The sequence below is a fragment of the Dipodomys spectabilis genome, unplaced genomic scaffold (assembly GCF_019054845.1).
Source record: "Dipodomys spectabilis isolate Male_0828 unplaced genomic scaffold, ASM1905484v1 ptg000085l, whole genome shotgun sequence".
Lineage (NCBI taxonomy): Eukaryota > Metazoa > Chordata > Mammalia > Rodentia > Heteromyidae > Dipodomys > Dipodomys spectabilis.
This window is the reverse complement of record NW_024870762.1, coordinates 8,393,861-8,465,949: the sequence shown is the minus strand read 5'-3', so window position 1 is coordinate 8,465,949 and position 72,089 is coordinate 8,393,861. Positions and strand designations below refer to the sequence as shown.

General features: G+C 37.3%; 6 protein-coding genes across 6 annotated transcripts; all 6 read left to right on the top strand.

Annotated features, from left to right (window-relative positions):
• The first annotated feature begins 4,859 nt into the window (after positions 1 to 4,859).
• LOC122111257 (vomeronasal type-1 receptor 3-like) lies at positions 4,860 to 5,777 on the top strand. The gene has a single exon (XM_042683976.1). The coding sequence runs from the start codon at positions 4,860 to 4,862 to the stop codon at positions 5,775 to 5,777; it is 918 nt and encodes a 305-aa protein (XP_042539910.1).
• Positions 5,778 to 14,161: 8,384 nt separating this feature from the next.
• On the top strand, positions 14,162 to 15,140 carry LOC122111256 (putative vomeronasal receptor-like protein 4). Its single transcript, XM_042683975.1, has one exon. The coding sequence runs from the start codon at positions 14,232 to 14,234 to the stop codon at positions 15,138 to 15,140; it is 909 nt and encodes a 302-aa protein (XP_042539909.1). The 5' UTR covers positions 14,162 to 14,231.
• A 13,377-nt stretch (positions 15,141 to 28,517) lies between these two features.
• LOC122111255 (putative vomeronasal receptor-like protein 4) lies at positions 28,518 to 29,417 on the top strand. Its single transcript, XM_042683974.1, has one exon. It carries the CDS (start codon positions 28,518 to 28,520, stop codon positions 29,415 to 29,417), a length of 900 nt encoding a protein of 299 aa, XP_042539908.1.
• Positions 29,418 to 39,380: 9,963 nt separating this feature from the next.
• Positions 39,381 to 40,295, top strand: LOC122111254 (vomeronasal type-1 receptor 4-like). The gene has a single exon (XM_042683973.1). The coding sequence runs from the start codon at positions 39,381 to 39,383 to the stop codon at positions 40,293 to 40,295; it is 915 nt and encodes a 304-aa protein (XP_042539907.1).
• A 7,525-nt stretch (positions 40,296 to 47,820) lies between these two features.
• LOC122111518 (putative vomeronasal receptor-like protein 4) lies at positions 47,821 to 48,711 on the top strand. Its single transcript, XM_042684384.1, has one exon. It carries the CDS (start codon positions 47,821 to 47,823, stop codon positions 48,709 to 48,711), a length of 891 nt encoding a protein of 296 aa, XP_042540318.1.
• Positions 48,712 to 60,275: 11,564 nt separating this feature from the next.
• LOC122111253 (vomeronasal type-1 receptor 4-like) lies at positions 60,276 to 61,208 on the top strand. Its single transcript, XM_042683972.1, has one exon. The coding sequence runs from the start codon at positions 60,276 to 60,278 to the stop codon at positions 61,206 to 61,208; it is 933 nt and encodes a 310-aa protein (XP_042539906.1).
• Positions 61,209 to 72,089: the final 10,881 nt, after the last annotated feature.

Here is a 72,089-nt window from a genome sequence, read left to right as displayed (position 1 = left end):
TGACAGGGCTACCCCAAAGCTTGTCTGCATCACAGCTACTTAGGTGAGTAGACTTGAAAATTTTGTTATCACATAGGCCCTGTAGTATTTCTCAGACACATTAATATTAAGCTGTCTTTAGATAAGCCCTGGAGTAGCTAACAGAGTCTTGAACCTTCACTCATTATTTTACCCTTACAACGGCATGTCCCTAACACAAGAAACAAAAAAAAAAACACCCTAGAAATATTTAGTTAATTCTCTTTTTTTTGTTCAGGATTAAATAACAAGCTTCTACTCCAGGATGAGTTTTGTATAAAGTTGTCTGGATATCCACTTCAAAAAATCAGAAAGATATAAAAAATTTTCAAGGTTCTAATATTTTTAAGCCTCTAGTTTCACTTCTGAGTCAAAATAATGATGAGTTTGTGGAGTGGGAAAAAGATTTTTTCCAGACAGTTTCCTTGTCCCTGACCAGGCAACAGCAATTGAAATACTGGTGATAGTTTATTTTTTTTTTTTTTTTTTTTTTTTTTTTTTAATTTAATTTAATTTTATTTGTGAACATACTGTACAGAGGAGTTACAGTTACATGGGCAGGATAATGTGTACATTTCTTACCAAGCATTGCAGCCTCCTCCTTTGTTTATCCTTCACATCCCTTCCCAGCCTCCCCCCTCCCCCCCTAATCCCAATCCTTCTCCTTCCCCCCCTTCCCCCAGCCCCCCCCCCCCACCAACATTGTAAAGTTCGTTTTGGACATGACAAGAAACGTAGGTCCCATGGTTTCCCTTATTTGTAATATCTAGTATATGTATGAGTCAAGCGGAAAAGGTCAGATAATGTGATGTCAGGAAAATGAACCCTTAGATGTGTATTTTAATGTTTTTTTTCTTTCATGCATGTGTTTCTAACACATTTATAAGATTATCTCTTTGTTGCTTTGTATGTCCCTCCCCCACAGTATAACCCTTGCTTTCACTATATTTGATGTCAGTATAACTTGTGGAGGAGATGGGGAAAAACCAGTTGTTTAAGGATACAGGTGGACCTGGTGATAGTTTAAAGTAGTCAAGAACTCCACAAATCCTAAGATATTAAAATATAATTTGAGGAGGGGACTAACCCAGAGCTTTTCTTTTTTTTCTATTTATTTTTTTTGGATCCAGTCGTGGGACCTGAACTCTGGGCCTGGGCGCTGTCCCTCAGCTCTTCAGCTCAAGGCTAGTGCTCTACCGCTTGAGCCATAGCGCCACTTCCGGCTTTTTTCTTTTTGCTTATGTGGTGCTGAGGAATCGAACCCAGGGCCTCAGGCTTAGCAAGGCAAGCGCTCTACCTCTGAGCCACCTTCCCAGCCCCAACCCAGAGCTTTTCTGCACTGCAGCTACAAGAGATTTGACTTGCTTCTTTGATTCACTCACATATACACATTAATTCTGTCAGAGGCATGGATGTTCATCTTTCTTTAATTGAGTAAGGAGTTGAGGAAGTGGATCTCTGAGCCTTTAGATCTTTACTCTCCTCATATTTAAAGGAATGCACCTGGGTTCAAAGTAATACTGGATATCACTTAGAGGAGATATCATTTGACAAATGCATAAGATTTTTTGTTCCACTACTCAGGACCTTCTCTCATTAGACACCTTAATGATAGGTCTTTGTACAAGGTCTCATGTTGGTTTCTTCTAGCAATTAAAAGAGAACCATTTAAGACTAAGATTTCTAGGGAAAAAAACCCCCTCATTTTTAGCTTCTATTTTTTTTGGGAGGGGGTCAGGTCTTGGAGCCTGAACCCTGAATTCTGGGCCTGGGCGCTGTCCCTCAGCTCTTCAGCCCAAGGCTAGTGCTCTACCACTTGAGCCACAGCGCCACTTCCGGCTTTTTTCTTTTTGCTTATGTGGTGCGGAGGAATTGAACCCAGGGCCTCAGGCATGCAAGGCAAGCGCTCTACCACTGAGCCACCTTCCCAGCCCTTGAGCTTCTATTTTTACTGACATGATAACTGACTATTCATAATTAGCTTTCACAACATTTCTTTGCCTAATGCTTAATGTATTGCTATGTTTCCAATGGTTATCCTTTGTTCTTTCAAAATAATTCTGTCATTAGTATATTGCATTTGATTTTGAAGATATTCTTTCTGCATCCATTCTTAAAATCTCTCGACACTTAGACACAACATTATATCACACAGTATTGTCAACTAAACTTACATGCTTATTTATTGGTGGCCCTAGTCTTAAAATATAATTTCATATTATGGGTATTATTTAGAAAATTCTTACTATGTTTCAGACAGGCTGCTTGTAAGTATAATTTGAGAAAACTCAGCTTAAATTGATCCTAGTTATGATATTAGGGATACTGATCTCATATTTTAATTGAAAAGATTGGGCCTAAGATGGATGCACTTAATGGCCTATGCTATACTTATTAGGTCTACATGAGATATTATGCCCCTAGCTGAAATAATTTCCTGCATTATTTCAAAACCAAATGTGACAATACACTTCTTGCTTCTTTCTTTTGGCATTCTTCACTTCATTCCGTCAGAATGAGAGGGGACTTACTAAGTGTCTGAGAAGGTGATTCCAAATATTATTTAGCGTCTGAGAATTTTGGGAACTTGAGGAAGAGCTAGAAAAACAATGGAAACACCAAAAATGTTACAGTAAAAAGAAAAAACAGAACGAAACAACCAAAAAAAAAAAAGCTTAGATCAGTCCATCAGGCAACTGAGGAATACTGGCTCCAGTCATTTGAAACAAACTCAATATCTGAGTGTGTGTTTATTAATTTTGTGATCCAGTTTTGTTACACAAAATGACTGTACAAAATTTTGAAGATCATAGCCTAATTCACTATATGCTAGACATTTAGGATTGTGTTTCTTAATGCCTAAACCCAGGCATTAATATCCCCATTTTTTGGGGGGGGGGTCCGGTCGTAGGGCCTGAACTCTCGGCCTGGGCACTGTACTTCAGCTCTTCAGCTCAAGGCTAGCACTCTACCCCTTGAGCCACAACACCACTTCTGGCTTTTTTCGTTTACCTTATGTGGTGCTGAGGAATCGAACCCAGGGCCTCGAGCATGCAAGGGAAGCGCTCTACCACTGAGCCACCTTCCCAGCCCCTAAGATACCCATTTGTGAGAAGAGAAAATAATAATTGGATGGCAATAATTGATACTTGTAGAATCATTGAAATGTCTGACACAATTTGATACATAGTTCATCCTGACAGAGACCTTACAGACAGAGCTGTCTAAAGCAATTCTCTAATGTTTAGTAAGAAGGAAGAGGGAAAGGCTTATAATTCTATATAAAATATGCAAATCCTGTTTTCATTTATTCTAGAGAAATTGTATGTGCTTTGTTGAATATTCTTAAGTGAGATGTTAGATCTGACTTTTTAGAAAGGGAAACCAAAACTTTATGCAGGCCTGTGATCTGGCAATCAACTTGGACTGATAAAAAGGACAGATAGTTCAGTAAACTGTTGGTATCTATGGACTTAAAACTTGCAGGAGCTTTGTGTTGGAAAAACTATGAATGCTCAGAATGCCTGGCATTGAGAACTTTAAAATTATTTAAATTTCCCTATAGTACATCTAAGAACCTGTACTTGCAAGTGCATAGAGTAGGCTACACTATTATCACACAAAAAATATTATTATAACACACTGATACTGTTCACTGGCAAACAAACTTAAAATCACAAAAACTCTACTTGTTGGATTTTGAGTTTTATTCAGCCATGTTGATAATGAAGGTAGGTGGGACAGATAAGGAATGGCACTAGTCAGGTGGTTTTACTAGTATGAAACTATGAACAAAACCAAACAGGTGGACTGCTGTGCATTGGTGGATCATGCCTATAATCCTAACTACTCTGGAGGCTGAGATCTGAGGATTTCAGTTCAAAGGCAGCCTGCAGTAATACTCTTACCTTCAGTTAACCAGCAAAATCTCAGAAGTGTGGCTAGGTGCTGGTTGCTGACGCCTGTAACCTGAGCTACACAGGAGACTAAGATTTGAGGATCATGGTAGAAAGCCAGCCCACTTAGGAAGTCTATGAGACTCTTATGTCCAATTAACCACCAAAAAAAAAAAAAAAGGAGGTTGAGCTGTGGCTGGCTCAAAGTGAAAGTAGTAGGCTTATAATCTTGAGCACCCAGCTCAGGGACAGCATTCAGGCCGGGAATTCAAGCCCATAACCACCACCAACAACAAAAAGTAGATGTGCTGCTCATGTGGTAGAGTGTTAGTCTTGAGTGAAAAAGCCAGGCCAGAGTGAAAGACTGAGTATTCAAAAAAATTTTTAATGCCCATTTCTTTTGTTGCTGTTGTCGTTTCAATTTTATTTTATTGCAAGGGTTATGTACTGAGGGGTTACAGTTACAAAGTAAGGTGATGAGTACATTTCTTGCCAAACATTGTTTCCTCCTCCCTCATGTTCTCCCACTTTCCTGCCCCTCCATTCCCCTGCCGCCACCGAGTTGGAAGGTTCATTTCCAGCATAGTGTTTTGTGAGTACTGTTATGTCATTGGTTCACTCTTTGTCTTTTGTCTCATCATTTTGTTATTCCCCTTGCCTTTCCCAAATCAGATAAACATACATACAAGATGCATGGCACCAAAATAAAATACAGTGACAACAGCGTGTTATTATTCCAAATGGCATTTCACAATAATCAAAGAATTCAAAAGGATTGCCACACAAAGGAGGATTTTGAGGTCAAAAACTGCATCATTCTTATAAAATGAATGTCCCTATACTTGAGAAAATTGCTGAAAACAGGAGCTATGTTTGCAGATAATTATCACCATTACTGATGCTTTTTCTTCACAAGGGCATTTGGTGGATCCCAGTTTTTCTGACATGACACAAGAAAGTGTTTCGAATCTTGTCAAGGGCACCATCTTCCTCTTTGTAACCACACTTGGCATTGTAGGGAACATCATTGTTTTTGCGAATTTTGTATGTAGTTTTTGGAGAGGTGCTCAGAAGAAATCTATACACCTTATTCTCATCCACTTGGCTTTTGCAAATACCATAATACTTCTTTCCAAAGGATTTCTAAGAGCAATAACAGCTTTTGGTTTAAGAAACTTCCTGGATGATATAGGCTGTAAGATAGTTGTTTATCTGGAGAGGGTGGCCCGGGACTTTTCTATCTGCACCAGCAGTCTCCTCACTGTGGTCCAGGCCATTACCATCAGTCCCAGAGGCTCTGTGTGCTGGAGATTCAAGCCAAAGACTCCATGGAAAATTCTTCCCCTGTTTCTCTTCTTTTGGATCCTCAATTCCTTGAAAAGTATCAACTTACTTCATTACATAACGAGTAGCAGGAAAAACATGTCAGAAGCTGCTAAAACTAACAATTATTGTTCTTTTCAACCAGAAAGTCAGGAAATAAAATGGATTCTTCTTATTCTAATGGCCATGCACAGTGCCATGTTTCAGGGAGTCATGGGTGGGGCCAGTGGCTACATGCTATTTCTTCTCCACAAGCATCACCAGCGTGTTCTCTACCTTCAGAGCACTCACCTCCACAAAACTCTTCCTGAAATGAGAGCTGCTCACAGTGTTCTCCTACTGATGTTCTGTTTTCTTCTCTTCTATTGGACAGATTACATTTTTTCTTTCTTTTCAAATTCTTTCTTACAGAATAATTCTATGATGTTAAATGTCCAAGAATTTTTGACCATCAGTTATGCATTTCTCAGTCCCTTTGTGCTGATTCACAGAGAGGGAAATCTGGATAGCTGCAAGCCTTGGAGGAGACAAAGGCATTAAGAAAATGTCTATTTCAATGACTTTATAGTAAGTTTTAAAGAGTTCTTAATTCCGTTTTGCTGGTTATCAATATCATTTCAAATAGGTTAATATATAAATTTTTATTGCCAGACACCAACTCTTGTTATCTGTAACCCTGAGTTGACAGAGAGATCATAGAAAAACAGAATGATGGGGTTGGGAAGGTGGCTCAGAGGTAGAGTGCTTGCCTTGCATGCATGAGGCCCTGGGTTCGGTTCCTCAGCACCAAATAAGCAAAAAAAAAAAAAAAAAAAAAAAAGGCGGAAATGGAGCTGTAACTCAAGTGTTACAGTGGTAGTTTTGAGCGGAAGAGCTGAGGAACTGTGCCCAGGTCCAGAGTTCCAGCCCAACGAGGGGACTCTCACCAAAAAAAAAAAAAAAGAAAAAGAGAATGACATAGAAATCTCTTTCTCTACTCTGCCCTATTACCTTTAATTCTAATATTTTTCAATCTGGGTTTTTCATTACCACTAAATATGTAGTAGGTAGCCAGGAAACAATTTGGCAAATTTTCTAAAATACTCCTGTATATCTATCCTTTGTGGCAAGAATCCAGTTTCTAAGTGTTGATCCCACATTTGGCTCATTATTTCATAAACACAATTTAAATACTAGCAAGAAACCAGTTTCTAGGTTTTGATCACACATATGGCTCATTATTTCATAACCACAATTTAAATACTAGCAGAAGAGGAGTTTTTGGTTATGTTAAAATATCCATAAGCATTTATTCATAGAATGAATGCAGTGGAACACAATGATGAGGTTAAAGTCTGTGGACACCCTGAAAACATTACAGGACGGAATAGGAGAAACTCTAGTTCTCCTTAGCACAGTCCCAAATGTTTTTAATAGAGACCCAGAAACACAACAAATCAAAGAAAAGTTGGACAAATGGGATTGCAGAGCTTCTGCATGGCAAAGGACATACCTAGCAAGATCAATAGAAAGCCTATGGATTGGGAGAAGATCTTCACTAGGCATACAATGGACAAGGGTCTCATATCTAAAATATATCTGGAACTCAAAAAATTAAATCCTCCAACAACAAATCCTCAAAGAAACAACTGATCCAATATATAGGTGGGCTAAAGACTTACCGAGAAACTTCTCTGAAGAAGAAAGAAGGATGGCCAATAGACACATGAAGAAATACTGAACCTCCCTAGCCATAAAAGAAATGCAAATCAAAACAACACTGAGATACCACCTCACCCCATTTAGAATGGCTATAATCAAGAATTCTAATAACAACAGATGCTGGAGGGGATGTGGACAGAAGGGAACCATACTGCATTGTTGGTGGGAGTGTAAACTTGTCCAACTACTTTGGAAAGTAGTATGGAGGTTCCTCAAAAGACTCTACATAGAGCTCCCTTATAACCCAGCAATCCCACTTTTGGGCATTTACCCAAATGGTTACAAACAAGACCACACTAAAGCTACCAGCATAACAATGTTTACTGCAGCATTATTTACCATAGCTAAGATGTGGAACTAACCCAGATGCCCCTCAGTAGATGAATGGATCAAGAAAATGTGGTATATATACACAATGGAATTCTATGCCTCCATCAGAAAGAATGACATTGCCCCATTTGTTAGGAAATGGAAAGACTTGGAAAAAAATACGTTAAGTGAAGGAAGCCAGGCCCAAAGAAACAGGTCCCATGGTTTCCCTTATTTGCAATAACTAGTATATGTCTGAGACAAGCAGAAACGGTCAGATAAGTTGATGTTAGGCGAAATGAACCTCAAGATAAGGACTCAAATGTTTTTTTCTTTCTTGCTATTGTTTCTAACATGTTTATAAGATATTTCTTTGTTGCTTTGTATGTCCCTCCCCCACGGTATAACCCCTGTTTTCATTGTATTTGATGTTGGTATAATTTGTGCAGGGGAAGGGAAAAAACAAATTTTTAAAATAGGGATACAGGCTGATCCATTGTAACAATGAGATGTACAAGACAAGACATTGTGTCAAAAAACAAACTTTGCAACTTTGGTGGTGGGGAGTGGGGGTGTTGGGGAAGAGGGGAGAAATGGGAGGGCAGGGAAGATAAGGGGAAACAAAGGAGGAGGAAAGAATGCTTGATAAGAAATGTACTCATTACCTTGCTCATGTAATTGTAACCCCTCTGAATGGAATTTTCACAATAAAAAACAACTTATTACTAATAATTAAAAAAAGAAGCAGGACATCAACTTGGTAAGTTTTTCAACATTGCTACTTTATTTTCTGTATTTTTGCAAGGAACTTCATTTCTTTTTATTTTAATAAATTTTTATTATGAAAGCACTGTACAGAGGGGCTACAATTACATGAGCAAGGTAATGAGTACATTTCTTATCAAGTATTGTTGCCTCCTCATTTGATTTTCCCCTACCATCCTACCCCGCCAAAGTTGTAAAGTTCTTTTTTCGACCTAACGTCATGTACATCTCATTGTTGCAATGGGTTCACCTGTATCCCTATTACAACAATTTATTTTTTCCCTTCCACTCCCCAAATGATAACAACATCAAATAAGATGAAAATAAGGGTTATACCATGGGGGAGGAACATACAAAGCAACAAAAATAATCACCTTATAAATATGTTAGAAACAATAGCAAGAGGTCTGGGAAGGTGGCTCAGTGGTAGAGCGCTTGCCTGGCATGTCTGAGGCCCTGGGTTCGATTCCTCAATACCACATAGGCTGAGATCTGAGGATCATGTTTTCAAAGCCAACCTAGACAGGAAAATCTATGAGATTTTTCTCTCTAATTAACCAGCAATGTGCTAAAGGTGGAGCTATAGCTCAAGTGTAGAATGCTAACCTTGAACAGAAAAAATTTAGGAACAGCATCCAAGATCTGAGTTTAAGTCCCACATGGCAAAAAAAATGTTCTATTATTTATCATTATTGTCCATATAAACATACAGGTTTAAATTTCCCTAATTAACAGTAGTAAATGGCTGTCCCTTTTTGAGTTAGTTAGTTCTATACATACACAACTCTTAAATTACTTAAATTACTATAAGTACAGAACCTTTATTTTTCATATAGCTGAGACTTGCAAACAGTAATTTCTCTTTCTTTTACAGCTTTCAACATAAAGAACAAAACAAAGCAAACACATTCTGAATCAATTATTGGTATTAAATTCAAACACAGTATGGCACAATCTGGAAATGAACTGCTACCATATGAAGTTTGTATCATGAAGAATATATTACTGAATATTAAGAATAGACAGGAAGGCTGGGTGTGGTCATTTACAGCTGTCAACACAGCTGTGGTGTCTGGGGCCAGGGGTTCAAATGTCAAGCTCAGCTTAGCCTCAATAGAGACTCCATCTCAAGAAAAAAAAGGGGGGAGGGGGATGTTACACACAAGTAAAATATAATTCCTGCCCGATGTTATGAATTGCTAAGCCTCGAATTTGAGTTTCCCAACACTGCTATTTTCAGCTCCACTTTTATATTTCAGAACTGAGTTGACAACAGTTAAAATACATCTAAATCATCAGAAGAAAACTACCAAAAAATTAACGTAAAAATTAAACGTTTTATACATCAAAATGGTGGAAGGTAGCAAATAAAACACAGAATCATACAATTTTACAGTTTGCCCACATGGAGAGAAGTCACATCATTTGCATTTCCCTTCTCATACATCCACAAGTACTGTTTTCCAATACACTAGACATGAACTCTGCAATGATTTTTGCCTGTGAAATCTTATGAAAGATTGAGGAAAAAATTGACTGAAAACTTCAAATGACAAAATGAACTTTCAAGTTCAAGAGGTTCAGAAAACCCTAAGAAGGCAAACCTCCAAACATCAACACTGACAATAAAGTAATTTTTAAGAAATATGCTCATTACCTGACTTGTATAACTATAAGCCTTATGAATATCACTTTTATATCAATTAAAACATTTCAATCCATACACATACTCATCACTTAAAAACAAGATTCTACAAGTTGAAACAACTCAAAACGGTGAAAGGGTTCTCAGAGAAATAAGAGATTTACCTCAAGAGAACAAAGATCCTCAGATATGTCTTATAAGAAAACATGAGCCTGAGACAAAACTCTGGTAATTAAATTTCTTTGTTAAAGCCATAATCCTCTAGTTCATAGGAATACTTTGGATCTCCAGAAGATAATTTCTATTCAGAGTTGGTATTCATCCATCTCTAAGAAATCTAAGTACATCTCCTGTAACACAGTACACTAGTGAATGACTACAGTTGTTTTTGTTCAGGCCTGGCTGTAGATTGGCAGCACACCTTTGTTGTGATGTCACTGTAATGGGGCTCTGGCTTCACCTCCTTTGAAGGGGTTGTGATACGGATTCAAATCTGAAAATTGATTATGATACATTTAGTGACTCAAGCCAGATTTCTGTTCAGTTGCTCTGTGTGTTTTTCTCATTGTGTAGATCAATTAAGCTCTTTCCTCCTACAGTGTACATACAGATACCACAGAACAAAATCAACTAATCACCCCCGAGATCTCTGTGATTGAAAGTATTCTGATTGTGATCCATTGCCTAGCCACACCCACCATCTCTATGGTGACCAGAGATATTCTAGGATGCATAGGTAATCTATTCACATGGAATAGGTGTCACAGAAAGGCAGGTAGTTTGGACAACCAACAGATTCTGCTATCAGTTCCTCTGGCAAGTGCAGGAACTCTCCTCTCTTCTCTGCTCTCCCTAAATACAACCGTGGGTTGTGGGTTAAAAAAGAAAGTGTCACCTGGATGTTAGGTCTCTTATTCCCCTCACTTCACTGCACTCCTTTACTTCAGGAAATATTAGGCAATGGGGGGAGCTCAGAAAAGTTTTATTTAAGGTAAATCTGCATATCTGCCTGTGGTGAATATAGAATTACCTGCCTCCCTCTCCTTAGATCTTTTGTGGTGTCCAATGAGAAAGGGACCATTTCTGAAAATGGTATGAGGGATACAGAGCTGAGGTGTGAATCTCATAGGGAAGCCTACACACATCCGGTCAGTTCTCCTGGGCAATGACCACAGAAGTTGAGCATCTAAAAAACAATCATGCTGGGGCTGGTGGCTTACACATGTAATCCTAGCTACTCATGATGCTGAGGGCTGAGGATCACAGTTCAAAGACTGCTCTGGAAGGAAAGTGTGACACTTCTATCTCCAAATAACCACCAGAAAACCTTACTTAGAGCCGTGCCTCAAAGTGGTAGAGTGCTAGCCTTGAACAAAAGAGCCCAGGGACAGCATCCAAGTCCTGAGTTCAAGACCCAAGAACAACCAACAAAAAAAAAGACAATCCTGGTTTGGCAGTGAACATTTCAAGGAAAAATACTTATAACAAGGAGCATAAAATAGAAGTGAATACCTCAGTAAAACACATGAAAGGGCCCAAGAAAACAGCCAGAAGTGAAATCAGGACACACACCATCGCAGCTCTCCATAAGTCCCCAACTGCCATGTCCTGGACAATATGTGCAAGAATAGATCTAGACTGTACCATTTGATGATCTTTTCTTTGCTTTTTTCTGTTGCACACAGTTTGATGATCTTTTCTATCAATGAAGGTGTACTCAGAAAATATTCAGAAAATGACCTCTGTGGATTCTCAGAAGTTTCTTTAACATTACTTCCTGGCTTTGATGATGAATGGAGGATATGGGATGAGAGTAAAACCAAGTTGAAGAAACTTGGACCATTTAGGGAACTCTTCATCATTACCATGACTCCTTATTAATGCACATTCACTATAATTCACTCAGCAAGTTTCTGGCCTCAGCAAATTACAGAGTAGTAAGAAGACAGCAGAATTGTGCCTCAGGGATGGAGAGGTGCAGAAGGAGCACTTTTCCCCTGGGGAAGATAAAACTCATGACAGTGACATCTTGACAGCAATGGAATTGGTTATGAGCACTGAGTCTAAGGAAGGATAAATACAACCTGACCCTTACCACCTAATCACAATTTCCAAGTTGAGTCAGCTGCAACATCTATGTAGGTAAGTGATCGAGTACTGAAGGTTGGGGCTACCTTTGACTTTAAAAAGGAAGCTGTGGAGACACAGGTCAGGGGCAGGTTGTGAGAGAGAAGGGTCTGAGACATTTGACCATTTGTAGAATAGGAAGGTATCAGACAGAACTGTGGTAGAGGAAGACCGATTAATTCCTCTCTACCTCTAACCTCTGTTTTTCTCTCTACAAGAAGGCATTGAGTTAGAAAGAGATAAGAAGCTTATAAAATATTAATATACACATCAATGTCTCTCCTAAAAAGGTTTTAGAGTAGATATAGGTGTATGGCTTTTCCAGCCCACTTGTAACATTCATCAAGACAACAAAGATACTCTTTCTTTATTCTAAGGTTTCTTTATTCTAAGGTTTATTATGAATATTTCAGAGAACCAACATGTATATTTTTCTAAAGTAAAATCTTAGCCAGAGCAATACCGGAGGTATGGCAAGTAAAAATTAACTCTGATTTATGAGTGTCTTTAAGGATAGTCCCCGTCATTTCCTGTATCTGTAGAAACCTGTGTGTTCACCTCATCTCTACATGTGAGAAGTCACTGAAACTGAAATCAAAGTGCATTGACTTCTCCAGGCCACTGAGTTTTAACATCTAAAATGAAACCTATAGGAACCCAAATGCCTTCACAATCTGTTTAGCTGATACGTTGCTGAGCTGAGTTTATTGTCAAGTTTTGAGTCATATGCCTGAATTCATAATTTATTTGTAAGCTGTTTTTCAAGCACTTAATAGCAGGAGATTATGTCAGGAAACATATGTAAATAGACTCAAAAGTGACATCTCCAAGTAGTTTTCATTATGCAGGGGAGGATGATGGCAGCTGGCAGACATCCAGCCAGCCAGGGAACACAGCCCGGTGGGGTCAGGTAATAATACTAAGGGACAAAATTCCAAGCTGATTTCTGACCCATAGCCAGCATTGTGCTAGGAAGGTTACTGGTTGGGAAAAAGTTTACCATAGAGACATTATGCCTATTCTTTTTGGCAAAGTGTCTATATGATATCTTCCAGGGGAGGTGATGGGGAATAATGTTGAAAGTATTGCACAAATAAATTTAATAAACAAGAAATTGTGGAGGACTAAATTCAGGTTGCATGGTAAGCTTTTTATGATTGGTAAGAATAAAAGCAACATAAATTTATGTTCTGATCTTCATTTTGAATATAATACAGAATACGCAGAAAAGAAAAAGACACCACTTTATAAAGTGGTTTTACAAATCACAGCAGGAGATTTTAGAGTAGTTTGGTTTACAGGGTGTGGATTCTTTGCTTACTTGAAGGATGAATGCATACAAGATCATACAGATGATCCCAGGGAAGGAAAAGTACAATCAAAACTACCAATGACAGGTGCTGGTGGCTCATGCCTGTAATTCTAGCTACTGTCGAGGTTGAGATCTGAGGATGGTAGTACAAAGCCAGCCCAGGCAAAAAAAAAAGTCCCCATGAGACACATATCTCCAATTAACCACTCTAAAGCCTGACGTAATGTTGTTACTCAATTGGTAGAGTGCCAAGTTTGAACACAAACAGCCTCAGTGACACACCCAGGACCTGAGTTCAAGCAACACACATGATAAAAAAGACAAGAAAAGAAAAAATCCACCATAGTGATTGTATGTATTGGTTATGAGAAGTGAAAGGTATACAGATTGGAAATTGACTGCATATATTTATTGCTTTTGCCTACCTCTCGTGGAAAAAGAACATGATCATTGAAAATTTGGACATGAGGAATAGAAAGAAGGAAAAAAACAGGTGGATGCATGTAATCTGTGTCTAAATTGTAGTCACCAAGATGCCCAGGTCCCAGGAATCAAGAAAGGAAGAAAGTGCTGGTCACTGGTACCTCATGCCTGTAATTCTAGCTACTCAGGAGATTAAGATCTGAGGATCACAGTTCAGACCAGTGAAGGCAGGAAAGTCCATGGGACACTTATTTCCAATAAACCACCAGAAACAAAAAAGGTGGAAGTGGATCTGTATTTCAAGTGGTAGAGTGGTAGCCTTTAGCTAAAGAGTTCAAAGACAGAGTTCAACCCTCAGGACTAGCAAATAGACAGAGAGACAGACAGAGTGAAAGAGAAAGAGAGGAAGCAAGGGAGGAAGCAAGGGATGAAGGAAGGAAGGAAGAGACAAAGGGAGGGAAGAAAAGGAGGAAAGTTGGGAGGGAAAGAAAAAAGAAAGAAAACAAAGGAAGGAAAAGAGGAAATAAAGGAGGGAGGAAGTGAGGAAAGAAAGGAGCTTAGGCCTCTTCCAGGAAATTACTTTGTACATTTAAATACTTCATAAACCATTACTTTACTTTGTAAACAAGGATAATCAATAGACCTGAACTATGTCATCTTTACTTGATTGTGCTTCTCAAAAGGCTTTTCCCGATCCTGTATATGAAATCAGATGATTTGGAGTAACCTCATTCAAAGGATAATCTTCTATATGCTTACTGGACCTGGAATTTTAGGAAACATCTTTGTACTTGTGAAACATGTATATATTGTCATTATGGGTCCTGAAAAAAAGAAACCCATATGCATTATTCACATTCACCTGGTTTTTTCAAATATAATCATTATTTGTAGCATAGGGGCCAGAGGAATATTAGCCACAGATCTTTGTTCCATAAACTTCCTAGGTGATGTTGGTTACAAAACTGTGATTTATATGGAAAAACTAGCTCGAGGCCTTTCCGTCTGCACCACCTGTCTCCTCACCATGGTCCAGGCCATTACTATCAGTCCAAGAACCACTCAGTGGAGAAAGCTCAAACCACAGGCTGCATGGCAAGTTCTCCCCTATCTTCTCATCTTTTGGGTCTGGAACTCTCTGATAAGCTCCTATTTGTTCCTCTACATGACATCACTCAATAGCATGAACAGCTCCAGAATTGAAATACATGTTAGGTATTGTCATATGCATCAATCTAAGCATGTGGTTAGGTGGCTTTTCCTCTCCCTCATGACTCTTCAGGATGTGATCTTTCAGAGTCTCATGGGCTGGAACAGTGGGTACATGGCTTTCCATCTGTATAACCATCACAAGCGAGTCCTCTACCTTCATAACTCCAGGTTCACACACAATTCCAGCCCAGAAATCAGAGCCACTCTAAGGACTCTCATTCTCTTGACCTATTTTCTTTTTTTTTATTTGGCAGATTTCATTTCCACAATATATATAGGTTCTATCATGACACATGACTGCACAGTACTAAATACCAAGGTATTTCTAGTCCTTGGGTATGCTGGTCTCAGTCCCTTCATCTTGATCATCAGGGACGCACAGGCTGCTAAATACTGGACTGTTCACTGAGAAGTACAAAAATTACATTACATTGATTCCTCAATGAGCCAGATGTGTAAATTTCTTTATGCTACCATTCTATGATATCATGACAATAAGACTATATTTTCATAGATTTATTTTATTTTTAAGAAGTCTAGTTCTTAAAAATCTAAGTTTGATTCAGAGATTCTAGAATCTTGGCCAGACAGATTCTTATTTTCTTCCTATTCCCATCCTGTAGTTTCTTGCCTGGGAAGAAAATACTTCTGGTCCTTCAAATACAGAGTGTATTTTCCCTCAAACCCCAACTTTTGATGAACTAATCACTTGTATTAATGTTAGACCAAATAAACTTTAGTGCTCACAATCTTCAGGAAGTTATTTAGTACCTTGTAAGTATGTACCAGTAGCTTTCTAAGGAACAAAAGAAAAATGAAGAATCAAGACGTCTCACTTAGATCTGTATAGAAAATCAGATGTTTGGTTTCAAAAGCATTAAAGAAATTGATCCTGAGAAACACTGTATGCCAATTAGAAACATATCCAAGACCATAATGGTCAGGAAAAACCTAGGAATACACACAGGGAGAAAGTATTCTTTTACAAAGATGCTATCCTCGCTTTGAAAACAATGCTCCAGATGGTGTTCCAATGTATAGTTGGGGCATCTCTGGCACTTATAGCTCTGCTGTAAATTTCACAGGCCAAGAGACTGCACCTTTGGAGAACACAGCTTCCACTTCAAGTCACTCATGACATGGCCTGCACAGGAACAACTCCAAGTCTTTGCTCCAGTCAAAATCCTGAGTATTCATCCTCTCATGGATGCAAATGTGGGCTGGATTCATGGCACATAAGGACCACCACTCCCGAAGGCAGGAGTGTGTTTTGATTGCTGAAACCAAGGTGGACATTTCTATGATTTTCCAAGAAGACCAGAGAAAGGGGAAGTTCAGGAAACTCCCACTGCCTCAGGCATCCACAGAAGGAATCCATGCTCTGGGCAGACCACAGTCCACTGCAGCTCAGTTTCATCTAGAAGGTGCACAAAATCTTTTCAGCTGTTTTATTAAAGCTTTGTGCTGGCTCTAGATCTTACTTAACAAAGATTTCTTGAAGCAGAAAAAGGGTTTCTGTGAGCAAAGAGGAAGTGGTCTTACTCTGCATTTTCTGAGGTTAGGTGGTGTAGAAAGCACTTGATGGAATGGAAGCCAGAACTCTATTTGTTACAAAGTCATCTCCTGAGCTTCTGACTTTGGAAACTTTCCAGAGGAAGCAACAGCCATAGGACCAGCACTAGTCTCTGGAAATCTAAATGTCTTTGTAAGAAATTGTGTGGGTAGGCAATATGTGTGAAAATAAGAGAGTAAGCAAAATTAGCTGACCTTTCTATCCAGCACTGTTTATGTTCCTTGATTTTTGTTTATCTTGCAATTACAAAAATTAAAAGCAGATCTGGTCAATGGTGTCTCATGCCTATATATCTATCACTTTACATTGGGAAGATTTTAAGATTGCAGATTGAAACTAACCCTAGGGAAAAAAGTCTTTCAGACTATTTCCAACTAACCAGCAAAAATGATGGACTGGAACCTGACTCAAGTGGTAAAGTTCCAGCTCTGAGAAAAAGTCACTGATAAAGAGCTTACAACCCTCAGTTCAAACTTGATACAACAATCAACCAATAAATTAATTAAATTAAGTATAATTAACCTTAACTTTAGGCATATCCAATTAAATGGTACATAAGTGTACTATAAAAGTTTCCTATCATTTTCTGATATAATAGAGATCTCAAAATGTTTTATGCATTTACATGTATATAGACACACATTTATAGAACTTATACCGCATTATATAAAAATAAAGTCTAAAATAAGAAAGCAAACTGTAACATTGGAAAGTTGGGATTGTTCATACATCACTATGGGAAAAGTAAACAAATTTGTAAACAAAGTTGTCAGTTATTTTTAAACATTTCCTATGCTTTTCTGGGGGGTGTGGAGAGAGAAACAGGGAATAAGAGATAGAGAGGGAGAAACAGAAAACTTACATAATGCACTGTATATACAAATGCAGCTGGATGCTGGACGCTCACATTTGTAATCCTCGCTACTCAGAAGGCTGAGATCTGAATATGGTGCTTTGAAGCCAATCAAAAACAGAAAAGTTGCCATGAGAGTCTTCTCTCTAATTAGCCAATCAAAGACTGGAAGTACTGCCAGGCTCAAAGTGATAAAGAGCTAGCATTGAGCATAAAGAGCTCAGGGACAGAGCCCAGGCCCAGCACCCCAACCCAAAGTACATAAACTAAGAATTTCTATTTTTTTTTTTACTTTATCAAGATGTTAAAAATAATCAAGGCTTATTGAAGAGTTACATCTTCATTTTAAAATGTCTGGTGCTAGGCAGTCTATGACTAGTTCAGAGTTTTCAGCAAGTTGAAAATACAGATTATTCCCAGGTTTTTAGCTTCTAATTCTAATGGGACTTTGGCTTCTTGTTTGCATGGAGGGAAAGTGCTGAAGATAACTTTCTTGCCAGAAATCAGTGTTATTTTTTCCAAAAGCTTTTGAATCAAACAGGAACATCCAAGTATTTTCTACCTTGTTTTTTTTTTCAAATAGATTTGAAATGTCTCCTTAATTTAGTTACTAGTACTCATGAAGTTTGTGCCAGGGGATACCCAAGAAACAATTATCAAAGTACAAAATAGTGATATAGAGTATCAGGAAATACCATGTATCTCTACTGGAAAAAATTGAGATGGTCAGTGAGAGACACTAGTTCACTGGAGCACAGGGGATATGGTTCACAATTTGTTGCTGTTATTGTTTCCAAAGATCTAAGGAACTTGTTACATACATACATACATATATATATATATATATATATATATACGTGTGTGTATGCATATGTATACATATATATATATATATAAATAACCACGTTGAGTCAATTCAAAATACACTGAAGACTGAAGTATGGTCAGCAAATGCATAGGAAAGCAGAGGGAAAGATTCTCCTTCCAAGAATACTGTTTTGGATTCAAAAAGGATGCTCCTTGCCCGGCTCAAACTCACACCCTATGACATATACTTTGTGTAAGTACGGTAAACAACTTCTTTTCTGACCTCCATTTCTGGTTAAGTTCATTGCATTGGATCTAAGCTTTTGCTTAGATCCAAGGGGCCTGGGAATTTCCCGGTGCATTCTCCAAATCCATACTACAAGTCTCTTTCATATGTCAAATGTGGCCTGGGTTCAGCTGTGGGCTGCACTGGAACGACTAGTACTGAAGGCAAAGACAATGCTCTGCTTGGTGAAACTGCGATAGACACTCCCTTCCAAAATGACCAGAAAACCTGTGGGCTCCCGTGGAACTCCACTGACTCAGGCACCTTGGAGAAGATTCCCAGTGGTGACCTTGTGGGTGGACAGACATCTCTTGTCTGAGTAGATAAGAAGCATTTTCCTTTCTTCTCTTCCTGGTGATTTAATTTGTTGGTTTGTTTATATTGGGAATGTGATGTGCAGAGAGATTACAATTACATAAGTCAAGTAATGAGTCCATTTCTTTTTGAACAGGGTCACTTGGTCTCTCCCTTTCTCCCATTTTTTTCCTCTCCCAACTCCCTTTGCCCACAAGTTGTATAGTTCATTTTCAACACAGAGTCTAATGAGTATCAAGCCGCATTTCTTCACCCTTTGTTCCACCATTTCTGTGCTCCACCTTACCTTCCCCTAAGTTATTTTGCTTTATTCTTTTCTCCTTTGGCGCTGTTTTTTTTAAATTTCTGTACCTTTTGTGTTAAAGGTAAGTTTTTCCTGGTGATTTTTTTCTGTGCCACAGTAAGATTCTTGTTGTAGAAAGCCTATTGGGTGTCATCGTAGGAGGAACTCCAAGCCCCTTCAGGTGTTTACTAAAGCCACTGCTGCCAGCTTGCTCACATTCTCCCCCCCACCCTAATACATATGCTAGAAAAATAAAGAGGAAGTATTGAATGGAATGGTGCTGCATTTTCTATGACTAAGTTATCTACTAAGTAATGAATATACTGAGGGCTAACAAACTCTTTGTCTTGAATTGAAATTTCTAGGGAACACAACTGCAAAGGGGTATGAAATGGGTATCTGAAACTCTGGAAGTTTCTAGTTTAAAATTGAACTAGACTATAATTTTGGTGGTGGTGGTGTGTGTGCTGTGTCTGCACAGGTATGAATATGTGTGTCTCTGTGTGTGCTTACATGGTCTATAACTTATAAATATTTTCTGCCACGTTGTTTCAATTATAGATTGGCTTCTTTGTTGTATAGAAGCTTTTTGTTTACATATAAACCTGTATGTTTATGGAGTTATTGCTTCAGTGTTTTCAAAATTCTTATTGCCCAGGACAGTTTCAAGGAGTGCTTCCCAGTTTTTCTAGGAGTTTTACGGTTCCAAGTCTTATGCTTCAATATTTATAGTAATTTTAGTTGATTTTCCTATGTGGTTTGCAATAAAGATCGAATTTCACTCTCTGTGAACACTCAATTTTGTCACATCATTTACTGAAGAGACGTACTTGGTTTTATTTCGTTGTGTATTCTTGGTGTCCTGTAAAATCAATTGACTGTATATGCTTGAGGGTATATCTGGGCTTTATAAAATGTTGATTATTGTGGCCTTTTACTAGTATTTGACTGTGCTGGCCCCTTTACATCCCCCAAAGATATTTTGTATTATTCTTTCCTCCATTGTCACTGCTTTAAACAAATTTCTGTACCTTTTGTCTTATAGTCAAGTACTGTGATAACTCAATAGTTTAATTCTCAAAATTGGTTTGGTCTTTTGTGCTTCCATATTGATTTGATAAGTTGTTTACTGTGGAAAGCACCATTGTAATTTAGAGAGGTGCTGTGTTTAATCTGTATATATCTTTGAATAGAATTCCTTGGATGTGTTAGTGCTATAAATTATTTAAATTTATAACTCTCTTTCCCTCTGACAATCATTATTGCTTTTTTGGGGTTGAAAGAACTTTTGATGAAAGCATGTCTATTTCTATGTCCGTATGCTGGTTTACAGTTTACAACTTTAGGCAGGTGAAGTTTACAAACTTGCTTTGTGGTTCACTTACTCAGATCACAAACTCCCATTAAACTAATTAATCCTTAATTAACTATGAGATAATTTCTGGGACAAACAAATACAATAATTGCGGGGAAGGGAGTTGTACTTTAGGGACTGAGATTCTGCAGAGTTTTCTTCTTCCTGGCAGGATGATAACAATGAAACTGAAGTATAAATGATATATTTTGGGCATCAAGACTTCTATAACCAGGGGCTGGGAAGGTGGCTCAGTGGTAGAGTGCTTGCCTTGCATGCCTGAGGCCCTGGGTTTGATTCCTCAGCACCACATAAGCAAAAAGAAAAAAGCCAGAAGTGGCGCTGTGGCTCAAGTGGTAGAGTGCTCGCCTTGAGCTGAAGAGCTGAGGGACAGCGCCCAGGCCCAGAGTTCAGGCCCCACGACCAGACCCCTCTCCCCCAAAAAAGACTTCTATAACCATAACATGAAAAGCCTCATCTTAGCAAAAGGATTAACCCAGAGCTTGTCTACAGCACAGCTCAGGTAGGTAGATGTGATTTTTTTGTTGTTGCTATTCACACATGCCATTTGAGTATGAATGTTAATCTGTCTTTGACTAATGCAGAAAATCGATAAGAGGGCCTATGAATCTTAGATACTACTTTCCTTTTCTAATATCTAAGGTATCAATTGTGAGCAAGAAAGTGGAAGGGACTATTCCAGCAGCTATTCCTCTAGAAATGCTTGGACATCTCTGACCTGAGGTTTAAGATCTGGAAAAAAGCTCTTCAGTGGGTTTTCTATAAGATTCTCACTTTGTGTTTTCCCCAGTGTGAAGATAGGGGAGATATATAAGTTATTAGGAAAACTGTTTTTCTTAGCATTCAATTTTGCCTGCCAATATTATTACTATCAGCATGGTTAGAATCCATAAAATTTATCTAATATTTGATTCATTTCTGTTATTTTGCTAAAGATTTTGAAATTGTAAAACAGTGAAGCGATTGATGGAAAATATTGGGACTCTATAGAAAGATATCATTAAAAAAACTTATGTTAAGTCTATTACGAGTTCCATACTTTTTATGGACACTCATATTTTTGTTTGGTTGATAGAGGGATTCACTGTGCAGCTCAGACTGGCTTCCAACTATCAAACCTCCTGTCTCAGCCTCCTGTGTGCTGGAAATCTAGTCATATAGCACCATGTCCAGCAAATGCAATATTTTTTTTATTGTGAGAATACCATACAGAGGAGTTACAATTACATGGGCAAGATAATGAGTACATTTCTTATCAAGCATTGTTGCCTCCTCATTTTTTCCTCTTCCCATCCCTTCCCATACTCCTCCTCTCTCCCCACCGGATCCTCCCCCCACGCCCCACCAAAGTTGTTAAGTTCGTTTTTCGACATAATGACTTGTACATCCTATTGTTGCAATGTGTCCCTCTGTATCCCTAGAAAAAAATTTGTTTTTTCCCTTCCCCTCTACAAATTATACCAATATCAAAAACAGTGAAAGTATGGGTTATACTGTGGGGGAGGGACATACAAAGCAACATAGAAATCATCTTATAAATATGATAGAAACTATTGCACAAAAGGAAAAAAAAACAAAAAAACATTGGAATAATTATCTTGGGGTTCATTTCCCTAACATCAACTTATCTGACCTTTTCTGCTTGACTCAGACATATACTAGTTAAAGTGCAATAATTTTTAAGAGCTCCTGATATCAGACTAAATACTAACCACTTACTATTCCAACCATACTAAGCAATTCCTTTGTTCTTATAGAAGCTTTGGCATACATCACTACATGGTAGACATTTGGGATTATGTTCTGCTTTCTTTAATGCATCTAAGAATCCTGTTTAAGACTTTTTATTACCTTTAAGTCGCTATACAAAGAGGTTTCAATTCAAAATGCTTGTTTATGAGTACAATGCATCTTGTCAAGAATTCTTTAGTCACTCAAATTTAGGGGACAAGGAACAATCTAATAGACAATAGCTGCTACTCCTAAAGTCAGCTGATACAAACCTAGGTACAAGTCTATGTTCTTACAATCCATATTTCCAAGTGAGAAAAAGGAGAGAAATATTATAAATGCATTTATATGTGATAGAGAAAGAGGAGAGAGAAATACAATAAACCCATTTATATGTGATAGGGAGTCAAAGTGGACTGCTTATCGAATTGCATTCCATGTATAGAGACTAAATGCAAATACTATGAGTGGACTGTATGTACTGAGTTCTTTTATTCTTTTAAATTCTCCATATTTTGGTTTAAGTTTGTACGTGAGATATGAATTTGGAACTCTAAGATTTTATCCAGTCTTCAAGTCTGAAAATCAGCTTGAGCTGATAAAGACCAAAGAAGCCTCATTTTTTTATCAGCTCACTTTTAATCAAAGTAATCAGGATGAAGTTATACCTGTTTGTTTTTTTTTTAAAATCGTTTCTCATAGAGTTATGCAGCACCTATAAAATACCACCATGGCCCACAAGATGAGCAATCTCCCTTCAGAACAATTATACTATTAAAGCTATTATCACAGATTCCTACATCTTATGAAAACATATTAACACACACTCCCTTCTAACAGCCTGGATAAACATAAACATGTCTCAAACCCATTCAGCAGTCTGAAACAGGTCCCAGATATAAGTCAATGCAAAATCAAACTTTTCTCTAAAGACCTCCTAGGTAGCATTCCAATCTGTAGGATATCATTCCTGGCTGCAGCCAATCAATTATCTGATTTTTTTTTCAGATGGATACTTGGTGCTTGTCTTTGGCTGACTCACTTTTAACTATTGAATCCTAAATGAAAAGGCTATGGCATTTGGCCTGCTATTGAGGCTTACAAAGTACTACAGAATATTCGTAAGTAACTAAATCACAGAATCAATTTGGGGTACAAATTTATCTCTGTAATACTGAGATTAGTCAAAAAAAGAATTATAAAATTTGGGAGCAAGCCTGGCGCTAGTGGCTCATGCCTGTAATCCTAGCTAATCAGGAGGCTGAGATCAGAGGTTCACTGTTCAAAGCCAGCCTGGGCAGGAAAGTCCGTGAAACTCTTCTCTCTAATAAACCACTAGAAAACCGGAGGTGGTGCTATAGGTCAACTGGTAGAGCGCTAGCCTTGTGCTGAACAGCTGAGGGAAAGCGCTCAGGCCCAGAGTTCAAGTCCCATGAACGACAAAAAAAATGTGGAAGCGAAAACCAAATGTAGAAATTTTACTCATGAAAAGTAGAGAAAGGAAAATTGAAAAAAAAAAAAAACTAAGACAGAGAATTGAAGTTGAACTGTTCCTAAAATTAAGAAATATTAAAGAAGTTGAAGGGTGTTAGGAAATCAGACAGGTTAAGCATGAACCCCAGACATTTGCAAGTAGATATTGGAAACATGACAGAATAAAATAAAAAAAAAAAACAGGAAAATATCCTGGCCAAAATTGGGGCATTTACCTTCACCAGGCTGAAATTGAAAATAAATATGACATATTAGGATTTAAGCAAATGAGTCCTTGGTTACTATGGACCTCAAAGGAAAATTTGGATAGAGAATTTAGACCATTGAATATTAGTTTTCAGGATGGCATTTGAGACCACAACCAATGACCCACCAAGTGTGAAAAAAAATCAGTTACTGAACAAAAACTTGATAATATATAAACCAGATAATATATATAATGTATAGTTAGAGAGAGAGAGAGAGAGAGAGACAGAGAGACAGAGACAGAGACAGAGGGAAACAGAGAGAGAGTGTGTGTTCCCCTATATGCCAGGAAATAGCTATAGGATGAAGTGGGGGGGGGTTGTTTTTTGTTTTTGTTTTTGTTATTGTTTTTTTACAGATACATACAATCACTACTGATGCTTTTCTTCAAAACAGCATTTCCTGCATCTAAGTTTTTCTACCTATGAAGACAAAAATGGCTTTGAACATTGCTAAGGCAAAAACTTCTTTATTACTGGACTTGGCATTGTGGATAAACCTTTCTGCTTTTGTAATTAATATGCTCAGTTGGGTGGGAAGCACAGAGAGGAAATCTAAGCAATTTCATTTCATCCACTGGGTTTTTACAAAGACACTAATGCTGCTACTAAAAGGAATGCTAAAGACAAGAGTAGCTTTTGGTTTGATAAATGTACTAGGTGCCATAAGCTGTCAGAGTGTTGTTTACATGGACAGAATGGCCCAGGGCCTTTCAGTTGGTATCAGCATTCTCCTAATTTTGGTCCAGACCATCACCAGCAGTCCCAGAGCTTCCCAGTGGGAGAGAATCAATCTGGGGTCTCCATGGCACAATTCCATGCTAGTCTTCTTTTGGATTCTCAATTCATTGATAAGCATGACTTTATCCATTCCAACAAAAAACTAGCATAAAGTCACTTAAAATTAGCAAAAGTGACAACTTTTACTATTTTCCACCAGAAAGTCAGAACATGAAATGGATTTTTCTCACTCTTATGGTTCCATGCGATGCCGTGTTTTAGGTTGTCATGGCTAAGGCCAGGGCATTTCTTCTCCACATGGCACCGTCTTAGAACTCCGTGCTCTCTACCTTCAGAGCTCCATAGTTCTTTGCAAACCTCAACCGGAGATGAATGCTGACCTTTCTGATGCTTTGTTTTCCTTTCCTTTTAACTAGACAGCTTATATCCTCTGTTCATATTTAGCATTCTCCTTAGAGAAAGATGTCTTAGCAATGAGTGTTTAAGAATCTGTGACCCGTTGTTTACCAGGCCATTTATGCCAATTCAAAGAGGTAAACTTTGGCTCAAAGTTGGCATGTTAGTGGGTGAGAAAAATATTAGAACTTTTGTTTCATTCATCTTTTTGTATGTAAGCTTCAAAGTACTCTTTGTTCAGTTATTCTCTGTGTAAAATACAATCTCATCAAATAGCATAAACATAGACATATTCATAGTTGAACAAAAATCCTAGTAGCCTCCAGCTAAGGCTGACACAAAAACTAGAGACAAGTAGAATGATCTAGAAATCTCATTTTCACTCTGCTACTCTCAAAAAATTGGATGTAATTCCAAATTCCTTTCAAACTGGCTTTTATCATTTATGTGGGGGAGGGGAATCATTGTTACTGCTTCACACATGTCTATACTCTAATTTCAAGTCCTGAGCCTAGTCTTTCACTACCCCTATTCTAATAATAGGCATTCACAAAAGCAATTTGGTAAATTCTAATCAACATTATTAGATGAGGACTAATTGTACAAAAAGATTTGTGCTTTTAGATCTGTGTTAGTTAAAATTTATACATTGTAGTATTCCTTCTCTTGTAACACAACTATCATAAATACTAATGAAAGGATCTTTTGTGGCTAATTGATAGCATTTGGTAACCCTAGTATTTCCTTTAGGTATGTCTGCACGGAATGGGATTGAGGAACTTAGAAAATAATAGTAAGTTCAGCATGTATTCATGTGGAATGACATAAACTTGTTATTTTAATAAGTAGGTAATACACGCTATAGTTAAGGCATTCAAAAGGAAGTGAATTTGATGTTAGATCACCATTCAGAAACCTCTGTTATTTGGTCTGTGATGGAGTCCTTGTGCACAAATGTGTTTGCTGCATTGAAGATGTTCTTTTCTTTTCTTTTCTTTTTTTGCTTATGTGGTGCTGAGGAATCGAACCCAGGGCCTCAGGCATGCAAGGCAAGCACTCTACCACTGAGCCACCTTCTCAGCCCCTGAAGACGTTCTTTTCAAATAAGTCAGAGGTGTATAGGAGCATGGGTGTGAGGACGCATTTCTCCCATGAAATCTCTGCATAACATTTGTGCTTTATTTCCCATCAACAGGTGGCATTTTCACTTAATCATATTTCTTATTGATAGAGTTCTTCAGTCTCTTAAGGATATTACATTCTATCTTTATTAAAATATTTAGTATGTATTTTCCCTTTCCTGGATCCCATATACAATATAATTTCTAGCTACAGGGAATTAGACAGGAGGATCCATAATAACACTACCAATTGACGTTAAGAAAATTATCATTTAATACTTTCTGCTCACTTTCACAAGCACTACACACTTCAGTTCATTGAGACGGCACAGTATATCTGGGTAGTACAAAGCACCATAGCTAGTGTGTAGATGAGAACATTGGGTCTGAGAAGCCATCTCTTTTTTTTTTAAAGTCATTCATTTATGAGATGGGAAGGAAATCCAGAGTGTGGAATCTAGAGTGGCTAACGGGAAACCTTCTAGTGAAGCGCAAACATCATACTTCTCAAGTTTAATGATAGCTCTCCATCATGTAGAATACGTGCATCCTCACCACAACTTGTTGCACAAAACTGTGACTTAACTAGATTCACAAAATCTGTGTTTGGTTGATTCTTACATGCTTGGAAAAAACTGATGCAATCTTGTTAAATTATTAACCATAAGTATCTTTTCCCAGCAGCCTGCAGAGGAGTTGTAGCTGCATAGCTTTTCCAGCCCATGTGTAACACTATTCAGGAAAAGAAAAACAACATCTTTATTCCAAAATACATTGATATCTTAACAAAGTGATGTCTATCTGAAAAAAAGTTCAGTCCTAACTCAGTAGAAGACATGGTTATTGAAATGTAACCATGATTTCTAAGTTTCTTTAAGGATAACATATGCCATTCATGGGTTATCTGGATGGGTAAAGTATAGAAAGTCACCTTTTTACCTATGAGAGAACACTAAAATCCTGACTAAATATTTCATCTAAAGAAGATTATTTCCTATAGGCATTCAGGTGAATATTCATGAAAACACACAGACCAACTCATATGTCTCCCAGACAGGTTTATCAGCTCAACTCTGATTTAATGATAAACTTTAGTAGGAAGTGTGTTTAGTATTTAATAGCAGGTGCTATGTTAGATAAGTTAGATGCTAGGATGGAAGCATATGCATAGGAAACTAGTTTGGTAAGCTTGGGAAAAGTGTATGAGATCAAATTTTAGGCTCATTTGTGATGAATATGGGGCAGTTAGCTGTGAAGTGTGATGGTTGGGCTAAAGATTGACTTGTGGACATTTTGATATTCTAAGTGTCAATGTCATGTTTGTTTTGTGGGAGTTTAAATTAATTCACAAGTAACTATGTTGAGAAGGAAATTTCCAACTGTGGAAGAAAAATATGGTGACGTTTGGCATGTGAGGATTTAGATTATTTGTTCTAAAATGTCATTTTGCTAATAAAAAGAGAAGAAGTTGTTATATAAATTACAGTGTGAGTGATGAGGAGAAACTGAACTACAGAGGAGGGGCTTTCTGATTGAGAAAAATCACTTGATTTGACAATGTTTAAAACACAGAATCAGTTAAGTTGTATCTTTGGTTGAAGGCCATAGGACACAGTATATCTGGGTAGTACAAAGCACCATAGCTAGTGTGTAGATGAGAACATTGGGTCTGAGAAGCCATCTCTTTTTTTTTTAAAGTCATTCATTTATGAGATGGGAAGGAAATCCAGAGTGTGGAATCTAGAGTGGCTAACGGGAAACCTTCTAGTGAAGCGCAAACATCATACTTCTCAAGTTTAATGATAGCTCTCTGTATCTGGATGTATCTAAATATTTTTCTGGTGTTTTATTAGAAGAGCACTCTAGGGAGAAATGAAGAATAAAAGCAAAGTATATAAGGAGAAAAATCAGCTTCAATGACCTCTAGCCCACGTAGAGGTTTGGGAATTCACATTAAACAACATTCTTAGTCCTTATTTTTAAGGAGGCCGTACCACTAAGTCTTCCCATAGGGCTGAGGAAAAGGGCATATGACTTCTCCAGGAAAGCTGCTTCATTTGATTAGACAAAATTTTCTAGACCAGTTACAATCCTTTGTGAGTAATTCTTTGAGGAATAAATATGTATAGCATGGTAAAACTAACCTGGGTGGAGCACCAACAAAACCCACGAGAGCCAGATATCTTATTTATTAGGCATTAATTTTACAAGAATGCTCAGGAAATGGATTAGGAATTCAGTGAATGATATTGCCTTTGTTTAGTTTTGTCAGTAAAGACATTTATTATATAAATTTTAGATATGAAGGCTATAAAGAAAGGTGTTTGGGAAAGGCAAGTAGTAGCAATCATATGAATTTATGTCCAAATTGACACAGCAAAGAAGGATGAAAAAAAGCAAACAATGATATCATAGGCTGTTAGGAAAGAAGTGTTTACATTCATATATTTCAGAAACTCTTCTTTTCACTAAGCACAGAAAAATCAAGACACCTGAAATACATCTTTTCACTCATTTGTGTTTTTCAAAATGTGTTTCCCAGTGCTGAGCATGAAGTCCAGAGAGGATGTGGAGTAACATCATTCAGAGGATAATCTTCCTTTCTCTTACTGGACCTGGAATTGTGGGCAACATCCTTGTATGTGTGAGACATGTGTACAGTTTTTTTACAGGTCCTGACAAAAAACCCATAGACCTCATCCTCATCCACTTGACTTTTTCTAATGTCATCATTATTTGTAGCACAGGGGTAAGAGAGATAGCCACTGTTTTTTATGTCAGAAATTTTCTAGGTGATGTGGGTTGTAAACTTGTAGTTTATCTGGAAAGAGTGGCTCGAGGGCTTTCCATCAGCACCACCTGTTTCCTCAGCATGGTCCAGGCCATCACCATCAGTTCCAGGACCACCCAGTGGAGAAAGCTCAAACCTACCACTGCATGGCAAGTTCTCCCCTATCTCCTTCTCTTTTGGATTTTAAATTCTCTGATAAGCTCCAACTTGCTCCACTATATCACAGCAGTCAGTAACACGAATGGATCTGGACTTGGAATGTATGTTGTGTATTGTCATATGCTACCATCTATGCAACTAGTTAGATGGCTTTTCCTCTCCCTCATGGCTCTCCGGGATGTGATCTTTCAGAGTCTCATGGGCTGCAGCAGTGGGTACATGGCTTTCTATCTGTATAACCATCACAAGAGAGTCCTTTATCTTCATAGCTCCAGGTCTGCAAACAATTCCAGCCCAGAAATCAGAGCTACTCTAAGTACCCTTGTTCTTATGGCTTGTTTCCTTGTCTTTTATTGGGCAGATTTCATTTTTTCCTTCTATGTAGGTTCTGGCATAACTTTTAACTCCATAATAATAAATATTAAAGTATTTCTAGTTCTTGCTTATGCTAGTCTCAGCCCCTTTGTTCTGGTCATCAGAGATATTCGTGTTGCCAAATACTGGTGTTCTCACTGAGAAATACAGAAATTATATATCCATTCCTCCATAACCAAAAGTATAAAAATGAGGAATTGGTTTGACCTGCTGTTTTAATATTTCAGAACATTAACATTCATTTAGACACATTTTAATAGGTTTATTTTCATTTTTAAGAAATCTTATCCTAAGCAATCTAAAATGGATTCATTTGTTCCAAGAATTTAGCAAGAAAGATTCTTACCAGTCTCCCATTTCAATCATCCCTATGATTTAGCTCTCAGTTTCTTGGTTTCATGGGGAAAAAACTAGAAATTAAGTCTGTTACCATAATTTCTTGTTGTTGTTGTTGCTGGTCCCGAAGGGTGAACTCAGGCCCTGAGTATAATGCCTGAGCCTGTTTTGCCCAAGACTAGTGCTCTACCTACACTGGAACCACACTGCTACTTCTGGCTGCTTCTGAGTAGATAATTGGAGATAAGAGGCTCCCAGACCTTCCTGCCCAGGCTGGCTTTGAACCATGATCCTCAGACCTCAGTCTCCTGAGTAGCTAGAATTACAGGTATGAGCCACCAGCTCTCAGCTATTGCCATATTTCCTGAGCTTAAGTTCTTCACCAAACAGAAACCCCCAACTATTTTCCACCTTTGTGAACCCTCACACAAGCTTATAGCTCACACAAGTTTTTGACTTGGGATACATACTAAGTATATATACTATGGCTCCAAAAGAACAATGACCTTAAGAGCAAATTATGAAGAAGCTGTTCAGGTAATATTCCTTTTCTGAGTTCTACTTTTAGGACAAACTGATGCTGATCTGTAAGAGACTCTAACTCTCTACACAACAAGGGATTCACCTGGCCCTTGCATGGCATTGGTGGTTCTAGAAGTACTAAGGAAACTGACAAGAACAAAATAGCGAACCAGTTACAAACCTAGTAAAAACCATGAAGTATAAGCATCAAATATATAGGATAGCACAAAGAGATATGTCTTCCTTTAACAGAAGCAATCTCAGGTTTCAGAAAGAAGCTACCAATTAGGCTCAACTTAATAACTAGTGCTATATTAATGCCATGAGTTAAAAAGTTGTAACTCTGGAGCACCAATCTTCCATTCCTGATCACAGTCTTTTCATGGACTACCAAGTACATCTGAGTTTTTACTTGAGTTACAATGGTTGAGGGATCCTGGTACACGCTGGGATTGTACTACATCTTCTCTTGACTAAATTTAGTCCTTAATATAGAAAAAAAACCCAACATCAGTATGAAAATTTCTCAATAAATTCAAGACAAAAATCTATATGAACTAGCCCATCATTTCAGTGAATATTCAAGCCATTTTACTGTGGAGGTATTTTCACACCCATGTATACCATGTCACAACTCACAATAACTGAACAATGGAACCTGTGTAGTTGTCCATTAACAGATGAATGAATGAAGAAAGTGTAGTATGTGTACACAATGGAATTTTACTTGCCTACAAAAAAGAAGGAAACTAGATGGAACTGGTGACAATCATATTTACTGAAATAAATGAGTACTTCCAAGACAGGTTACATGTTTCTCTCATTTATTGGAGCTATGGAAGCAAATCTTAATGGAAGATCAAGCTTTTGAAAGTAAAAGGGGTGACTATGGAGATGGAATTGGAAAAGAGAAAAGATGGAGGTGAATATAATCCTAGTACTTTTTATGCAATTAAGGAAATATAAATAAATTCTTTCCTTTGTACAATTAATATATACTAATAAAAATTAAAATGGATCCAAAGGATGTGTGTGTGTGTGTGTGTGTGTGTGTGTGTGTGTGTGTGTGTGTGTATGTGTAGGCACACACACATAATACTTAAATGAAATTAACTAAGTATATTCAGGTTACTGTAACTCATAAACTGGTAAATTCTCACTAGGAGTTCTCATATGATTCCCGTTTATAAGACACTGTATAAATTAAAATATGACTCAATTTGTGAGATGTTAGATATGAAAACAATAGAAATTTTGTTACATGTGTTTGTGTATTGTGAGGAATGCAGAGACAGATGAAGCATAAGGCAAGGTTTTTGAAAATATTTGATGGGTATATTATCAAATTAGACTTTGAAAAAACATATGGAGAAATGTTGGTTGGAATAATTTGGGATCCAACTCAGCCAGGCTGAGATTCAAGGTAAATTGAATGGGTAAGTATTTAAGCAAGTAGCTCGGTTATACTATTGTAAATTTTATGAAAACTTGAGTGAGATTCTTCAGATTTTAATATGTTTATCCAGAAGACATTTTAGACTACTTTAGATCGCCACGAAAATGCCAGAGAGCAGAAGTGGTGCTGTGGCTCAAGTGGTAGAGCTCTAGCCTTGAGCACAGAGAGGCTCAGGAACAGAGCTCAGGCCCTGAGAACAGCAAAGATAGGAGAGAGTTAGAGAGAGAGAGAGTGAGAGAGAAACAGAAAGAGAGAGAAAGAGAGAGAGAGAGAGAGAGAGAGAGAGAGAGAGAGAGAGAGAGAGAGAGAGAGAGAAACAAGGTATAAGCCATAGGGGGGAAGAACACACAAAAGAAACAAGAGAACACATAGTACATTAAAAACAAGCACCTAGGGAAACCTCTTGTGTCCATGTCTTCGAGTTCATTTCACTTAGCATCATCTTTTTTTTTTTTTTTTGTCAGTTGTGGGGCTTGAACTCTGGGCTTGGGTACTGTCCCTATGCTCTTCATCTCAAGGTGAGCAGTCTACCATTTGAACCACAGCACCATTTCTGGGTTTCTGAGTGGTTTATTGGAGATAAGTCTCATGGACTTTCCTGTCCAGGCTGGCTTTGAACCATAATCCTCAGATCTCAGCCTCCTGAGTAGCTAGGATTCCAGGTGTGAGAGGCAGACACCAGGCATCATCTTTTTTTTTTTTTTTTTTTTAATTGTCAAGTTGATTTTCAAAGTTGTGAGACAGGATCTTGCTGCTACCTTCCCCAGAATGGCCTCAAAGTGATGACTCTCCTGGCTCAACCACCCAAGAAACTTACAGCCACTATGCATGGATCCAGTATTGTTGTTTTTTTTTTAAGCGAATTAAAAAGACTTATATAAAAACAAAATACATTAACATCCAGTGAAATATTCGTTTTGTTTTTTTCACATTTTGAAGGTATTAAAAATATCCATCCATGTGTAAGAATTTTCTTGATCATATGAAAGACTGGGCAAATTCCAATGGAGCTGATAAGCGCTGGTAGCTCAAGACTTACTTACAGTTAATTAAATACACAAATCAAAATAACTATTTACGAATAGGATAAAATAAAATTTCATAAAGTTTAATGATCTGCTTACTGTATTATTATACACTTAAGTATTATGAAAGGAAGAGAGTAGAATTTGTGCCTTCTGAAAGAAATCAGGCTGCGTCAGCGTAAGTTAGATTTAATTTTGTTGCATATTTTCTTATTTGTTTTATATTTAAATGTATTTGTATAAAAATATGTGGAAAATAATGTTCAATACTGCTTGAAGCTTATTTCACAACATCACTTGTTAATGGTTTTATATTGCCTAATGCTGGTAAGTCTGTGTCTTTACATAGTCACAAATATTTGGGTTCCTTTCTTTTGTTTTGGTAGATCATGGGGCCTGAACTCAGGGTTTCAGCACTGTCTCTGAGCTTTTTCATGTAAGGTTAGTACTCTACCACTTGAAGCTACAACACCACTTCCGGTTTTCTGGTGGTTAATTGGAGATAAGAGTCTCATGGACTTTCTTGTGTGGGCTGGCTTTGAACTGCAATCCCCAGATCTTAGCCTCCTTAGTAGCAAAGATTACAGGTATAAGCCACCAGTGCCCAGCTAATACTTGAGTTCTTCATTAGTTTAAGTGAAGCATTTTGTTTTTATTTTTCTTATATTAGAATCAAAACTCCTATTCTGTTAAAATATAGAACTATGGTTTTAGCTCTTGACCAAGTCTTTTTTTTTTTTTTTTTTTGGTCCAGGTGTGGGGCCTGAACTCTGGACTGGGCCCTGTCCCTCAGCTCTTCAGCTCAAGGCTAGCACTCTACCACTTGAGTCACAGCACTACTGCCGGCTTTTTTTTTTTCTGCTTATGTGGTGCTAGGGATCGAACCCAGGGCCTTATGTATGCAAGGCAACGCTCTACCAATCAGCCACCTTCCCAGCCCTTGACCAAGTCTTTAAATCAGTCTATGATTTCCCTTTACTGATTTCATATGTTCATAATATAAAATATTAGAATCTATATGGAAAGATAGCTTTACCCTATTATTAAATAGTAAAAGTACTTCTCTTCACTTCTCAATTTTATATATGAAATCTGTGGGAGAGAGGAGCTTGCTGATGATTAGACCATGGCCTTATGCCTACTACCCACGTATTCTACTACTGAGCTATATTTTAACCTTCTCTATGCTATTATTAAGAATGTCTCATCAGTAGCTGCCACATGACTTTGTATACTTGGATATTTTACTTCTTTAGTAATAGTAATAAATGCCTATTCTTTCTGGTTTCGGTCATGCCATGGTTGCACATTGTTTTTTTTGTCAGTGCTTGAACTCTGGACATAAGGGCTGTCCCTCAGCTCTTCAGCTCAAGGGAGCGCTCTGCTTCTTGAGCCACAGCACCACTTCCAGTTTTCTAGTGGTTTATTGGAGATAAGAGTCTCACAGACTTCCCTTGTCTGGGCTGACTTTGAACCATGATCCTCAGATCTCTGCCTCCTCAGTAGCTAGGATTAAAGGCATGAGCCACAAGTGCCTGGCATTGCACAAACTTGATGTTATTAATGTTACTATATCTTCTTATATAACTGTTGTTATTTATATTAGTTCTACAGTTATCTACATAGAGAGGTCCTTAAACAAGTCAGTGGTAATCAATCCATAGAAATGTAATACTAGGACTGGGAGGGTGGCTCAGTGGTAGAGCGCTTGCCATGTATACTTGAGGCCCTGGGTTCGATTCCGCAGCACCACATAAGCAGAAAAAAAAAGCCGGAAGTGGCGCTGTGGCTCAAGTGGAAGTGCGCTAGCCTTGAGCTGAAGAGCTGAGGGACAGCGCCCAGGCCCAGAGGTCAGGCCCCATAAGCTCCCTCCCCCCCCCCCAAAAAAAGAATGTAGTACTAGAAATGTAATTAAGAATGACATCAAAGAGTTACATTAGGAGCCACACACCAGTGACTCCCATCTGTGATCCTAACTGCTTAGAAGGCTGCAATCTGAGGATCACAGTTTGAAGCCCAGTCCTAGCCTGTGAGACTCTTATCTCCAAGTAACCAAAACCTGCAAAGTAGAGTTGTGGTTGAAATAGTACAGTGCTAGCCTTGAGAAAAGAAGGAAAAAAATGCTTAGTGACAGCATTCAGACCCTGAGTTTGGACTGGCACAAGAATGATGTGGAGAAGAAGAAATAATCATCTGGACTGGACTTCAGACAATACTGAGTTACCATACTCCACCAAATACTTCACAGTAATAATTAGGATCCAGAAATTGTTGTCAGGTTATATGCCAAGCCTCTAAATCTCCAAAAATGTATGTTTCTATCCTTTCCCCACTATCTGGGTACTTGTTTAATGCTTACTGTCCCCTTGGGGAGGGTAGGAAGATTTTTAAGTTTACAGAAAGAAAGGATCAAATATGTTTTAAAATATAAAAAATGTCCCATGTTCTAGTAGAGCAAGCGAATCATAGACAATAAACAAGGACACAGGGACTGAACAATTTACCTTTGAATGATGAGTGGGTCACCAAGAAATAGGAGGTGAAAAATCAAGAAATGGCAAAGATCAAAGGAAAGTAATAACAGTACCCTTGGGACACAGGAAAAGAATGAATAAAAGGAAAGGTTTATAACTATGAATGCCTACATGGGAAATTAGAGTAATCTTAAATAAATAGCCTAACAACACACCTCCACATCCTTATATAAACATAATTAAGTCTTCAATTAGCCTCAGATAACTTCTGAGCCAATCAAAAGTAGTAATTGTGGAGGGAGAAGAAAAGCTGTACTTCAGGGATTGAGATTCTTCAGAGGCATCCTTCTGTTCAACAGGAGGACCTCTGTGACAAATGAAGTCTCACTCAGCCCAGATCTCCACAAACCATAGAGGTATATAAATAGGAACTGGAAAGATTCAGCTTGCCAGGACTACCCCAAAGCTTGTCTGCATCACAGCTACTTAGGTGAGTAGACTTGAAAATTTTGTTATCACATAGGCCCTGTAGTATTTCTCAGACACATTAATATTAAGCTGTCTTTAGATAAGCCCTGGAGTAGCTAACAGAGTCTTGAACCTTAGGATAACCTTCACTCATTATTTTACCCTTACAATGGGATGTCCCTGAGACTAGGAACAAGAAGGACCATGTCTAAGAAAAACACCCTAGAAATATTTAGTTAATTCTCTTTTTTTTGTTCAGGATTAAATAACAAGTTTCTACTCCAGGATGAGTTTTGTATAAAGTTGTCTGGATACCCACTTCAAAAAATCAGAAAGATATAAAAAATTTTCAAGGTTCTAATTTTTTTAAGCCTCTAGTTTCACTTCTGAGTCAAAATAATGATGAGTTTGTGGAGTGGGAAAAAGATTTTTTCCAGACAGTTTCCTTGTCCCTGACCAGGCAACAGCAATTGAAATCCTGGTGATAGTTTAAAGTAGCCAAGAACTCCACAAATCCTAAGAGATTAAAATATAATTTGAGGAGGGGACTAACCCAGAGCTTTTTGCACTACAGCTACAAGAGATTTGACTTGCTTCTTTGATTCACTCACATATACACTTTAATTCTGTCAGAGGCATGGATGTTCATCTTTCTTTAATTAAGCAAGGAGTTGAGGAAGTGGATCTCTGAGCCTTTAGATCTTTACTCTCTTCATATCTAAAGGAATGCACCTGGGTTCAAAGTAATGCTGGATATCATTTAGAGAAGATATCATTTGACAAATGCATAAGATTTTTTGTTCCACTACTCAGGACCTTCTCTCATTAGGCACCTTAATGATAGGTCTTTGTACAAGGTCTCATGTTGTTTTCTTCTAGCAATTAAAAGAGAACCATTTAAGATTAAGATTTCTAGAAAAAACCTCTCATTTTTAGCTTCTATTTTTGGGGGGGGGGGTCTGGTCGTGACGCTTGAACCCTGAACTCTGGGCCTGGGCGCTGTCCCTCAGCTCTTCAGCTCAAGGCTAGCACTCTACCACTTGAGCCACAGCACCACTTCTGGCTTCTTTCTTTTTGCTTATGTGGTGCTGAGGAATTGAACCCAGGGCCTCAGGCATGCAAGGCAAGTGCTCTACCACTAAGCCACCTTCCCAGCCCTTTAGCTTCTATTTTTACTGACATGATAACTGACTATTCATAATTAGCTTTCACAACATTTCTTTGCCTAATGTTTAATGTATTGCTATGTTTCCAATGGGTTATCCTTTGTTCTTTCAAAATAATTCTGTCATTAGTGTATTACATTTGATTTTGAAGATACTCTTTCTGCATCCATTCTTAAAATCTCTCGACACTTAAACACAACATTATATCACACAGTGTTGTCAACTAAATTACATGCTTATATTTTAGTGGCGCTAGTCTTAAAATATAATTTTATATTATAGGTATTCTTTAGATAATTATTATGTTTCAGACAGGCTGCTTGTAATTATAATTTGAGAAAACTCAGCTTAAATTGATCCTAGTTATGATATTAGGGATACTGATCTCATATTTTAATTGAAAAGATTGGGCCTAAGATGGATGCACTTAATGGCCTATGCTGTGCTTATTAGGTCTAGATGAGATATTATGCCCCTAGCTGAAATAATTTCCTGCATTATTTCAAAACCAATCTGTGACAATACACTTCTCGCTTCTTTCTTTTGGCATTCTTCATTTCATTCTGTCAGAATGAGAGGGGACTTACTAAGTGTCTGAGAAGGTGATTCCAAATATTATTTAGCATCTGAGAATTTTGGGAACTTGAGGAAGGGCTAGAAAAACAATGGAAACACCAAAAATGTTACAGTAAAAAGAAAAAACAAAACGAAACAACCAAAAAAAAAAAAGGTTAGATCAGTCCATCAGGCAATTGAGGAATAGACTCCAGTCATTTGAAACAAACTCAATGTCTGAGTGTGTGTTTATTAATTTTGTGATCCAGTTTTGTTACACAAAATGACTGTGCAAAATTTTGAAGATCATAACATAATTCACTATATGCTAGACATTTAGGATTGTGTTTCTTAATGCCTAAACCCAGGCATGAATATCCCCATTTGTGAGAAGAGAAAATAATAATTGGAAGGCAATAATTGATATTTGTAGAATCATTGAAATGTCTGACACAATTTGATACTCACATAGTTCATCCTGACAGAGACCTTAAAGACAGCTGTCTAAAGCAATTCTCTAATGTTTAGTAAGAAGGAAGAGGGAAAGGCTTATAATTCTATATAAAATATGCAAATCCTGTTTTCATTTATTCTAGAGAAATTGTATGTGCTTTGTTGAATATTCTTAAATGAGATGTTAGATCTGACTTTTTAGAAAGGGAAACTAAAACTTTATGCAGGCCTGTGATCTGGAAATCAACTTGGACTGATAAAAAGGACAAACAGTTCAGTAAACTGTTTGTATCTATGGACTTAAAACTTTCAGGCACGTTGTGTTGGAAAAACTATGAATGCTCAGAATGCCTGGCATTGAGAACTTTAAAATTATTTAAATTCCCTATAGTACATCTAAGAACCTATAACTTGAAAGTGCATAGAGTAGGCTACATTACTATCACACAAAAAATATTATTATAACATACTGATACTGTTCACTGGCAAACAAACATAAAATCACAAAAACTCTACTTGTTGGATTTTGAGTTTTATTCAGCCATGTTGATAATGAAGGTAGGTGGGACAGATAAGGAATGGCACTAGTCAGGTGGTTTTACTAGTATGAAACTATGAACAAAACCAAACAGGTGGACTGCTGTGCATTGGTGGATCATGCCTATAATCCTAACTACTCAGGAGGCTGAGAGCTGAGAATTGCAGCTCAAAGGCAGCCTGGAGTAATACTATTATCTCCAGTTAACCAGCAAAATCTCAGACGTATGGCCAGGTCCTTGTGGCTGAAGCCTGTAACCTGAGCTACACAGGAGACTAAGATTTCATGGTAGAAAGCCAGCCCACGTAGGAAGTCTATGAGAATCTTATGTCCAATTGACCACCAAAAAAAGGAAGTTGAGCTGTGGCTGGCTCAAAGTGAAAGTGATAGAGCTATAACCTTGAGCACCCAGCTCAGGGACAGCATGCAGGCCCTGCGTTCTAGTCCACCACCACCACCACCACCAACCAAAAGTAGATGTGCTGCTCATGTGGTAGAGTGTTAGTCTTGAGTGAAAAAGCCAGGCCAGAGTGAAAGACTGAGTATTCAAAAAATTTTTAATGCCTATTTCTTTTGTTGTTGTTGTTGTTTCAATTTTATTTTATTGCAAGGGTTATGTACTGAGGGGTTACAGTTACAAAGTAAGGTGATGAGTACATTTCTTGCCAAACATTGTTTCCTCCTCCCTCATGTTCTCCCACTTTCCTGTGCCTCCACTCCCCTCCCCCTACCAAGGGGTTGATTTCCAACGAAGTGTTTTGTGAGTACTGCTATGTCATTGGTTCACTCTCTGTCTTTTGTCTCATTTTGTTATTCCCCTTCCCTTTCCCAAATCAGATAAACATACATACAAGATGCATGGCACCAAAATAAAATACAGTGACAACAGCGTGTTATTATTCCAAATGGCATTTCACAATAATCAAAGAATTCAAAAGGATTGCCACACAAAGGAGGATTTTGTGGTCAAAAACTCTGCTCATTCTTATAAAATGAATGTCCCTATACTCGAGAAAATTGCTGAAAACAGGAGCTATTTTTGCAGATAATTATCACCATTACTGATGCTTTTTCTTCACAAGGGCATTTGGTGGATCCCAGTTTTTCTGACATGACACAAGAAAGTGTTTCGAATCTTGTCAAGGGCACCATCTTCCTCTTTGTAACCACACTTGGCATTTTAGGGAACATCATTGTTTTTGTGAATTTTGTATGTAGTTTTTGGAGAGGTGCTCAGAAGAAATCTGTACATCTTATTCTCATCCACTTGGCTTTTGCAAATACAATAATACTTCTTTCCAAAGGATTTCCAAGAGCAATAACAGCTTTTGGTTTAAGAAACTTCCTGGATGATATAGGCTGTAAGATAGTTGTTTATCTGGAGAGGATGGCCCGGGACTTTTCTATCTGCACCAGCAGTCTCCTCACTGTGGTCCAGGCCATCACCATCAGTCCCAGAGGCTCTGTGTGCTGGAGATTCAAGCCAAAGACTCCAAGGAAAATTCTTCCCCTGTTTCTCTTCTTTTGGATCCTCAGTTCCTCTAGTAGCATCAACTTGCTTCATTACATCACAAGTAGCAGGAAAAACATGTCAGAAGCTGCTAAAACTAACGATTATTGTTCTTTTCAACCAGAAAGTCAGGAAATAAAATGGATACTTATTCTAATGGCCATGCACAGTGCCATGTTTCAGGGTGTCATGGGTGGGGCCAGTGGCTACATGGTATTTCTTCTCTACAAGCATCATCAGCGTGTTCTCTACCTTCAGAGCACTCACCTTCATAAAAGTCTTCCTGAAATGAAAGCTGCTAAGAGTGTTCTCCTTCTGATGTTCTGTTTTCTTTTCTTCAATTGGATATATTTACTTTTTTCTTTCTTTTCAAATTCTTTCATACAGGATAATTCTATGATGTTAAATGTCCAAGAATTTTTGACCATCAGTTATGCATTTCTCAGTCCCTTTGTGCTGATTCACAGAGAGGGAAATCTGGATAGTTGCAAGCCTTGGAGGAGACAAAGGCATTAAGAAAATGTCTATTTCAATGACTTTATAGTAAGTTTTAAAGAGTTCTTATTTCTGTTTTGCTGGTTATAAATAAAAGTCATTTCAAATAGGTTAATATATAAATTTTTATTGCCAGACACCGACTCTTGTTATCTGTAGCCCTGAGTTGACAGAGAGATCATAGAAAAACAGAATGACATAGAAATCTCTTTCTCTACTCTGCCCTGTTAGCTTTAATTCTAATATTTCTGAGTCTGGGTTTTTCATTAGCATTAACTATGTAGTAGGCAGCCAGGAAACAATTTTGCAAATTTTCTAAAATATTCCTGTGTATCTATACTTTGTAGCAAGAATCCAGTTTCTAAATGTTGATCCTACATATGGCTCATTATTTCATAAACACAATTTAAATACTAGCAGAAGAGGAGTTTTTGGTTATGTTAAAATATCCATAAGCATTTATTCATAGAATGAATGCAGTAAAACACAATGATGAGGTAAAAATCTGCTCTTAAGTAGTTACTTGTGGGAGCTGGGATGGTGGCTCAGTGGTAGAATTCTTGCCTTGCACTCATGAAGCAGCAGAAAAAGCTGGAAGTCATGCTGTGGCTCAAGTAGTAGAATGCTAGTCTTGAGCTGAAGAGCTGAGGAACAGCTCCAAGGCCTAGAGTTCAGGCCCTACGACTCGCATAAAATAAAATAGAAATATAAAAAGAAAAGTTGAAAAAAAGAAAGAAAGAAAGAAGGAAGGAACTGATTTGTGTAAGTTTAATCAGTCAAAAAGCAATGCCAGAGTACTGGGCTTTACCATGAAGAGAAATATTGTATGATGTCATTTACATGAAGAAAAATCTCTGAATAAATGTAAGAAACTAATAATTAGTAAATAAATTATGGAAATTATTTAAAAATGATTGCATAGAGGTTGGAATTTCAGTTTATACCTTTCCATATTTCCCATCGTTGTCAAGAGTGTGAATTCATCTCTTTCAAAAGTACTGAATAAGTCATATTTTACAACAACTTATGGAGTATTTCTAGACATCGTTGTTTCTTAGGGATCTAAGCATGTTCTACTATGCTATCAGTGTCTTTATTCTCAAAGACCTCTAGATTGATCTGATTCTACATAAATGTTCATGAGATATGCAGTCCTTAATTTTTCAATTAGAAACATTCAATATGAGTGGAATACAAAGTTTTGTCATCAGATAGCTAAGGAAAATTTGGAGAAAACAAGGGAAAAATGACACTGTTTTTAAAATGTATTCATTACCTGATTTATGTAACTGTAATCCCTCTGTATATCACCTTTACAGTAAAAAATTTAAAAGTATAAAGATGCTTAACGACTACTCAGGAAGCTGAGATCTATCAGATCACAGTTTGAACCCTACCTAGACAGAAGAGTTCGCTAGACTTCAATCTCCAAAATAATTAGCACACAGCAGGATAGGGAGTGTGGCTCAAGTGGTAGAGTGACAGTAGAACAAACATTAGGCCCTGAATTTAAACACTAGTACTGATAAAATTAATATGTTTACTTACTGATTAAGCTTAGAGTACAAAACCTTTGTGCTGACAGAGATGCCTTTGTTTGTATCCTATGCTATATTACATCTCATTGTCCCTAGAAACATTAGGTTTACACTGCTCTACTTAACAATGCATGCTTCCTTTGGATTGGTTGTATGTACAGCTCTTCAGTTATTTATAATATTCCAAATGGGTAAAGAGCTTTCCTTCCTAATAGAAATATAGATTACTTGAATACATATGTACTATAATTTTCACACATATCTCTCAATGGAATTATAAACAATCTAGAAACATTTTTCTCAATTCTATTCTACATTGTTCTAATCATATCTTGCTCTGAAATCTACTGCAGAATTCTGATGGATCCACAGAACCTCTTGAACTGTCAACATTATTGGATGCAGTCTAGTAAAATACACAGACCTAGGTAAAATCAAATCATCACACTTAATGCTATCGAGCTTACAAATTTAGTGAATTTAAAGGAAATATGTTGGATCAAAGCAAATTAGATGACCACATGGAAATGGATCTTATTTAGATATAAAAGGCCAATTGCAAAATTATTCTGAATTCTTCAAAAGTGAAAAGTTAGAATATTTTTAAAGAAAAAAGGAGGATCTTACAGACAGCAACACATCAAAGAAATATTTGAACAGAGCAGAGTGTTGGATTTTATTTAAATAAACATAGGTAATTAATAAGAAGGAAATAATCAAAGGTACTTGAGCAAATACAAGTAAGCAAGAGGATTATGGTAGAAGTTAAAATGAGATATATTTAATAAAAAACAATTCTGTCTGGATAAATTTATAAAACTCCCAAAAAACTCCTCTTTAAGCTCTATAAGGATAGAATACAAAGAACTGCATCACTGACCTCTCTGAGTCTGCCCCCAGTCTCTGTGAGTGTACATTCTCCTTTTTCTTAATAAACTTTACTGGTTTTAATACAGTTTGCTATTACTTTATGTTTCATGTCTTTCTTGAAATCTTCTTGCATGGAAATGCAAGGACCCCTACTTGAAATTTCACTAATAATCCTATCATTTTTCTGATATCACAGGGATCTCAAATTGTTTCATATATGTGTATGTACATAAACATAGATTTATATAACTTATACTGGATTCTATAAACCTATTAATCTCAAGTAGGAAAGCAAACTATGACACTGGAGATTTCAGATTGCTCATATATCACTGTGTGGTTGCATGTGAAAAGAAACCAGAAATTTGTAAACAAAATTGTCAGTTACTTTTAAACATTTCTCTGTGCCTTTCTGAGAGAGAGACATAGAAAGACAAAGAGAAAAAATACATAATGCACTGTGTATAATAATACAAAGGAACGATTTATATTGCACAATTTAATTTGACAATATATTCAATGACCAGTAAAGAGTTTGAAATCTTGCACCAAATAATTCTCCCCAAACCAGAATATATAAATATATAACATGACACATGGATGGATGGATAAATAGAACCTGTTATGACCACTCCATTTCGTTACAAAGTCTTAAAAAAGCGATGGTTCAATTTGCAAAAGTGATTTATTTTCATTGTTGTTACAAGGGCACATGTAAGATGCATGAATATAGTCAAGAAAAAGAAAACAAACTAAGTGGGCTATCATTGTGCTTGAAAAGTGCACATTTTACCCATCATTTTGAATTACTATTGAAACTGCTGTATCCATTTCTTAAAATGATACATTTGTTTACTATCAGCACATTGCTTGTTTAATATCCACATATTGAAGCACTTTGATCTCTCCATTACTTTAAACACAGGAAAGCTTCCTCACAATATGCTACCTTGAGTACCTTATTTCAGAGAGGATACAGACTTGGAATCCCAAAAATGTCTTAACTAAGAGAATGCTTACAAAATGTGTTGGAAACCTCTGAGAGATATGGAGATTGCTACTTTCTAGATTAATGAATAAAAACCTGGTGTGGACACTCTTTCAGGAGTAGAATGAGGAAGAATGGGTTTAGTGACTTATAAAATAGTTGAGACTATTGGAAAATCATTGCTTGTGTGGTCACTCTTTTTTTTCCCTGCCGCCTGGAGCTCCCTGCAGGAAGCCCATTTGTAGGCTGAGGCCAGGGCCATGCTGAGAAGGAACTACCTGGAGTAACAGCCTCTAGCTGCCATGAACCTGGTCAACATCCTTGTGTGCTCACTGTAACCCAAAGGATGCCCTCTGGAACCCACACGTAGTTGACAGAGGCTCACACATGGGTCTCAATGGAGTCAACCTCGGGAAAAACTCATCTGGACCCCTTATTCACAGCTAATGAAAGAGTCTGAGAAAGGACACCATGTGTCTGTTCACACACTGTCTACTGGTAGTACGGAGTTTCTACCCAGTGTTTCTGCTGCTTCTCTACACTGCAGGATGAAACTTCACGGGGACTACTCCCCAGGTAATTAGGTCAGATCCAAGAATTTTTCCCCAAATATCTATATGTATCTTAAGATAGTTTTTTAAAGCAAAGACTGACTTGTTTTCATATGAATTTCCAATGGATCCAGCACTTAAATCTTTAAGACGATCTTCTTCTAAGACCCAAGCAAGGAGGGCCATAGATTTTCTTTCAGCGCTATTTTGTATTGTGTTTAAGTGTAGATAAACAAATCACCTATTTGGGGATGGAAAGGGGAATTACAAAAATGGTCAGGCAAAGGACAAAGGGTGAACCAATGCAACAGTGATCCTCACAAGACACTATGTTGGAAATGAACTTAACAATTGCGGGGGCGGGGAAATCTGGGGAGGGATAGCAGGAGAAAACAAGGAAGGGGGTAACAATGTTCAACAAGAATTGCAATCATTTCCTTACTTATGCAACTGTAACCCCTCTGCACAGCACCTTTACAATAAAGAAAGAAAAGAAAAGAAAAGAGAAAGTTTCAAGCAAGTGGGAAAAAACAATGGAAAGGGGAAGGAATGAGCACACCTACTTTTTGAGTCCTATTTACTGTTGAATAAATAAGGAATCACAATCCACATATAGCAAAGTCCTTGAAGTGTCCATGCACATACATAGAATTAGGTGATTCTTATCTTCTCTAGAAAAATGGTTGGGGTTTGCTCAGAAAATGGAGTGCCAAGTATTAACCATTCTGTATTAATTTCACATATTTACAGAAGGACTTGAGAAAGAAATGGAAGTGGCACTCTATCTCAATAGCTGGTTCCCACAGGTTGGAACTTAAGGAAGAATAAGACAGATTGGGAGAAGTGAGAGACTCTAATTACAGAAACCTTTTCTGTACTTCAATTTCTCATTTAAAAATATAATTTTATTATTATTAGTGTACAGAGGAGGTTACCATTTCATGTTAGGTAATGAGTATATTCTTTTCTTGGACAATGTCATCCCTTCCTTCACTTTTCACTCCTATACCTGCTCTCAAGTTATACTTTCTCACTTTTGTGTCTAGAATAAGTAAATGATAATTAAGCCTGCTACAACTTCTGAGGCAATCAATGTAGTAATTGTGGAGGGAGAACAAAAGTTGTACTTCAGGGACTGAAACTCTACAGGGTTTCCTCCTCCCTGTCAGGAAGACAAGTGTGAAAACTAAAGTGTCAGTGCTAGTTTCTGAGAGCTCTCCAGACACTGAGGGTACAAATATGACTTGGGAAGCCTCCCTTGGCCAGAAGGACTAAGCTGCAGTTTGTCTTCACTACAGCTAACATGGTGAGTAGATTTAACAGCTCCTTATTTTACTACAAAATAGGTGCTACAAAAGTATCCCTCAGAAACTTGAATGTTAACTTCTTTGCTTGAATCAGGGAGTTAATGACAAGACCTGAGGTAGCTCACATGAATTTTATCCTACTATTATTTAGCAATAGACAACCATTTTATTTTTATTTGAAGAAATGACCAGGTTTGGGCATGATCTTGCCTCAATTATTAGATGCTCGGTCCAACAGGGCTTTATTCACCTAGTTTATTGTAAAGTCTGTCTTTAAAACATTTTCTACTGGGTTTGCCAAGACAATGTAGGCAAGCAGAAATTATTCCTTCTGATATTCTTAATTTCCAGCAAAAAAACTCAACACCAAAACAAAAAGCAACCAAGTCTTTCAATATGTGTCTAAGAAGCTCGTTCCAAATATGATTCAGAACTTTGGAGTTTTGGGGAAAGCAAGAAAGAAAGAGCTGGAAAAATGGGAATCACTGGCAAACAAACAGGCATTAATTAAACAATTAAAGATTTAAGAAATCCATTAAAATAGTAAGACATATTGATTGCAGGAGGTTTTAATGGATTAAAATCTCTGACTAAAAAAAATCAGTGAATATAATCTCTAAATTCTTAAAATTTAAGATTTGTTAGTGATTGTTGCTGTTTGCCTCTAAAACTTGTGGCATGTTTTATTATATGCTTGATATTTAGGATGGATTATTTCTTCCTGTGATTCTCTTTTATTGGTGAAATTGCTTCAATTGTTAGGGAAAGGATTGAAAGGCAATAACTACAATCATAAAGCTAGCTGGTACTAAAGCTGAGTATAAACCTTTACGAAAATCATGCTGTGAGAGACAAATTAAGTTAAAGCAATCCTGTAGTATTTAGAAGAAAGAAGAAAGGAAAGGCTGACAGAAACACCTTCCAAATCATTCAAACATCTCATGGATGTTAATGCAAATAACTTCATTTATTTTATTTTGTAAAAACTATTAGTTGTTTTACATAATTTCTGGGTAGCAAATGAAATTAGAGCTCTTAGATGTGAAAGATTAAATCCTATACAGGCTTTAAGAGGAAAAGTCAATTTGGTCTGATGAGGAACTTGCAACCTTAGTAGGAAAAGTGACACAGATAAAGTAGCCTGAAAAGTCAGTTTAGGTCATTCTTTCTTCTCAGGTCATGCAGTAACTGTAAAATGTCACCATTTGAATGCCACCCTATTTAAATACTACCATTTAAAACCAATAATGTTGCCAATTGACTTAACTACACACGGTCAACATTGGGTATTGATAACACAAAACCAGCTCTCAACTTGTAACAGTACACAATGTCTAGGTAACCCCCTCCCCCTGATTTATCTTGCTAAATATCAACAAAATGATTCAGGCATCCCTCAGAGGTCCTGTTGGGTACAAAACAGGAATTTAAACCTCTCCTAACAACCCTCAGGCAGCAACTCATAGTTCCTCTAGGACATTCTTCCTGGCTGGAGCCAGTGGGCTTCTCTGTCATTTGATAACCAGAGACTCTATTGGATGATTCAGTTTTAAGTACTGTATCATAGCTGAAAAGGTTATACGGTTTCACCTAATATTGAGGACCCCAAGTTCACTAAATATTTGTCAGCAGTAAAAGCCATCAAATCATTTGAAGTATTGAAACACAAAAACATATTAAGAAATAGGCATCAAAGTTAAAACTTTGAAGCAAAATTTAACCCCTGAATTGTTATACTCATCAAAAATCAAGGGAGAAAAACTTAATAAAAGACACTGTGGAAGTTATTGAAAAACATAGACAATGGTGAAGCAACAGGATTTCAGAATGGTCTAGCGGGGTGGTGGGGAGGTAAGTGAAACATGAGTCCAGGTCTCTGGAAATGTTTGATGGGATTATGATAGGATGCGATTTTTTTTTAAATGGGGAGAAATCTGTTTAAAAGACTTTAAGGTTCAATTCTGTCACTCTAACTTGGACATGATCCTGTGTAGTGTTTAAGGAAGTAGATAAGTTTTGCTATTAAGAGCTCAAAAAAAAAAACTCTACGTAGGAAGTTTAGATTGGTGAACACATTTGCCAAGAAGGCATTATAGACTATACTGAAAGATTCTCAGGGAATGTCATGTAAAAAACAAAATAGAGATAAACCAGTACAGGGAACAGGACAGTTCTTTGTCCTGCAGAAGTATATTATATATGATTTGTTTTGCAGATATGTATTGTCCTTACCAACAGTTCCTCAAATATGGTGTTTGCTGGATTCAAGTTTCTGTGCCTATAAAGTCCAATATGTCTTTGAGATTTTTCAAGGGAACATTCTCCTTTTTTATATCTGGACTTGGCATTGTAGGGAACACCTTTATTCTTTTGCATTATATGCACATGTTTAAAGGTTCCAAGAAGAAATCTGTACACATTGTATTCATCCACTTGGCTTTTACTAACATCATAATGCTTCTTTCAATAGCGATACCAAAGACACTAGCAGCCTTTGGCACGGAGAACTTCTTAGAGGATATAGGCTGTATGATTTTTGTTTACCTAGAGAGAGTGGCTCGAGGACTTTGCATCTGCACCAGCAGTCTCCTCACCCTGGTCCAGGCCATCACCATCAACCCCAGAGACTCTGTGTGGAGGAAGCTAAAGCTTCGATCTGCATGGCATATCCTTCTCCCATTGCTGTTCTTTTGGATTCTCAATTCCTTGATAAGCATGAACTTACTATTCCACATAAAAAATATCAGCAGTATGAACATATCACAACCTAGTGTAAGTGACACCTATTGCTATTTTGTACCAGACAACTTGATAATGAGATGGATTTTTCTTACCCTCATGGTCTTGAGGGATGCTGTGTTTCAGGGTATCATGGGTGTGGCCAGTGGCTACATGATATTTCTTCTCCACAAGCACCACCAACGTGTTCTCTACCTGCAGAACTCCAACTTTCTCTACAAAACTTCTCCTGAGATGAAAGCTGCTTACAGTGTTCTCCTTCTCATGCTTTGTTTTCTTTTCTTTTATTGGACAGAATGTATTCTTTCTCTATTTTCAAATGCCTTCTTAGAGAATAATTACATGCTGGAAAATATTCAAGAATATTTGAGGGTTGGTTATGCAATTCTTGGTCCTTTCTTGCTGATTCCCAAGGATAGAAATCTGACTGAATGTTGGCATTGAAAACACTTTGATAAAAGTTCCATTTCATTGATTTTATTGATTACATAGATTATAGTGTTTTGTTCTGTTCTGTTTGGTTTGGGGAACTAAAATAAGACCTAGCCCATCTGAGGCTAGACTTCTTACACCTGATCAATGGCCCAGCCACTTTTTCTTCTTATTTTTTAGGCAGAATTAGTTTGGGGAGGATTTATTCTCTAGATTTTTTATTGTAAGAAATAGATTTTCTTGTCATGTTTGCTTATCAAGAGTCTGTGTGGTCACCTATTATCGTTCACTCTGTTTGAACTTGAGTGTCTCCTTGACTCTCAGACTATCAAAGGTGCATCTCAGTGTGGATGGTTGCATGACAGCTTGGGTGCTGAGTGTCAGCACAAAAGTCCATCAATCTACAGTGAAATCCTATCACACTGTTGAAAAATATCATCATTTTACCTCTGAATTTGTAACAACCCATGCAACATTATTTTTCTCCTTAAAATACAAAACTCTCAGGATTCCTTGCCTTATGATCAGACATAATTAGGAGTGACAAGGCTTCACACATTTCTGCATCAAGTGAATGAGTTCAGACTGCAAATGAATAGTTCTGTTGTGTGAAGTGGTAGAACAGTGGCTCCTGCGATCTGATCACTTGTTGAATAGAACATATTATGCCAGTCCTCTCAGAACACTCATTGCTGTCACCTACAAAGTGGGATGTCTCAGGATCAATAATACAAGGAGAAGGATGTAGGCAAGAGATGGTGACTGGTGTCCTTTGGAGGTCCTGCTTTGATTCAAGGACATGCATGTTAGGTTCTTGTGACTTTAATCATCTAAAACAACTAAGTGAACTTGTCCTGGTGACCTTCTGAAGTAGCTTAATTACAGGTAAAGCACAATATTGTGCATGTTCTGCAATCCTGTCTTACAGCCAAACACAATTTATTCACACATAATCCTGCAGATAGAAGATTGGCCTGAGTTCCTTACAGTTGCCTTCAGTTTTTAGTTTAAGGATGATACCGTTTGAAAAATTCACTTATTCTACTACACTGAAAACATTTTGAACTCATAACATAGTTAGCCATTCAGTAAGAATGGGAAATTAGTAATATCTTTTTTAATAAATTTAATTTTATTTTGTTATAGAGGTGATGTAGTAAGAGGTTACAGTTACATAAGTAAGGTAATGAGTGCATTTCTTGAACATTGTTACCACTTCCCTCATTTTCTCCCTCTATCCCTTGACCCTGACTCTCCCCACATCTGCACCACATTATAAAGTGTTTTGTGAGCATCACTGTTGCATTGGTTCACCCTTTGTCCTTGCTTCACCATTCTGTTATTCCCTTCACTTTCCCAAATCAGATAAACATATATACAAGACACAGGGTACCAGAATTAAAAACAGTGACTACAGGGGGAAAAAAGAAAGAACTTCATACATTACATAAAAAACAACAATATCAACAACAACAAAAAACCTCTTGTTTCCACATCTTGGAGATCATTTTGATTAACATAATTTTATATGGTCATATGTACATAGCTATTGAGCTGTTGTGGTCCCCTGCTAGGACCATCCTAAACATATTCTAATTATTACAAATTAGGGGAACCATGGAACCTGTGTTCCTTTCAGTCTGGCTTACTTCATTTAATATGATTTTTTCTCATCTTTCCATTTCCTTACAAATGAGGTGATATCATTCTTTAGAATTCCATCATATATACATACCACATTTTCTTGGCCTATGCATCTACTACCATGCATCTGGGTTGGTTCCATATCTTAGCTATGGTAAATAATGCTGCAATGAATATAGTTGTGCTGGTAGCTTTACTGTGGCCTTGTTTGTGATCATTTGGGTAAATGCCCAGGAGTGGGATTGTTGGATTATAGGGGAGCCCTAAATTTAGTCTTTGGAGGAATCTCCATATTGCTTCCCAGAGTGGTTGAACCAGTTTACACTCTCACCAACAGTATACCAGCATTCCCTTTAGGCCAAATCCAAGCCAGGATCTACTATTGTTTTCTTAATAATGGCCTTTCTAACTGTGATGAGGTGGAATGTGGGATGTGGTTTTGATTTGCATTTCTTTATGGCCACAGATGTTGAACATTTCTTCAAATATCTATAGGATATTTTTTTTTTCCTGGGGGGGGGGGGCGGTCTGGTCTGTCGTGGGGCCTGAACTCTGGGCCTGGGCGTTGTCCCTCAGCTCTTCAGCTCAAGGCTAACACTCTACCACTTGAGCCACAGCGCCACTTCCGGCTTTTTTCTTTTTGCTTATGTGGTGCTGAGGAATTGAACCCAGGACCTCATATATACAAGGCAAGCGCTCTACCACTGAGCCACCTTCCCAGTCCTATAGGCTATTCTTATTTCCTTTCCAAAGTGTTTCTGTTTAATTATTTAGCCCACTTCTTAATGGGGTGGTTGTTTCTTTGAGGATTTTTTTTATTGGATGGATTTAATTTTTTGAGCTCTTATTAGATAATGTTAAATATATAAGATATATTTGATATAAGGCCTTTTTCTGTTGTATAGTTGATGAAGATCTTCTCCCAATATGTGGGCTTTCTATTTATCCTGCTCACTATGTCCTTTGCCATAAAGAAGCTCTGCAGTTGAATGTGATCTGATTTATCCAGCCTTTCTTTGATATGATGTGTTTCTGTATTTTTATTTAGGAAGTTTCAACCTGTGCCAAGGAGCCCTAGTGTATCCTCTATCCCTTCCTGTAATATTTTCAGGGTATCTGCTCTTACCTTGAGGTATTTGATCCATTTGAAGTTGATTCTGGTTCAGTGTGATACATAAAGATCTAACTTCAGCTTTCTTTTCTTTTTTTCTTTCTTTCTTTCTTTCTTTCTTTCTTTCTTTCTTTCTTTCTTTCTTTCTTTCTTTCTTTCTTTCTTTCTTTCTTTCTTTTTTTTGTTGATCATGGGGCTTGAACTCTGGGCTTGGGCACTATCCCTGAGCTCTTCAGCAAAAGGTGAGCTCTCTACCACTTGAGCCACAGCACCACTTCCAGTTTTCTGGTGGTTAATTGGAGATAAGAGTCTCACAGACTTTTCTTCCCAGGCTGGCTTTGAACCTTGATCCTCAGATCTCAGCTTCCTCAATAGCTAGGATTACAGGCGTGAGCCACCAGCGCCGGACTAACTTCAGTTTTCTAATGTGTTGTGCATCATTTGTTGAAGAGGCTGTCTTCCTTCCATCTGATCATTTTGGCTCCTTTATCAAAGATTATGTCTGGGTCTTCAATTCTATTCCATTGGTTGAAGCAGAGTCTTACAGCTACATTTGTCCAGTCTGACCTCACTTGGTCATCCTCCTGCCTCTGTATCCTATACAACTAGGATTTAGTGTGCCAGCAGGCCCAGCACCAGTGTGGTTTTGAAAATATAACCTACATATCCACTAAAACAGCCATTTTGCTAGTGCTTTTAAAAAATGTGTAGCTGTAGAAGGGTATATGAAAGAAAATTCAAACTGTGTTGATACATAATAGTATATAAGATTCCTTTATCATTAAAAGATAGTACTTATAAATAATACTTATAAAGATAGAACAAGATATCTGATTTCCTGTTTATTACATTATGAAACTCATCAAGAATATATAAATAGCAAAATAGAGGGTGTCTCTTTTGGAAGAAATTAGGGTAATGCACCATAATCAAGAGAAGTTAATTTCAGTCAAATTTCCTGATTTTTCATGCAGTCAAAGCATGTTAAATAAATGAAAATGAACGTTAAACAAATAGAAATGTGTCTAAAGATACTGTTGATTACTGCTTTTACACTGCTCAATGCTCAGGCTATCTTTAGTGATCCACAAAGCATTTGGGATTGATTATTTTAGATGAAGCACTTTTGTTTTTTTTTTTAAATAATTTTTGTTACTATTAATATGTTGTACAGAGAGACTACCATTTCATAAGTAAGGTGACAAGTACATTTCTCTTTTTGAACAATGTCACCCCTTTCTTTCGTTTCCTCCAGTTCCTCCCTCCTGTCCCTGCCTACAAGTTTCTTTTATGTTTTTCTTCTTCGGAATGAAACAAATACTTGTATAGAATGTATAGTTCTCATTATAATATATCAAGTCACCCTTTTGGGGGAGATAAGGGGTGCCATTTCTTGAGCTTGAACTCAAGTGCCTGGGTTCTGTCCTTGAGCTTTTATACTCAAGTCTAGTGCTCTACCACTTGAGTCATAGCTTCTCTTTCACATAGCTTTCACTCATAGAAATGAGAGTCTCACAGATATCCGTGCCCAGGTTGGCTTCAAAATGCCATCCTTAGATCTCAGTCTCCCAAGTTGCTAGGATTACAGGTGTTAGTCACTGGTACCCACCTCTCAAAAGTTAACCATGTTACGAATACATGACCGGCTTTACTCATTTCACATATCCATAATAGAAAATATTGGCACTGATAGACAGACACTTACACTCCAGTATTAAATAGTAAAAATGATTTTTATTACTTCTTTAATACTTATTTTACTAGATTTTCCTCCATTTTTAAACTTGAAAATGTTGGAATTGTGGCCAAGTCCTCATGTGTACCTTCCTCACACTCCAGCATTCAAATGCCCACCACCTCTTCACTCCGTTGTTAAGAATGCCTCATCTATATGTTTTTTTCTGGCTCTGTATCTGTTTGTGTGTTTTGTTTCTCTAGTAAGCAATGGTAAATACATCTTCTTCCTTGTTTGATTACATTATACCCACACAAAAGTGATGTTACTAATGTTATCGTGTCATATTCTATGATGTTTAAGAGTTTATGGCTTGCTTGAAGGTGTGCCATATAGTAGTTTCACAGATTTCCTATGACAGGCTATTCTTCATCTATGCCACAGGAAATAAGGTAAAATAAGAGATTTCCAACTAGGTCCCTAATACCATTCCAAAAGGAAGGAACATAAATCCTTGAAGACAAATTAGAATTGATGTCAAAAGTTGAATCATAAAGAGTAGATGGTAATGCATTAAAGATAGAAAATCACCTGGAAGGTATAAGTAGAGGGATCATGACAAGTGGGCCAATTTTAAATAAGAATGCAGGTCTTCTATCCAAAAACATAAACAAAAAGAGTTGGAGGCATGGCTCAAAAGATAGGGTGCTTCCCTAGCAAATTTGAGGCCTTGAGTTCAAACTGCAGTAATGCAAAAAACGTTAGATAGGTAGGAAGGTAGGTAGGTAGGTAGGTAGGTAGATAGATAGATAGATAGATAGATAGATAGATAGATAGATAGATGATAGATAGATAGACAGACAGACAAATAGCTAAAGGCATATAGAAAGAAGAGAGAGATGGAGAAATGAAAAAAGAAAGAAAGAAAGAAAGAAAGAAAGAAAGAAAGAAAGAAAGAAAGAAAGAAAGAAAGAAAGAAAGGAAGGAAGGAAGGAAGGAAGGAAGGAAGGAAGGAAGGAAGAAATAGAGAAAGAGAAAGGAAGGAAAGAAGGAAGGAAGGAAGGAAGGAAGGAAGGAAGGAAAAGAGAAGAAGAGAAAAGAAAAAAGAAAAGAAAAGAAGGAAGAGAGAAAGGAGAAAGAGAGAGACAGAAAAAACCCAGAGATTGGTTCCGTAATTTCAAAATGAAAGCCCACTGTTTTGCACAAGGGCTATAGGCATGGATTAGTAGTAAAGCATCTGCCTAGCAAACATGAGACCCCAAGTTCAAACCCTAAAATAGCCAAAACAAAAAATATTTAAAAACAAATCCTGGATATGAGGCAAAACTCCATTGGCTAACGACACCCCTGCCATACACACCGCACTAAGCCCTCCTCTTAGTGATAGTTCACAGTAATGCAAAAGAAATAAATTGAAATTCTGGAAATGGAAACCTCAACAACTCTGGTAACAAGGAGTAAGAGTGTAGATTCCAATACTGTCAATCAAATTAACTTAATTGACATGTTTGGAATATTTTGTCAAACAGACCCACAATACACATGCTTTTAAGCAGCTTATAGAATGTTATCAAAATAGACCAAATTTATGGAATAAAGCCAGTCATCACAGATACAAAAAAATCACATCCTATCATATTTTTCAGTTCTGGAATTTTATCTGAGAGTTTTAATTCTCACCTCCTCACCCCGCCTTCTGGGCTAGCCTCAGATAGCCATCCTTCTACATATGGCCTCCTTCTTAGCTGTGCCTGTACACCTGCAGCTACAAGCCCAGCTTATTGAATGAGATTGGCTCTCACTAACATTTGCCTAGAAAATCCTACCACAGTTTTCCCAAAACCTACCTCTCAAGTATCTGGGACCACAGGTATGAGCTGCTGAGCTTCATCAGACTGCAATAGAATGTACCTGGAATTGAGCAGCAAGAGAAATATGTAAAAGCATGCAGAAGAAATAACACATTTTTGAATGATCAGTGAATCATTGAAGGAAGCAGAAAATGACTAAAATCAAATAAAAGTGAAATCACAAATTTATAGAAAAGCTCCTTCATGCCCATAGGTGAAAATTGTCAATAACACACTTGAAAAACAGCATGTCAAAAAGACCATAGAGAGGGGAAAATAGAAGGGTGAAGAGGCTGAATTTGTTCAAAGCACACTCTGTGCAAGTATGGAAATATCACATAACTTCATCATATTGTACATTTATGTTAGTTCAAATATGAATTTTGTAAATCATGTACTGTGATCAAACTGGTTTCATTCTGGTGAAGGAAAGATTTTTCAAACATAGGAATCATAAACATAATGCACCACATAAAAATAAAGGATAAAAACACATAATCATCTCAATAAACACGGAAAAAGCCTCCAATGAAATTTAATGTCCTTATATGATAAAATCCCTGAAAAAGCTAGGAATGGAAAGGATGTGACATACTGCAACATAATAATGATTACATATAATAAACCTATAGCTAACATTGGATTAAGTGTGAAAAACTGTCAGGAATGAGACAAGTATGTCTATTCTCTCTGTAGTTACTCAATATTATTAATGATCATGCCGAGAAAGAAAATAAAAATAATACCACTTATAATAGCACCCTAAAATACCTAGGAATAAATTTAAAGAGGTCAAAGGTTATACAATTTTAACTACACAACCATATCAAAAGACCTTGAAGAAGACACTAGAAGATGAAGATTTTCCATGCTCATGAATTAGTATTAGTGATGTGGAGGAAATGACTATATTACTGAAATTAATCTACATTCACTTCATTCTCCATCAAAACATCAGTGTCATTTTTCACAGAAACAGAAATCTCTAGTCTTAAAATTCACATGGAATTCACAACAGAACTCAAATAGCCAGAGCAAACGAGGAACAACAGAAATGCTAACTTAGAATTGGACTACCAAGCCAGAGTAACAAAAAGAGCTTGGTAGTGGCACGGACATGCAGACAAAGAATGAGATGGTATGGAATGGAACAGAGTAGAATTCATCAGAACCATACTGAAAAGGAAACAGAAAAGAAAAGAATAGAATGTTGAGAAATATACCCACAGAGCTAGAGTTGCCTGGTTTTTGACAAAAGACCCTAAAATCCTATGTTGTAGAAGACAGTTTTTTTTTTTTTTTTTTAACAAACTCTTCCAGCACAACTAGTTATTTACAGGTTTGAGTCTGAAATTAAACCTCTGTCTTTCACCTTGCACCAATGCTATTTAAAAATAAATAAAAGCCCTTAATGAGACATTTAAAACTCTGAAAGTACAACAGAAAGAGCTTAGAAAATATAGGAAAGTTAATGACATCATGAACAGGATTCTAAAAGCACAGAAAATAGGCACAAAAATTTCCTAATTGAATCAATGAATCACTATTATCAAGAAAACAAATAAATGTTGATGAGCATGCATCTACTGTTGGCGGGAATGCAAATTAGTTTAGTCACTATAGAAATCACTACCGAGATTCCTCAAAAAACTAAAATCATAATAACAGAAAATGAAGAAAGGGGTGCCATCAGTCACGATGCATTGTATTCATAAACTGCTTTCATAAGTGGCAAATCCTTTGTACAATTACTTAAAGATGATAAAAATACTAAGCAATTAATTAATTTAAAAAACACAGAGATGCCATATGATCCTACTATACTATACTTGGACATATGCCTGGAGAAATGTAAGTCAACATCCAATCCATAGAGTACGTGTCCTTCAATCAATGAATGGATAAAGAAAATCCAGTATGTAGTATATAAGAATTATTCAGTCATAAAGAGGAATATACATATTTATATAAAAAATGCTTGGAGCTAGAGATTATCATAAAGACAAAGAACACATGCTTTCTCTGATATGAAAGTCTAGACACCAACAATCAAACTGAAGCAAAGACAGGGATGTGAATACAAAAGATAAGTAGTGAGGGGGAGTCATTGGTGGTTGTGATGGGAATTGAGTAACTTCATTATCATTATTCATGGTGCAGCCCTCGTTAAGGTCAGTTCTCAGTTCTATGAGAGATGTGTTTCATAAAGACACTGAGAGACTGACAACTGCAAGACAGTGAAATAAAGTGGAGAGAATTGCCCAAAGCAATATACATGAATCAACAGCAGGGCGAAGAAGCAATTATTGGTGTTTAGGAGCTTATTCTCTTCTGTCAGAATGTCTGGGTTCAAGTCTTGCTCTTGCTCCTTATCATTGTATGTGTTGAGGAAAGATCACTCAAATGACCATTGAAAAAATTCTTCACCTACTGGTCAGTGGTGGCTCACTCCTGTAATCCTAGCTACTCAGGTGGCTAAGATCTAAGGATCATGGTTCAAAGTCATCCCAGGCAGAAAAGTCCCCATGAGACTCTCATCTCCAATAAATCACTCAAAAACTGGAAGTGATGTTGGGGCTTAAATTGGTAGAGTGCCTTGAGCAAAAGAGCTCAGGGACAGTGCCAAGGCCCTGAGTTCAAACCCCAAAACTGAAGAAAGAAAGAAAGGAAGGAAGGAAGGAAGAAAGAAAGAAAGAAAGAAAGAAAGAAAGAAAGAAAGAAAGAAAGAAAGAAAGAAAGAAAGAAAGAAAGAAAGAAAGAAAGGAAGGAAGGAAGGAAGGAAGGAAGGAAGGAGGGAGGGAGGGAGAGAGGGAAGGAGGAAGGAAGGAAGGAAGAAAGAAAGAAAGAAAGAAAGAAAGAAAGAAAGAAAGAAAGAAAGAAAGAAAGAAAGAAAGAAAGAAAGAATTCCACCCAGCTTGGAAAAGAAAAAAAAGAAACAATTAAAATACAGAGAAAAATTACTTTTTAAATATAAATGTGCTTAATTGTTTTAATCACTGGGCACTGGTTGCTCAGGTCTGTAATCTAGCTACCCAGGAGGCTAAGATCTGAGGGCTGCCCCTTTGAAACTAGTCTGGGCAGGAAAATTCATGAGACTCTTATCTCCAATTAACCAGTAGAAAGCCCAAGGAGCAGCTATAGCTCAAGTGGTAGAATGCTAACCTTGACAAAAAAAGTTTAAGGATGGCACCAAAGCCCAGGCCCTGCGCGCGCTCGCACTCTCTCTCTCTCTCTCTGTCTCTGTCTCTCTCTCTCTCTCTCTCTCTCTCTCTCTCTCAACATTAGATAATGGAAGTTTTACATACTACTAAGAGATGTTCTATCCATTTAGGCACGGTATTTTTTGTCTCTTTAGTGTCCAAGATGCACAAAGTGGGAACCAATGACCATGAATTTGCCTCCCAGATCAGCTCAGTATTGCTGTCACTTCTGAGGAAAAAAATATTATTCTTACATCAAGTTGGAGTCTTGTGCTTGTATTTATTCTCCATGTTCCTTCAGGGTAGTAGAATGAATAATAGAAGGATTATTCTTCAGTGTAGATGAATAACAGAAGTTTACTTTCAAAATTTGTTTTTTGAAAAGACATTGATTACCTCATAGAATCTTTCAGTCCCACTTGTTATTATAATGAATAAAGGAACACATTTCCATAATAGATACACTAATTTACATTCTACCAAGGTGTAAATGGGTTATTTTCCTCTTCAGTATGACAGTATTTACTGTTGTTTGCTTTTGATGATAGCCATTACGACTGGTGAGATGGAATATTAGTGCAGTTTTTATTTTCATTTCCTTTATGGATATGGATGTTGAACATTTCTTCATGTATCTATTAGCAATTTATACTTCTTCTGAGAGTTGTCTGTTCAATTTACTTGATTATTAGTTATATTAATTGTTGCATTAATTTTTCTTATACTGTTTAATATTTAGCTGTTTGTATACTTTATTAATTCTTTATCAATAGAACAGGTGAAGAAAAACAGAAGAGCTTAGTTTGATTGGAATACATTTTATGCACAAATTGAAAGGTCAAAATAGAAACACTTCCTCCTACTTTCTATAAACAAAAATCTTTAAAATGTGGGCATCAGTGCCTCATGTCTCAGTCCTATTAGGAGACTTGAACCTAGAAGGTCTCAGTTGTTTGCCAACAGAAAACTCTGTGAGACATTATCTCCAATTTTCCAGAAAAATGTTGGACTGGAAGCATGGCTCAAGACCCCTTGTCCTGTCAAGGAACTGGTAAGGACTTGCTCAAATATGGAGTCCCCAATAGTGACAAGTCTTATTATATTCTGTTTAAAGAATGACTTGAGATAGAAAAGAAAGTGACTTATTCTATCTTGGGAACTAGTCCCATTCTGCTCCAAGCTTACAACTTGGGGAAGGTGAAAACAAGTTTGAAGACACTTGCCATAAGCTCTGGACACTTGAGTTGCTGTTTAGTTTTCCACTTCACTTCCTTCTATTAAAATAATTAAGTCTCAGTTCAGCCAAAAATGACATCTGACAATGATATGTACTAATTGTGGAGGGGGAGGAAAAATTGTACTACAGGGACTGAGATTCTACAGAGTTGGCTTCTCTCTGACACGAGCACAACTGGGAAAATTAAAGCCTGGTAGTTTATGAAAGCGAAAAAGCGTCACACATCAGGGTGGTACAAATAGGACCTGGGAGGCCTCAGCTTGCCAGAGAACTGACTCCGGCTTTCAGTGCATACAGGTACCTTGGTGAGTAGTCCTGATATGATATGTCTTTGATTTATAACATGCCATGCAAATTTTCATTGGGAACACGAATGCTAATTTCTCTTTGACTGAAACAGGATGTCGCTGAGATGGTCTGAGAGTCTTAGGACTTCCATTCTTCTTCTTTGGGTCAGGCCTCTGAGGCCAGAAATTTGAAGGAGGCCACTTCCTAGAAATATGACTCTAGAAATACTGAATCAATTTTGTGCTTGTGTTCAGGACCAAATAATGATCATGATAGTGCTCAAAAAAATCTAAACTGCAAATTTGGATATTTGATTTTGGCAGTCTGAATGGGATTTGAGAATAATAAAATAACTTAATAGAGTCTGAAAGAGAAAACAATCATTTTTGTACAGAAAAAAGTCATTTTGGTACCAACAATGTATGAACAATTATATACACCAGGATCATCCCTTAAATTCTGGAAAAGTACTAAGTTATGAAATACTTTCCCACATTTATATGACCATTACTGATGATGCTCTTCAGAGAAGTGTTTTCTAGATCCAATATCTTCTGCTCATGACACCAAAATGATTTTAAAACCTGTCAAGGGAACCATCTTCCTCTTTCTAACTGTACTTGGCATTGTAGGGAACATCATTGTTTTTGTGAATTTTATATATAGATTTTGGAGAGGAGCTCAGAAGACCTCCACACACCTCATTCTCATCCATTTGGCTCTTGCAAATACCACAATGCTTCTTTCCAAAGGATTACCAATGGCAATAGCAGCTTTTGGTTTGAGACACTTCCTGGATGATATAGGCTGTAAGGTAGTTGTTTTTCTAGAGAGGGCAGCCCGGGACCTTTCCATCTGTACCACCACTCTCCTCACTGTGGTCCAGGCCATCACCATCAGTCCCAGAAGCTCTCTGTGCTGGAGATTCAAGCCAAAGACTCCATGGAAAATTCTACCCCTGTTTCTCTTCTTTTGGATCCTCATTTTCTTGAAAAGCATCAGCTTACTTCATTACATCACAAATGTCAGAGAAAACACATCAAAAGCTGCTAAAACTAACAATTATTGTTCTTTTCAACCAGAAAGTCAAAAAACCAAATGGGTAGTTCTTATTCTAATGGCCATGCACAGTACCATGTTTCAGGGTGTCATGGGTGGGGCCAGTGGCTACATGCTATTTCTTCTCCACAAGCATCACCAGCGTGTTCTCTACCTTCAGACCACTCACCTCCACAAAACTCTTCCTGAAATGAGAGCTGCTCACAGTGTTCTCCTTCTGATGTTCTGTTTTCTTTTCTTCTATTGGACAGATTGTGTTCTCTATCTATTTTTAAATTCTGTCTTAGAAACTACTTCTGCAATGTTAGACATTCAAGGCATTTTAATCATTGGGTATGCATTTCTCAGTCCCTTTGTGCTGATTCAGAGAGATGGAGTTCTGACCTGTTGCCATTTTCTTTGGGACAGAAAGACACTGAAAATATATGTGGCAATGATTTGTTAGTGATAGAAATAAACGTTAGTCTTGTTTTGTTGTTGGAAAAACAAGGTAATTTCAAAATAGCTTAAACATGCAAAATTTGATTCCCAAATATCAATAATGGAGACCAGCAATATTGAACTAACACCAAGATTTTGGATTACCAGAGTAGCACAGAATCTCATTTCCTATTCTGACAGCCTCAAGAACTGACTCTAATCCAAGTTTTCATGAGCCTAGACTTTTGGTAGCACAGTACCTGTATTAAGAAGTAGGAAATCAACTTGGTAAGTTTTTCAACATTACTAGTTTATTCTTTCTGCCAGAAACTTCATTTTTAACACTTGGTCATACACGTATACTTAATATATGAGAATTACAATCTAAAAATTGTATGTTGTGTAATTCATTATTTCAAAGACACAATGTAAAGGGTAGCAGATGTAAATTTTTACTTGAAAATAGCCATAAATAAAAAAACAAGAAAAAAGAAAAAAAGAAAATAGCCATAAATATTCATCCATAGAATATGATTGATTGTATGCAGATGATGAAAGAATAAATTCAATGCCTTCTCATATCAAATGACTTTTGACATATAATTTTACTCAATAAAAAGCAAGTCAGTAATGGGAATACAAATTCAGAGAAACATATTTGCTTTATGTGATATGAATGAAGAATCTCTGGACAAACATGAGAGAAACTATATATTGGAAGAGAAATTGGACACAGCAGCTGAAATTCCAGTTGACTCCTTTCTATGTTTTCCATTGTAGTTAACAATATAAAGTAACATCTTTTTAAAATGGATCAATGAGTCATATTGGGGGAAAAAAAGCATCAAGTTTTTCTAGACACCATTTATTAGGGCCCTGGCATGCTCCATCATGCTATCAATGTTTTTATCTTCAAAAAGCTATAAATTAATATGATTCTAGATTAATTTAAACAAGGGTTGCAGTTAATTTCTTAAAATTGAACCATTCAATACAGGTATATGCATAGCATACATAGTTTCATCAGTAAAATAGCTGATAAAGATACTTAAAATATTGATGCTATTTATTATAGGTACAAAACACAAAATCTTTGGTCACTTTGGTAGAGACAGGCTTACAAATTTATGCTTTTAGGATGCATCTACCAAGCCAGGTGTTGGTGACACTTGTAAGCCTAGCATTTCAGGAAGCTGAGATCTGAGGATCATGTTTTCAAAGCCAGCCCAGGCAGAAAAATCTATTAACCAACAGAGAGCTAAAGGTGGAGCTATAGTTCAAGTGTAGAATGCTACCCTTGAACAGAAAAAGTTTAGGAGCAGCATCCAAGACCTGAGTTTAAGTACCAAATTGGGATAAAAAATGTTTCTATTACTTATCATTATTGTCCATATAAACATACAGGTTTTACATTGCCCTACTTAACAGTAGTAAATGGCTGTTCCTTTTTGAGTTAGTTGTACTATATATACACAATTCTTAAATTACTTATATTACTATAAGTAGAGACCCTTTCTTTTGCATACAGCTGTGACTTGCTTGAAGGCAAATAGTAATTTATTTTTTAACAGCTTTTTGTAAAAGTGTTTCCCTTGCATTCAACATAAAGAACAAAACAAAGCAAACACATTCTGAATCAATTATTGGTACTAAATTCAAATAAAGTATGTCATAATCTGGAACTGAACTGCTAGCATTTGAAGTTTGTTTCATGAAGAATGTATTACTGAATATTAAGAATAGACAGGAAGACTGAGTATGATGGTTTACAGCTGTCAACACAGCTGTGGGGGTTAGGGGTCAGGGGTTCAAATGTCAAACTCAGCTTAGCCTGAACAGAGAGACTCCATGTCAAGGAAAACAAGGTGGGGGTGGTATACACAAGGTAGATATAATTCTTGCCTGATGTTATAGATTGCTAGGCCTCATATATGACTTTCCTAAAAGCTACTTTCAGCTCCACTTTTATATTTCAGAACTGAGTTGACAATAGTTACAATGCATCTAAATCATCACAAGAAAATTACTAAAAATTAACATAGAATTATATTTTTTATACATCAAAATTGATGAAGGTAGCAATAAAACACAGAATCATACAATTTCATAGCTTGCCAGATGGACAGAAGTCACATCATTGGTGTTTCCTTTCTCATACATCCACAAGTACTGTTTTCCACTATACTAGACATGAACTCTGCATTGATTTTTGCCTGTGAAATCTTATAGAAGATTGGGGAAAAAACTGACTGAAACTTCAAATAGCAAAATGAAATTTCAAGTTCAAGAGGTTCAGAAAACCTTAAGAAGGCAAACCTCAAAACATCAACACTGACAATAAACTATTTTTAAAGAAATATACTATTTACCTGACTTGTGTAACTGTAAGTCCTCGCTATAGCACCTTTATAATATCAATTAAAACATTTTAATCCATACACATACTCATCACTTAAAAAAAAGGTTCTAAAAGTTGAAACAACTGAAAAATGTGAAAGAATTTTCAGAGAAATAAGAGATTTACCTCAAGAGAGCAAAGATCCTCCGATATTTATTATAAGAAAACATGAACCTGAGACAAAACTCTGGTAATTACATTTCTTTATTAAAGCCATAATCCTATGGTTCGTACGAAAACTTTGGTTCTCAAAAAATTGTTTCTATTCAGAGTTGGTATTCATCCATTTCTAAGAAATCTAAGTAGATCTCCTGTAACACAGCACACTAATGAATGACTACAATTGTTTTTGCTCAGGCCTAGATGGTACATTGGCAGCACACCTTTGGAGTGATGTCACTGTGATGGGCTCTGGCTTCATCTCCTTGGAAGGGGTTATGATATAGTGTAATCTGAGAATTGATTATGATACAGTTAGTGACTCAAGCCAGATTTCTGTTTAGTTGCTGTGTGTTTTTCTCATTGTGTAGATCAATTAAACTCTTTCCTCCTACACTGCACATACATACACAACAGAACAAAATCAACTTATCATTGCCAAGATCTCTGTAATTCAAAGTATTCTGATTGTGATCCATTGCCATAGCCACACCTACCATCTCTATGGTGACTATGTCCTACAAGTGTTGCTGTTACTTTAAAAGATCAACCCATGGTGTTCACAGATTCCAACTCACCATTTAGTATGGATCACAGAGGTATTCTAGGACTCCTAGGCAATCTATCCTCATGGAGTAGTTGTCACAGAAAAGCAGGTAGTTTGTACAACTCACAGTCTCTGCTATCAGTTCCTCAGCAAGGATACGAACTCTTCTCTCTTTTCTACTCTCCCAAAATACACTATTTTTTGGGTTAAAAACAAAGTGTCTGGCTGGGAAGGTGGCTCAGAGTGCTTGCCTTGCATGCATGAGGCCTACGGTTCAATTCCTCAACACCACATAAGCAGAAAAAGCTGGAAGTGGTGCTTTGGCTCAAGTGGTAGGGCATTAGCCTTGACCTGAAGAGCTGAAGAACAGCATCCAGGCCCAGAGTCCAGGCCCCCACAACCAGCAAAAAATAAAATAAAATAAAAATGAATAATTAAAAAAAAGAAAGTGTCACCTGAATGTTAGGTCTCTTATTCTACTCACTTCACTGCACTCCTTTACTTCAGGAAATATTAGGCAATGGGAGGAGCTCAGGAAAGTGTTACTTAAGGTAAATCTGCATATCTGCCTATGGTGAATATAGAATTACCTGCCTCCCTCTCCTTGGATCTTCTGTAGTGTTCAGTGAGAAAGAGACCATTTCTGAAAATGGTATGAGGGATACAGAGCTGAGGTGTGAATCTCATAGGGAAGCCTACACACATACTCTCAGCTCTCATGGGCAATGACCACAGAAATTGAGCATCTAAAAAAACAATCATGCTGGGGCTGGTGGCTTACACATGTAATCCTATCCACTCAGGATGCTGAGAGCTGAGGATCACAGTTCAAAGACTACCCTGGAAGGAAAGTGTAACACTTCTATCAAGAAATAACCACAGAAAACCAGACTTAGAGCTATGCCTCAAAGTGGTAGAGTGCTAGCCTTGAGCAAAAGAGCCCAGGGACAGCTTCCAAGTCCTAAGTTCAAGCCCCAAGACCAACCAACAAAAAAAAAAAGACAATCCTGGTTTGGCAGTGAACATTTCAAGGAAAAATACCTCTAAGAAGTAGCATATAACAGAAGTCAATACTTCAGTAAGACACATGAAGGGACCGAAGCAAACAGCCAGAAGTGAAAGCAGGACACACACCATCCCAGCTCTCCATAAGTCCCCAACTGCCATGTCCTGGACAATATGTACAAGAGGAGATCTAGATTGTACCATTGGATGATCTTTTCTATCAATGAAGGTGTACTCAGAAAATATTCAGAAAGTGATCTCTGTGGATTCTCAGAAGTTTCTTTAACATTACTTCCTGGCTTTGATGATGAATGGAGGATGTGTGATAAGGGGAAAACCAAGTTTAAGAAACTTGGACCATTTAGGGAACTCTTCATCATCATCATAACTCCTCATTATTGCACATTCACTATAATTCACTCCCCAAGTTTCTGGCCTCAGCAAATTACAGAGTAGTAAGAAGACAGCAGAATTGTGCCTCAGGGATGGAGAAGTACAGAAGGAGCCCTTTTCCCCTTCATGACAGTGACATCTTGACAGCAGTGAAGTTGTTTATGAGCACTAGGACTCAGGAAGGATAAATACATCCTGACTCTTACTGCTTAATCACAATATCCATAGTGACACAGCTGCAGAGGTTGTGTAAGTAAGTGATCCAGCACTGTAGTTTACGGCTGCCTTTGGTGTTACAAGGGAAGCTGTGGAGGCAGAGCTGGTCAGAGGCAGGTGGTGAGAGAGAAGGGTCTGAGACATTTGACAATTTGTAGAATAGGAAAATATCAGACAAAACCCAGGCAGCAGAAGACCAATTAATTCCTCTCTACTACCCAGTAACCTCTGTTTTTCTCTCTACAAGAAGTCCTTGAGTTAGAAGGCGATAAGAAGCTTATGAACTATTAATAGAATATACATATCAATGTCTCTCCTAAACAGTTTTTAGAGTAGATATAAGTGTATGGCTTTTCCAGCCTATTTGTGACATTCATCAAAACAACAAAATACTCTTTCTTTATTCCAAAGACTATTATTGATAGTCAGAGAACCAACAAGTATATTTCTCTAAAGTAATTTCTTAGCCATAGCAATACCAGAGATATTGCAAGTAAAAATTAACTCTGATTTATGAGTGCCTTTAAGGACAGTCCCCATCATTCCCTGTATCTGTAGAAACCTGTATGTTCACCTCATCTGTACTTGTGAGGAGACACTGAAACTGAAATCAAAGTGCATTGGCTTATCCAGATGACTCAGTTTTTAATATCCATAATGAAACATAAAGGAACCCAAATACCTTCACAAACTGTTTAGCTGATACGTTGCTGAGCTGAGTTTATTGTCAAGTTTTGAATCATATGCCTCAGTTCATAATTTATTTGTAAGCTGTTTTTCAAGCACTTAATAGCAGGAGATTATGTTAGGAAAAATATGTAAATGGACTCAAAAGCAACACCTCCAAGGAGTTCTCACTATGCAGGGGAGGATGATAGCAGCTAGCAGACAACCAGCCAGCCAGGGAACACAGCCCTGTGGGGTCAGGTAATACTAAGGGACAAAATTCCAAGCTGATTTTCTAGCACTGTGCTAGGAAGGTTACTGGTTGGGAAAAAGTTCACCATGGAGACCTATGCTTATTCTTTTGGCAAAGTGTCTATATGATAAATGTCAAGGGAGGTGGTGGGGAATGATCTTGTAAGTATTGCACAAATAAATTTAATAAACAAGAAAATTGTGGGGGACTGAATTCAGGTTGACATGGGAAGCTTTTAATGATTTGTAAGAATAAAAGCAGCATAAATTTATGTTCTGATCTTCATTTTGAATATAATACAGCATGCGCAGAAAAGAAGAAGATACCACTCCATAAAGGGGTTTTACAATCACAGCAGGAGATTTTAGATTTTAGAGTAGTTTGGTTTACAGGGTATGGGTTCTCTGCTTACTTGAAGAATGAATGTATACAGGATAACACAGATGATCCTAGGGAAGGAAAAGTACAATTGAAACTACCAATGACAGGTGCTGGTGGCTCATGCCTGTAATCCTAGCTACTGTAGAGGTTGAGATCTGAGGATCATAGTAGGCACACACAAAGCCAGCCCAGGCAAACGAGTCCCCCTGCCACCCTTATCACCAATTAACTACTCTAAAACCTGAATTAAGTGTTGTTACTCAATTGATAGAGCACCAAGTTTGAACACAAACAGCCTCAGGACACACCCAGGACCTGAGTACATGCAACACACCTGACAAAAAAGAAAAGAAAAAAAGTCCACCATAATGATTGTATGTATTGGGTATGAGAAGTGAAATGTATACAGATTGGAAACTGACTGCATATAATTTATTGCTTTTGCTTACCTCTTGTAGAAAAAGAAAATGATCATAGAAAATTTGGACATGAGGAATACAAAGAAGGAAAAACAGGTGGATGCATGTAATCTGTGTCTAAATTGTAGTCATTAAGATCCCCAGGTCCCAGGAATCAAGAAAGGAAGAAAGTGTTAGACACTGGTACCTCATGCTTGTAATTCTAGCTACTCAGAAGATTAAGATCTGAGGATCACAGTTCAGACCAATGAAGGCAGGAAAGTCCATGGGACACTTATCTCAAATAAACCACCAAAAATAAAAAAGGTAGAAGTGGAGCTGTATTTCAAGTGGTAGCGTGGTATAGCGTGGTAGCCATAAGCTAAAGAGTTCAAAGACAGAGGTCAACACTCAAGACTGGCAGAGAGACAGACTGACTGACTGACAGAGTGAAAGAGAAAGAGAGAGAGGAAGGAAGGAAGGAAGGAAGGAAGGAAGGAAGGAAGGAAGGAAGGAAGGAAGGAAGGAAGGGAGGAAGGAAGGGATGAAGGGAGGGAAGAAAAGGAGGAAAGTTAGGAGGGAAAGAAGATAAGAAGTAAGGAAGAAAGAGAACAAAGGAAGGAAATGAGGAAATAAGGGAGGGAGGAAATGAGGAAAGAAAGGAAATAAGGCATCTCCCAAAAATTACTTTGTACATTTAAATACTTCATAAACCATTCCTTTACTTTGTAAACAGGGATAATCAATAGACCTGAAATAGGTCATCTTTACTTGGTTGTGCTACTCAAAAGGCTTTTCCTGGTCCTGTACATGAAATCAGATGATTTGGAGTAACCTCATTCAAAGGATAATCTTCTATATGCTTACTGGACCTGGAAGTTTAGGAAGCATCCTTGTACTTGTGAAACATGTATATACTGTTCTTATGGGTCCTGAAAAGAAGAAACCCATGTACCTTATCCACATTCACCTGGTTTTTTCAAATATAATCATTATTTGTAGCATAGGGCCAGAGTTATATTAACCACAGATCTTTGTTTCATAAACTTCCTAATGATGTTGGTTGCAAAACTGGGCTTTATATGGAAAAACTAGCTCCAGGCCTTTCTGTCTGCACCACCTGTCTCCTCACCATGGTCCAGGTCATTATCATCAGCCCCAGACCACCCAGTGGAGAAAGTTCAAACCACAGACTGCATGGAAAGTTCTTCCCTATCTCCTCTTCTTTTGGGTCTTGAACTCTCTGATAAGGTCCTATTTCTGATAAGGTTCCTCTACATGACATCACTCAATAGCAGGAACAGCTCCAGTATTGAAATACATGTTGGGTATTGTCATATGCATCAATCTAAGCATATGTTTAGGTGGCTTCTCCTCTCCCTTATGGCTCTTCGGGATGTGATCTTTCAGAGTCTCATGGGTTGGAGCAGTGGGTACATGGCTTTCCATCTGTATAACCATCACAATCGAGTCCTCTAACTTCCTAACTCCAGGTTCACATGCAATTTTAGCCCAGAAATCAGAGCCACTCATAGTACTCTCATTCTCTTGACCTGTTTTCTTTTTTTTTATTGGGCAGATTTCATTTCCACAATTTAGATAGGTTCTATCATGACACATGACTGCACAGCACTAAATATCAAGGTGTTTCTAGGTCTTAGGTATGCTGGTCTCAACCCCTTCATCTTGATCATCAGGGATACACAGGTTACTAAATACTGGAATGTTCACTGAGAAATACAAAAATTACTTTCTACATTGATTTCTCAATGAGCCAGAGTTGTAATAAATTACAAATTTCTTGATGCTAACATTCTATGAAATCATGAAAATGAGGCTTTATTTTCATAGATTTATTTTTAAGGAGTCTAGTTCTTGAAAATCTAAGGTTGATTCAAAGATTCTAGAATCTTGGCCAGACAGATTCTTATTTTCTTCCTATTCCCATCCTGTAGTTTCTTGCTTGGGAAGAAAATACTTCTGCTTCTTCAAATACTTTGTGTATTTTCCCTCAAACCCCAACTTTTGATTAACCAAACACCTTGAATTAATGTTAGACCAAAGTAAACTTTAGTGTTCACATTATTAAGGAAGTTATTTGGTACATTGTAAGTATGTACCAGCAGCTTTCTAAGGAACAAAAGAAAAAGAAGAATCAAGATGTCTCACTTAGATCTGTACAGAAAATCAAATGATTGGTTTCAAAACCATTAAAGAAATTGATCATAAAAAACACTATATACCAATTAGAAACACATCCAAGACCATAATGGTCAGGAAATACCTAGGAATTCACACAGGGAGAAACTATTCTTTTACAAAGGATGCTACCCTGGCTTTGAAAACAATGCTCCAGATGATGCTCCAATGTATAGCTGGGGCATCTCTGGCACTGATATCTCTATTGTAAATTTCACAGGCCAAGAGACTGCACCTTTGGAGAACACAGCTTCCACTTCAAGTCATTCACAATATGGCCTGCACAGGAGCAACTCCAAGTCTTTGCTCCATTCACAATCCTGAGTTTTCACCCTTTCATGTATACAAATGTGGGCAGGATTCATGGCACATAAGGACCAACACTCCCGAAGGCAGGAGTGTGTTGTGATTGCTGAAACCAAGGTGGACATTTCTCTGATTTTCCATGGAGACCAGAGAAAGTGGAAGTTCAGGAAACTCCCACTGCCTCAGGCATCCACAGAAGGAATCTCAGCTCATCCGTGCTCTGGGAAGACCACAGTCCACTGCAGCTCAGTTTCATCTAGAAGGAGCACAAAACCTTTTCAGCTGTTTTATTAAAGCCTTCTGCTGGCTCTAGATCTCACTTAAGCAAGATTTTTGAAGCAGAAAGTGTTTCTGTGAGCAAAGAGGAAGTGGTCTTACTTTGTATTTTCTGAGACTAGGTGGTATAGAAAGCAGTTGATGGAAAGGAAGCCAGAATTCTATTTGTTCCATAAATTATCTCCTGAGCTTCTGACTTTGGAAACTTTCTAGAGGAAGAAACAACGAAAATAGGCCCAGCACTGGTCTCTGGAAATCTAAATGTCTCTGTTAGAAATTTTGTGGGTAGGCAATATGTGTGAAAATAAGAGAGTAAGCAAAATTAGCTCACCTCTCTATCCAGCACTGTTTATGTTCTTTTGTTTTTGTTCATCTTGCAATTAAAAAAATTAAAAGCAGATCTGAGCAATGGTATCTCATGCCTATATATCTAGCACTTTACAATATGAAGATTTTAAGATTGAAATCAACCCTAGGGAAAAAAGTCTGTCAGACTATTTCCAACTAACCAGCAAAAATGCTGGACTGGTGGCCTGACTCAAGTGGTAAAGTGCCAGCTCTGAGAAAAAAAAGTCACTGAGAAAGAGTTTACAACCCTCAGTTCAAGCCTGATACAAGCAATCATCCAATAAATTAACCTTATATATCATTAATCTTAACTTTAGGTATATCCAATTAAATGGTGTTTGCATACATAAATGTAAGATAAAATAATCCCATTATTTTTCTGATGTAATAGAGATCTCAAAATGTTTCATACATGCACATGTATATAGATACACATATATAAAACTTATACTGCATTATATAATAATATATTTCTAAAATAGGAAAATAAACTATGACATTGGAAATTTGGGATTGTTCATACAACACTATGGGAAAAGTAAACAAATTTGTAACAAAGTTGTCAGTTACTTTTAAACATTTCCTATGCTTTCTGGGGGGCAGGGCAGGTAGAGAGAAACGAGAATAAGAGACAGAGAGGTAGAAAGAAAAACTACATAATGCACTGCATATAAATATACAAATGCAGTTGGGTGCTGGACTCTCACACTTGTAATCCTCCCTAATCAGAAGGCTGAGATCTGAAGATGGTGCTTTGAAGCCAATCAAAAAAAGAAGTGTTGCCATGAGAGTCTTCTCTCTAATTAGCCAATCAAAAACTGGAAGTACTGCCTGGCTCAAAATGGTAAAGAGCTAACATTGAGCATACAGAGAGCTCAGGGACTGTGCCCAGGCGCAGGACCCCACCACTGACATACATACATACATACATACATACATACATACATGCATAATTTGTATTGGTCAACTGTACCACATTTTTCAGTCTACTTTAATGAAATTTATTTATTAAAATCAGTGATTTATTGTCCAAAAGTAGGAATGTTTTAAATTTTTTGTTATTTTCCAGCTTATGTACAGAAGTGTTACATTTACATACATCAGGTAATAAATACATTTCCTTTCATGCAGTATCACCTGTTCCCTCATTCTCTCCTATTCCTTCAACCCATCTCCACAATGAGTTGCAATCTTCACTTTCATGAATGTCCAGTGCACTTCACTGCTGCACTTTTTCACCCTTTTTCCTCAGATTCTGTGCCCTTCCCCCACCATCCTACATATATGCACATGAATATACTTTACATAAAGTAAAGAATACAGAATTATCAGCACAAGAAAAAACATATTAAGAAAAATGT

What these genes read in the sequence shown, in the direction of transcription:
- LOC122111255 (XM_042683974.1), top strand. Translation starts at nt 28,518, where the DNA reads ATGTGGAGTAACATCATTCAGAGGATAATCTTCCTTTCTCTTACTGGA.
- LOC122111257 (XM_042683976.1), top strand. Translation starts at nt 4,860, where the DNA reads ATGACACAAGAAAGTGTTTCGAATCTTGTCAAGGGCACCATCTTCCTC.
- LOC122111253 (XM_042683972.1), top strand. Translation starts at nt 60,276, where the DNA reads ATGATTTTAAAACCTGTCAAGGGAACCATCTTCCTCTTTCTAACTGTA.
- LOC122111256 (XM_042683975.1), top strand. Translation starts at nt 14,232, where the DNA reads ATGATTTGGAGTAACCTCATTCAAAGGATAATCTTCTATATGCTTACT.
- LOC122111254 (XM_042683973.1), top strand. Translation starts at nt 39,381, where the DNA reads ATGACACAAGAAAGTGTTTCGAATCTTGTCAAGGGCACCATCTTCCTC.
- LOC122111518 (XM_042684384.1), top strand. Translation starts at nt 47,821, where the DNA reads ATGTCTTTGAGATTTTTCAAGGGAACATTCTCCTTTTTTATATCTGGA.